Source organism: Chiloscyllium punctatum, chromosome 12 (assembly GCF_047496795.1).
Source record: "Chiloscyllium punctatum isolate Juve2018m chromosome 12, sChiPun1.3, whole genome shotgun sequence".
Taxonomy (NCBI): Eukaryota; Metazoa; Chordata; class Chondrichthyes; order Orectolobiformes; family Hemiscylliidae; genus Chiloscyllium; species Chiloscyllium punctatum.
The window spans coordinates 101,551,442-101,623,530 of NC_092750.1; the positions used below are offsets into that span (position 1 = coordinate 101,551,442).

The 72,089-nt window shown below is 41.8% G+C and overlaps 1 long non-coding RNA gene and 1 other non-coding gene across 4 annotated transcripts; both read left to right on the forward strand.

Moving 5' to 3' along the window:
* The first annotated feature begins 1,787 nt into the window (after positions 1-1,787).
* On the forward strand, positions 1,788-35,728 carry LOC140483972 (uncharacterized). Of its 3 annotated transcripts, XR_011962118.1 has the most exons (7): positions 1,788-1,873; positions 2,579-2,754; positions 5,406-5,488; positions 8,642-8,728; positions 11,252-11,356; positions 24,710-24,837; positions 25,147-28,105. It is a non-coding gene; the product is annotated as an uncharacterized lncRNA (long non-coding RNA). The 3 variants fall into 3 exon arrangements; XR_011962120.1 differs by lacking the exons at positions 24,710-24,837; positions 25,147-28,105 and adding an exon at positions 34,370-35,728; XR_011962119.1 differs by lacking the exon at positions 24,710-24,837 and having other exon boundaries at positions 25,147-28,104.
* A 23,234-nt stretch (positions 35,729-58,962) lies between these two features.
* trnas-gcu (transfer RNA serine (anticodon GCU)) lies at positions 58,963-59,044 on the forward strand. The gene has a single exon. It is a non-coding gene; the product is annotated as a tRNA-Ser (tRNA).
* The last annotated feature ends 13,045 nt before the right edge of the window (positions 59,045-72,089 follow it).

The following is a 72,089-nucleotide window of genomic DNA, read 5'->3' on the forward strand; positions in this document are numbered from 1 at the left end:
GGAAATAAAGCTGGTGAACAAGAATGGCAAAGTGAAGTCCCATCAGTATCGCCTTGGGCAGTGTCAAGTAAGAATTTGAGAGCAGAGTTGCCACTTTGGTGTAACCTGCAGTCTGGACAAATTGCAGCAAAAATCTGTTCAATTGTATCTGCAAACTATTGAATGCAAAATCCTCCTTGCACAATAATGAGGCAGCATTGTGGCATGTCATTTTTAAAATATATTATTTTCAAAGTTACTCACAATTAAGAGTGATCACCTGGTGCTGTCTGCATAACACAGTACAAAAAGGAATTAACAAAAAAAAATTATAACCCAAATTCAGAGTCACAAATTTATTGATATTGCATGGGTCCAGCATTTATAAGGAACTAATTTTTTAAAATAAAAATGCAGATACATTTACTAACTATATTGGAGTACAGTCAAGTTTCTGACTGAACAGTGACAGGATTGGACAGAGTCCGCATGGAGTTAAGAGAGGGGAATTATACTTAGCAAATCTACTGAAAGAATCTACAGAGTCGAATATTAAAGAAAGAAAGAAATTGCAGGACATTTAGAAAAGCTTATCATTAAACATGGTAGACTGGGTTTTGTGAAAGCTAAACTATATTTGACAAGTTTACAACAGTTCATTGATGAGATAACAAGCAGGGCTGATAAAGGGCAATCCAATGATGCTCTGTATTTGGATTTTAAAAATGTAAATGATAAGGTGCTACATAAAAGTTAATTGCACAATTTAGGAGCTCATGGTATTGGGGTAATGTATTAGTATGGACTGAGGATTGGTTAACCACACTGGCTATTGCTGAGTCCTCACTTGGAGTACTGTTAGCTCCCATATTTAATAAAGGATAAACTAACATCGGACACTATTCAAAAAAGATTCACTTAGCTGCTTTGAGGAGAAAAGGGTTGACCTATCAAGAATAGATAAGCAGGGGTGATCTCATGGAAACAAGATTCTGAGGAGCTTGACAGGATAGATGTTGACTAGATCTTCTAGCACCAGTGAAGTCTCAAACCAGGGGACATTACATAAGGGAACATTCATTTTAGAAAAAGTAAAGAATTTTTTCTCTGTGAATGGCTAGAATTTTCTCGCCCAAACAATTGTGAAAGTTCAATGTGGGAGGGGAATGGTTGGGTTACTCTTCGGAGGATTGTTCTGGCTTTTTGGGCTGACGGGCCTGTTTCCACATAGTAGGGAATCTGTGATTCTGTCTCAAATTATTTCAAAAGAAGGCAGAAGGCTCAATATTTCAAAAATCTATGTGGATCAAGCATAAAAGAGGTGTTGAGGTCTGGGTTGGCCCAGCCATGATCTGATAGAATGGGGGGAACAAGCTGAAGGTGATGAATGCCCTACTCCTACTCCGATTCCTTGAGGCTCCATTTCATGTTTTTTTGTTTCCAAAGAAGAGTGTGATACAATGTGCTGAAGATCTCAAATGTTGTGAAAATGGGGTGTTTATGTTCTGATTCAATTGGCATTGATTCATCAATCACAGCTATACAGTCACGAGTAGGAAGGCAATTCCCTCCATGAATAAAGGAAATCTACTGCAGAGCTCACACAAAGGGATCCTTCTCCTCAGTAAACTCTCCCATCACATTACCCAACATATCAGCAAATGCATGACACACTGCGCATGTTCTAACCAACAAAGGGACCGCGGGTGATTGATGTCTGCACCGGACCAATGAAAGGACGGTGGGCGGATCTGGAGGACTTAGCGGGATGTTGGTCCTCCAACCAATCAAAGTGAATGAAGGGCGGAGCTAAGTTAAACCATGTGATCACCCTCGCGCGCGGCTCAGTGTCGATGTAATGAATGTTCGGGAAGTAATGGAGAGAAAGGATACGGTAAGGAAAGAAATAAACAGGGAAACGAGAGAAAAACTGTGTTGCTGTGAGCGGAGAGGTTTTACAAACAAATTGTGTACGTCGGAAAACACAACTTTGTACATCCCAGTCCCGTGTTTGCAGTAAATGGGGAATGGCCTCAGCGCCGCCATCTTTATTCGGGACAATGAAGAGCTCTTGCCCGAAACGTCGATTTCACTGCTCGTTGGATGCTGCCTGAACTGCTGTGCTCTTCCAGCACCACTAATCCAGCACAACGATTCACTGGACATGTGCCCCGCCGCCATCTTTGTAGGGGGCAAGGTGCAGCCAGGCGCATGTGCAGCCTTTCTCCAGTATAGAGTCACTGGGATCATAGCAGCCAATACTGCTCTGATTCACCTCTGGGCTCCCTCATCACCACTTTGTCAATAACAACTTCCTCAGTCTCGAACCATGGGTGTATTTTTGGTTTGTTTACTATTGTATTATTACTTTTATAGACCCTTTGTAAATGAGTTTTTCACTGCGTTCCATCCCCTGACCATGTGCTGCTGTATTATCAGATTACTTTTCTCATGAATATTTATGACAGTCAAGAATTCTTTTTTCCAACAAGCAAATGTATTTTCCTTCCATTACTGACTATCAAATTCTGCACCATTTTTATTCCCTGTAATCTGTTTTGCACTCCATGAAACATCAACTGTGTTTCTCCTTCCACAGATCCCAGTGATTATTGCCAAATCTCTGTTGCCTGTGGAGAGGGTGATGTTTGACTTTCTCGTACAGCTGCAGTTTGTGCGGTGAAGGTGCTCCTACAATGTGGTTGGATAAGAGACATTACAGAGTAGTCATTCAGCAACAGGAAAGATCTGAAGATAATATCCAAATCAACAACAGTTTGTATTTTTATTATCATGCTTTTAATTTCACAAAAATACTATTCAGAACTTTAGACATAAAGCCAGAGATGGAGATATTAGGTCAGGTGACCAAAAGCATTGCCAAAAAGCAGGTTTTGAGGGATGTCTTAAAGGTGGAAAGCAGACCTGTGAGGTTTTGGCTGCGAATTTCAGACCATGCTACTTCAGCAACTATAGAAACAGCCACACAGGTGAAGTAATGAATTAACAAATGGTTGGGAGTCTCGAAGAAAATGGGTTGTCGAGGTCTCAAACTGTGTATGGTGCAGGGAGCTAGGGACTATCACAGCCAGGAATTAAATCAAGGGTGAGAATTTTAAATTGAGGGATATTGGCCAGGTGCTGGCAGGTGAGACTAGATTGGGTTGGGGTATCTGGACGCGTTGGACCGAAGGGTCTGTTTTCTTGCTCTACATCTCTCTGGCTGTATGCTGTTGATTATAATTAGGAGCCTTTTGATGAATTAACAAGCAGAGATTTAGACTTTCTTGAGATTACAGGGAGGTTGAATGTGGGAAGCTGGCCCTGAGTGTGTTTGGAAAATGAAGTCTGGAGATAACACAAGGTGGATGAAAGTATATGAGCTGAGACAAGGGTGGAATCAGCTAGAATTAGTGGTCTTGGAGTGGGACTGAGTTATCACACTCACCTCGCCTCTGGGATTCAGCTGGTTGCCAGATTGTGAATCAGGGCGGTAACACAATCGGGAGCTGAGTGGCCCTGGTGGAGCCTAAAATGAGTGTCACTCAGCTGACTGTTGCTGAGCAGCTGCTGCTTGGTAGCCCTGTCGATGACATCTTCCATCACTTTACTGCTGGTCGAATGTGGACTGATAGAGGGAAATTGGCTGGGTTGGATTGCCTTGTGTTTTTGTGTTGAACATCCCTGGGCAATGTTCCACATTGTCGGTAGATGCCAGTGCTGGAGCGGTACTTGGCTTGGTGGGTGGCAAGTTCTGGAGCGCAATCCATCAGTATTATTGCCAGAATATTGGCAGGGCCCGTAGACTTTGCACCACTTAACCATTTCTTGATTTTATTCAAACTCAACCGAACTGACTTAAAACTCCCATCTGTGATGTTAGAAACCACTGGAGAAGGCTAAGATGGATCATCACTTTGCACTTCTGGCTGACGATTGCTGCAAATGCTGTCATCTTATCTGGTGCATGGATGTGTGAGACCCCTCCATCAGTAAGGGTGGGGATATCTGTGATACTTCCTCCAGTGAGTTGTTTAATTGTCCATCACCGTTCACAACTGGGTGTGGCAGAACTGCAGAGCTCCAATCTGTTCCACTGGATGTAGGATCACTTAGCTCTGTGGCTTGCTGCTGATGCTGTTTGATATGCAGATAGTCCTGTTTGATTGCTTCACCAGGTTGGCACTTCATTTTTAAGTCTGCCTGGTGCTGCTCATGGCATGCCCTCCTTTCCTGTCCATTGTGATGGGTGAGAGCAGGATTTACAATCCCATGAGATTATAGATTGTGCTGGAGTACAGTTCTGCTGCTGTTGATGTCCCACAGTGCCTCAGAGATATCCAGCTTGAGATCCTACATCTCTTCAAAGTCTGTCCCATTTCGAACGGTGATAGTGTCACTCAACACAATGGAGGTTTTTCTCAACTTTAAGGCAAGACTTTGTCTCCAAAAGGAATGTGTGATGGTCGCTCGTACTGATACTGACATAGACAGATGGATCTGCAGCTGGTCAATTCATAACAATGAGATCAAGTATGTTTTACACACTTGTTGGTTCCCTCACCACCCGCTGCAGACTCCGTTGAGCAGCTATGTCCTTTAGGACCTGGCCAGCTCAGTCAGTAATTCTGTTGCAGAGCTAGTCTCGATTGTGGACATTGAAATCCTGTACCCAGAGTACATTTGACACCATTTTATTGCCTCAGTGTTTCCTCCAAATGTTATTCAACACTAAGGAGAAGTGATTCATCAGCCAAGGAAGGACGGGACGTGATAATCAGCAGGAGCCATGAGACTTCCTGGTCTCCGGAGCCAATGCTGTGTACTCCCAGGGCAAATCCTCCCTGTCTGTACACCACTGTGCCACCACCTCTGCCTGGACATATCCAGAGATTTCAGGAGAAAGTGAAGACTGCAGATGCTGGAGATCAGAGTCAAGAGTCTGGTGCTGGAAAAGCATAGCAGGGCAGGCTGATGAAGGGCTTAGGCTAGAAATGTCGATTCTCCTGCTCCTCGGATGCTGCCTGACTGTTGTGCTTTTCCAGCACCCACTCTCGATATCCGGGGATGGTGATGGTGGTGTCTGGTCATTGTTTGTAAGGGATGATTCCGTGGGTATGACTATGTCAGGCTGTTCCTTGACTAGTCTGTGAGACAGTTCTCCACATTTTGGCACCAAAAACCATGTGTTAGTGAGGAGGACATTGTACCATGGAGAGGGCTGATTCTGTGGTTGTATTTTCTGGTGCTTTGTTAGTTGCCAACTGGTCCATCCAGTTTAATTCCTTTATTGAGACTTTGCAGTGATTAATACAGTGAGTAGCTGGCTGGGCCGCTGTCAGGTTGGCAGGATTTTTTTCGCCATAGACAATGGTTTCATAGAGATCAGGAGATTCCTAATACGTTGTTTTTTCTCTTGAATTCAGATTTCACCATCTGCCAAGACGGGATTCGAACCAGGACTTCAGTCCTTTGTTTTAATATTCTGGATAAAAGCTAAATGCATCAGGTTTGTTCACTCATTTTAAATATCACTAACCCTGGTTTTGTTTCTTTGTAAAAAGACTGTCCATCATCCTGTCTCCTCCATCCTCCCCTCCAACAACGAGTGAGGAGCACATGGAGTTTCTCTGTCACTAAGACTGAGATAATCCGATCTGCTCCTTCTCTCCCTCCCACTAGCCCACTGAGTCAAACTGCCTCACGTGGTGTTCCTGGTTTTTGTCCTAAACCTACACCTTTCTCCAGTCTCTTGTCAAGCCTTATCAGAGCTCACCTTGACCCTTTACCCTAATCTCACTAAACTCCCTTTCCAACTCTCTTTCCTCCGCTGCCGCCTCATCACTCCCCCCTCGCCAATTCATAGATATTGTTCCTTGTTCTGTCTGTTGGTCTTTTCTGGTTGTGTCCTTCTCTCCCATTCTGTGAAAAACTAATATTTGACCTTATCATTGTTGGAAAATCCTGCTCCATACCCACTCTCCCTTTCCTTTCTGAATTCCTTGCATTTGGTGTCCCTCAACGATCTATCCTTGGTCTCTCCTGTATCTCACGTACATAGTGCAAGGAGGTGATATCATCCAAAAACACTGTGTTAGGTTTGACATGTACACTGACGATGCCCAGCTCTCCCTCCCCATCATCCCTCTCCATTACTCCACTGTTACTCAGTTATCAAACTGCTTATCACATTCCCACTACTCGATTAGCTGCAATTTCCTCCAAAGAAACATTGTCACGGTTAAACCCATTGCCTTACCTTTACCTTTCTGCTGAGCCCCTTCCCTCCCACTGGGAACTCTCTGAGACAGAACCACACTCTTCACAATATTGCTGTTATATCTGACCCCAAGGTGACCTTCTGATCAGACATCCACACAATCACAACACCAGGAATTCCAATCTCTTAAACATTGCTTTTCTCCACCTCACCCCAGCTCCATTGCTACTGAAACCCCTTACCCACGTCTGTGTCACCTTAAACTTGAATCCAAAACAGAACCCTTGATTCTGTGACTCAGAATCTGGTTTCAGACTCCCCTCTCAGTATTTACCCTCAGACGCATCCTCTCAGTATTTATCCTGTCAAACCCCTTAAGAATCCCATCTGTCTCAATGAGATCACCTCTCTTTCTCCAAAATCCAGTGAGTAGAGTCCCAACCTTTTCAGCCTTTATTTAAACGATAATCCCTCCAAACCAGGGATCATCTCATTGAATCTTCCCTGAAATGCCTCCAATAAACTGACACATTTCCTTCTCTAAAGGGACCAAAACTGCTCTCATTACTGCAGATATGGTGGTCTCACCAGCACTTCCACACGGTACTCTCAGGTATATACTCCAAACTCTAATACTGAAAACTTTTGAAACAAAACATTTGATTCCCCTTCCTGATTCCCTGTTGTAACTGTGTGGTAGCTTTCTGTGTTTCCTGAACAATTACCCTGGTCCCTTTTGTGGTGCAGCTTTCTACAGTTTCCACCATTTAAATAGTACTTTGTTCTTTTATTATCTCCTCCAAAATGAGCAACTTCCCATTTTCCCAAGTTACACCCCATCTAGCAACTTGTTGCCTCCTTCTCCTGTGCATCTCTCTCTTTTCATAATCCTCTGAGACCTTTACAGTTGTGCCTTTTCTAGGAGATATTCCCCCTTCCCATTCTTTCAAACATTTATTGGGAGCACTGGGCAGTGGGAAGCAGGCAGAGTTGCTATCTTTTTAGGGATACGCTTTGGAGTGATTGAGAGGATCTTCCTACCCATTGGTCAGGATGGAGACAACTTGCCCATCGTTAGGCTTAGCCTTTCACACCCATGTCTTATTGATGAGGCAGAGCGGCAGCACAGAATGAAAGAAAAGAAAGTTATTCTTGTTCCCCATATCTCACTGGCGCTTGGATCATTTTCTCCAATGTGTCAAAGAACTGCTGTGTTCAGTCACATGAGATCTCAAGTTGGAATCTCCTAGAACCCCACAGATATCCCTCTGAGTTGACTGCTGTTGTCCTCAAGGGTAATATGTACAGTAATCCTGGGCCACGAGGAGGGGATGGTGTGAGTTTCTAACTTGAACTGATAGTGACAGATTTTATAAACTTGTATTACGGGATATTACAGGTGGACATTCAGATGGTGATCTCAGTCAATATTCTGCTAAACTCTGATTGAATTACTCAGTATATCAGGATCTTGATATTCGCACTGTGTGTGTGAGTATTGTGATCCAGATCAATCCCATTTGCTGCTTAAAAATTCTTCTTTGAATCATCGCATTTTCTCAAAAGGTCTCCCCAAACCTTCAATGTGTCATGTAATCCTTTTATGATGACCTGATGAGTGTAAGGTTTATTATTCGAATGTGTAATTTTTGTATAAGGATGCCTCAGAGAGGGAGCAGAATATTCTTAAAGGGGAGAATAACCATTTTGAGGGGAGGCTGTTGTTTATTGGTATCAATGACATAGGAATAGAAGAGTTCACATTATTGGATCATTGGAATCTCTTGTGGGGTAGAATTGACCTCCATCAGAAGGATGGATTGTACTGGCACTGGAAGGGAACAGTTGCTAGTGCTATTCAGGAGGCATTAACCCAGTGAAGGAATGTGGGTAAACCCAGAGAGAGAGTGAGGGAAGAGCTCAGTCTGAGGCTGGTACAGTTCAGACGTCAAACAGTCAAGGCAGACAAGGGCAAGGCACAGAATGAGCAGTTACACTGCATTTATTTCAATGCAGGAGGCCCGATAGGTCGGGCAGAGGAGCTCAGGGTATGGTTTTGAACATCGCACTGGGATATTATAGCAATTACAGAGGCATGACTAAATGATGGATAGGACCAGCAGCTTAATGTTCCAGTGTACAGATGCTATAGCAAAGATAGAAAGGGGGCAACAGAGCAGGGGGAGAGGTATTTTTGATAAGGGATAACATTACAGCTGGGCTTCAAGAGGGTATTCCTGGGAGTACATCCAGGCAGGTTATACAGGTGGAACTGAGAAATAAGAAAGGGATGATCTCCTTATTGGGATGGTACTATTGAACCCCTCTCCCTTTCCCAACAGTCAGCAGGGAGTTGAGAAGCAAATTTACCAAGAGATCACTTATCTGTAAGAACAGTATGGTTGTGTACAAGACTTGACCTTCTTTGTTATTCATTCACAGGATGAGGGTATCACTGACTGGGCCCAAAGGGCAGTAAAGAGTTATCTACATTGCTGTGGGTCTGGAGTCACATGTAGGCCAGACCAGGTAAGGATGGCAGATTCCTTCCCTGAAGGATATTAGCGAATCTGATGAGGTTTTTTTCACAATAATTAACAATGGATTCATGGTCTTTAATAGATTCTTAATTCTAAATTTTAATTGAATTCACGTTCCACTGTCTGCAGTGACGGGATCCACAAAGCAGACTGGTTAGCAAGGTTAGATAACATGAAATGTTGGGTGAACTAGCCATTTGGATACAAAATTGGCTTGAAGGTAGGAGGCAGAGGGTGGTGATGAAGGGTTGCTTTGCGGACTGGAGGCCTATGAGCAGCAGTGTGCTGCAGGAATGAATATGGGGTCCTAAAATAAATGACTTGGATGTGAATATATGAGATATGGTCAGTGGGTTTACAGAAGACACCAAAATTGGAGGTGTAGTGGACAATGAAGAAGGTTAGTTCAGAATGCAACAGGCTCTTGACCAGATGGGCCATTGGAGCGAGGAATGGCAGACTGGGTTCAATTTAGACAAATGTAAGCTGTTGGATTTTGGAAAGGCAAATCAGAGCAGGACTTGTACACTTCATGGTAAAGTCCTTGGGAATGTTGCTGAACATAGAGACCATGAAGTGCAGGTTCATTGTTCCTTGAAAGTAGAGTCGAAGGTGGGCAGACTAGTGAAGGTGGTCTTTGGTATGCTTATATTTATTGGTCAGTACATTGAGTACAGAAGCTGGGACGTCAAATTGTGGTTGGACAGGACATTGATTAAGCCATTTCAGGAATTATGTTTTAAGTTCGGAATTCCCTGTTCTGGAAAGGATGTTGTGAATCTTAAAAGAGTTCAGAAAAGATTTACAAAGACTTTGCTAGGGTTGGAGGATTTGGGCTACAGGGAGAGGCTGAATAGGCCAGGGTTAATTTCCCTGGAGAGTCAAAGAGTGAGAGGTGACTTCATGGAGATTTATAAAATCATGAAGGGCATGGATAAGGTGAACAGCCAGGGTCTTTTCCCCCCAGTTAGGTGGGTTCAAAACAAGATCACATGGGCTAAAGTTGAGAGGGCAAAGATTAAAAACGGATCTAAGGGGCAAAGTTTTCATGCTGTGTGTGGTGTATGTGTGGAATGAGCTGCCAGATGAAGTAGTGGAGGCTGATACAATTACAACATTTGAAAGGCATCCGATTGGGTACATGAATAGGAAGAGTTTCCAATGATATGGACCAATAGCTGGCAAATGGGGCTCCATTTGTTGAGGATTCCTAGTTGGCATCGACCAATTGGACCAAAGGTCTGTTTCTGTGCTGTACATCTCTATGACACTAATACATCAAAATAAGATGTGTTCCTCTTTTGTGGAGAGCGAGCAGAAGCACAGATAATTGTCCTTGGAGCTGAGAAGGTTAAGCAGTGATTTTGACCAGGTGCAAATTTGTTTCTAGGATATCTAATCTGCAGAGAGAGGGGAATTGTTAACAATGTCACAATTTTAGTAACTATTTTCAGGTAATTGGTAAATGATGTGAATATGTGAACATTTTTTTATTCAGTAAGTTCTGAGTATCTGGAACAGTCTGAATCGCAGCTGGACACAGACTCAGCAGTTATTCATAAATAGATTTGCAGCATCTCCAGAGGGAGAGGGTACATCCCAAATGGGCTGAATAGCCCCAGCCCCTGTGCTCTGTGATACTGCCCCATTCACTGTGAATGATGAAGCTCATCCCAGGGCAGAGAGAGGGAGGATCCCACCACTCACCTCACAATGGGCCCCGATGATTGATGTCAGCGCAGGCCAATAGGGGACAGAGGGCAGTACTGGAGGACCAGGTCGTACCAGTTTGTCCTCTAACCAATCGGAGTGAATGAGGGCATCCTCAAGGCTGGAACTAAAGAAAGGCACATATCACAGAGATTTGAGAAACTGGAGGACATGAGATAGGGAGCGTTCTGTGGCTGGTGAGGAATTATATAAATAAGGAAGAGTTGTGAGGCTGGATGAGGTGACAGTGATCGGGAGAGTTGAGGACGGAGGAATTTAGAGTTAGTGAAGATTAGAGTCATAATGCTATACAGCAAGGAAACAGGCCCTGTGGTCCAACCAGTCCATGCTGACCATAATTCCAAACTGAACTAATTGTACCTGCCTCCGCTGAGTCCATATCCATCCAAATATTTCCTGTTTATGTACTTATCTGAAGGTCTTTTAAATATTGTAATTGTATTCACAGCTACCACTTCCTCTGGAAGTTCATTTCACACGTATAATTTTTTTTAAAACCCTAATGTCTTTTCTCAGATCTTTCTAATTTCTTCTCAAAATGAATGCACCCGAGTTTTGAATCCCCCCCCCCCCCCACCCCCCAACGGCTATTCACCTTATCTACACTCTTTCTGATTTTGTAAACCTCTAATAAGGTCACCCCTCAACCTCGTGCACGCCAGTGAAAAAAATTCCCAGCCTATCCAGCCTCTCCTTCGAACATATTCCCTCCATTCATGGAAACATGCTGGTAAATCTCTTCTGAACCTGCTGCAATTTAATAATATCCTTCCTATAACAGCACAACCTGAACTGGACAGAGTATTCCAGAAGAGGCCTCCCCAACGTCCTGTACATCCTCAACATAACGTCCCAACTCCTGGACTCAAAGGTCTGAACAATGAAGGTAAGATTGCTACGCACCTTCTTAACCCCCCGTCTACATGTAACACACACTTCAAATACGTGCAGCCCTCGGTCTCTTTGTTCCCATATCACTACTCAAGGCACTACTTTTTTTGAGTGTAAGTCCTACCCTCATTTGTTTTGTCAGGATGTTATATTTTCCAATCCAAAAAAATTTCAAGTATAAAGGCAGTCGGAGTATAATTAAGAGGGAAATCAGGAGGCAAAAAAGGGACGTGAGATAGCTTTGGCAAATAGGGTTAAGGATAATCCAAAGGGCTTTTGTAAATACTTGAGGAACAAAAGGCTAACTCGGGAGAAAATAGAGACCCTCAAAGATCAGCAAGGCAGCCATTGTGTGGAGCTGCAGGCGATGGGCGAGATAGGAAACAAATATTTTGCATCAGTGTTTATTGTGAAGAAGTACATGGGAGATATAGAATGTGGGGAGATAAATGGTGATATCTTGAAGAAAGTCCATATTACAGAGGAGGAGGTGGTGCTCAACGAGTGGCTAAGGAGCTGGTGCAGGGGAAAAGGATTCACGTTTTATGGATCGTGGTGATCTCCTCTGGAGTAGAGTTGACCTGCATTAGAAGGATGGATGGTACCTGAATTGGAAGGTGTCTAATATCTAGGCAGGGAGACTTGCTGGTGATACTCTGGAGGCATTAAACCAGTGAGGGAGTGGGTGTAAACCCAAGAAGATAGTGAGGAAAGAGATATGTCTGAGGCTGGTACAGTTCAGAAATCAAATAGTCAAGGCAGGCAACGGTCAGTATTAATATGATGGGCTGAATGAAGTCGGACTGAGCAGTTGCACTGCATTTACTTCAATCGAAGAGGCCTGACAGGGAAGGCAGATGAGCTCAGGGTATGGTTTTGAACATGGCACTGGGATATTATAGCAATTACAGAGGCATCACTCAGGGATGGATAGGACTGGCAACTTAATGTTCCAGGGTATAGATGCTATAGGAAGAATAGAAAGGGGGACAAGAGAGGAGGGGAGTGGCATTTTTGATTCGGGATAGCGTTATGTTTTTGCTTAGGGAAGATATTCCTGGGAGTACGCCCAGTGAAGTTATTTAGGTGGAACTGGGAAAAAGAAAGGGATGATCACCTTATTGGGGTTTTCTGCATGGATTTCGTGCGGGTCCTCTGGTTTCCTCCCACAGTCCAAAGATGTGCAGGTTGGGCGGATTGTCCAGGCTGAATTGCCCACAGTGTCCAGGGATGTGTCGGTTGGGTGGATTATCCGGGCTGAATTGCCCATAATGTTCAGGGATGTACAGGTTGGCTGGCCCTTGGAAATGCAATGTTACAGGGGGAGGTTAGGAGGCTCTCCAGGTCAGTATCAATGTGATGGGCTGAATGACCTGCTTCCACACTGTTGGGAGTCTCTGATAATTCTAATAGTTTTAAAATAGTTACAGAAAATAATATACCAGATCTAAAAGTTAAGGTTCTGAATTGGACAAAGGCCAATTTTGATGGCACAAGGCAAGAACTTTCATCTGGCCCCTCAAGCCTGCTCTACCATTCAATAAGATCAGGGCTGATCTTTTCATGGCCTCAGCTCCACATTCCTGCTCTCTCACCATAACCCTTAATTCCTTTCCTGTTCACAAATCTACATTTTGCCTGAAAGGCATTCAAGTTGATAACGTCAAATGCTGCACTCGGCAGGGAATTCCACAGATGCACAACCTTTTAGCTGAAGAAGCTCCTCCTGAACTCAGTCCTAAATCTGTTCTCCCTTATTTTGAGTTAATGCTCTGTAGTTTGACCCGCCCCCAGTGGAAATAGCCTCCCTGATTCTGTCTTATCTACTCCCTTCATAATTTTATTGTTTCCTCTCCAACCTCCCATTCTTCTAAATTACAATGATTATAGAACCAGTTTTCTCAATCTCTCCACATACACCAACCCTCAACTCCCAACTCAAACTAGTGAACCTCCTCTGTACTCCCTCCAGTGTCAGTACATCCTTCCTGAAGTAAGGAGACCAAACCTGTACACAGTACTCCAGGTGTGGCCTCACCAGCACCCTGTAGAGCTGCAGCATAACCATCCCTCTAGCAAAGAAGGACAATATTCCCTTCACTGCCTTAATTACCTGCTGCACCTGCAAACCAACTTCCTGTGATTCATGTACAAGGAAACCCAGCACCCTCTGTACAGCAGCATGGTGCACGTTTTCACCATTTCATCATCCAGTTTGCTGTTAGTCCAACCAAAATGGATGACCTCACATATCCCAACATTGAACTCCATCTGCCAGATCCTTACCCACTCACTTAACTGATCTGTATCCCTGTGCAGACTGACAGTGGCCTCTGCAGACATTGCTCTACCTCATCTTTGTATCAAATGTGAACTCTGACACCGTACACTTGGTCCTCAACTCCAAAACATTTGTGTAAGTTGCAAACAGTTGTCGTGCCAACATTAATCCAAACACCCGTTTATTCCCATTCTTTATTTTTTGTTGGTTAACTGATCCAGTATCAATGATAATACATTACCCACAATGCCATGCATCTTTACATTATTCAGCAGCCTTTTGTGTGGCAACGTATCGAATACCTTCTGGAAATCCATGTACACCACATCCCCCGAGTCCGCCTTGTCCAACACACTCGTCGTATCCTCCAATACTTCCAGTAAATGCGTTAAACGTGACTTGCCTTTCATGAATCCATGTTGTGTCTGCTCAATGAGACAATTCTGACCCAGATATCTCACCACTACTTCCTTGAGAGATTCAAGCATTTTCCCCACTACAGAAGTTAAGCTAACGGGTCCTTTTTGAAAAATAGTGGCACCACATTTGCAGCTTCCAGTCTGTCAAAACCATCCCAGAATCCAACAAATGGTAGTAAATTATCACGAGGTCTATTTGTTACTCCCCCCCCCCCCCCCTCCCCCACCATCTCCTTTAGTCCCTGGGATGCATTCCATCAGAGCCTGGAAACCCATCTACCTTTAGGCTGTTATCTTTCCCAACATTTCCTCTTTACTGAGAATGATTGCTTCTGTCTCCTCATCTGCCATTGCCTCCATAGGCCTGCGACAATGAGAGTGCACAGACAGTATGTTCCTGTTAAGTTCAAGGCTGGTAGGTGTAAAGAATGCTGCCTGACGAAAGATATTGTGGGCCTGGTCAAGAAAATGAAGGAGGCATATGGCAGGTACAGAGAGCTGTGTTTGTGTGAATCCCTAGAGGAGAATAGGGGCAGTAGGAGTATACTCGAGGTAAACCAGGAGGGCAAAAAGGGGACATGAGATAGCTTTAGGAAATAGGTTTAAGGAGAATCCAGAGTGATTGTACAAATACACTAAGGAAAAACAAGTAACCAGGCAGAGAACAGGTACCCACAAAAATCATCAAGGCTGTCTGTGGAACCGCAGGAGGTGAGAGCGATTCTGTTTGAGCGGAGAGGTTTTACAAACAAAATGTGCATGTCGGAAAACACAAATTTGAACGTCCCAGTCTCGTGTTTACAGTAAACGGGGAATTGCCTCAGTGTGGCTGCAGGTATGAGTGTGCGCCGCCATCTTTATTCGGGGCAAGAATTCTCTGTACACTTGTGGAGCCACCAGCTTTGTAGGGGGCAAGGTGCAGCCAGGCGCATGTGCAGCCTTTCTCTGGTACAGAGTCATTGGGCAGGATTTACACAGAGCACATTCAATCTCAGAGAAATGGATGTTCATTTCTGGATTTGTTTCATCATTCATATAAATAATTTGGTATCGTAAATGAGTTTGCAGGTCATACAAAATTGGATGGGTGTGGATAATGCAGAAGGTTACCTCAGATTACAATAAGATATTGATCAGATGGGGTTTAATTTCGGTAAATGTGATGTGCTGCATTTTGGAAAAGCAAATCAGGGCAGGACTTGTACACTGAATGGCAAGGCCCTGAAGACGTTTGTGCAACAAAGAGACCTTGGACTGCAGGTTCATAGTCCTTGCAAGTCAAGTTGCAGGTAGATAGGATGATGAAGGTGTTCAGTATGTTTTCCTTTATTGGTTTGAGCATTGAGTATCGGATGTGGGAGGTCATGTTGCTGTACAGGACATTCGTTAGGCCACTTTTGGAATATTGTGTGCAATTCCGGCCTGCCTCCTATCAGAAGGGTGCTGTGAAATTTGAAAGGTTTCAAAAAAGACTTACAAGGATGTTGTTAGGGTTGGAGGATTTGAGTTGTAGGGTGAGGCATAAAAGGCAAAGATGCTCCGGTGTTAGAATCATGAAAGTGTTGGCCCCTTAACAGCGCATCAATGAATATTCATGGGCTATGCATATATCTACATGAACACAGGCCACTCACAATATGAACACCTATCTCCCTCTCTGTGCCTACATTCCTTGTCTGTGTGCCCTTTCCTGCTTCCCTTGTAACATTGTGGGTCTGATTACCCTCCCTGTACTGCAGCTATTCCCCTGTGTTTCTGTGTTTGCCTCAGCTCTCATGGCCCAATTCAGAATGTGGTTAGAATTATCTCCCACTGGGAGTCCCATGTTTATAATTACAGTTAAAGAGGGTCCCCTGTCATCTTTTAAATACATCAAACCGATTTCATCATCACAGGTTGGGGTTTGGTAATCCCCCGTGGCCCTTACACACCTCAGGCTTCCTTTCTGTATGATCCTCAATATGACCCTTTTGTCCCTAAGTCACCAAAGTTATTTCAGCCCATTCAGCCTGTCCCCTCCCCAGTGTGTCCCTGTAATATCTGTAAATGCCTGGAGCCACTGATCGGCTGTGCATTGGGGGAACCGACTCTCAGCCTCACCCTCTTATTGCAGGGACAGATTCTGCTGTACACGTCAGGGCATCTTGGGCCGAGGGAGGGTCCGTACATCATCTTCGGTGAGACTGTGTACCTCTACTAATTCATCCATATTGTCCCAATAAGGCCCATTATTACCAATCCTCTATCAGGCTGGGTGTTCATTCACCAACATCTGTCGTTCAGCTGGATAAACGGTTCAGGTTTGGTTTCTGTCAGTTCCCCTTGTTGCTCCCTACTGTCTAAGTTGAGCTTTGATGCACAGTGGAGCCATAGACAGGGCCTTTTGGGCCTTACAGGGCGGTGGGTCATCCCACCCATTATCGTCCCTCGATCCATACGTGGGTGCTTCACCATCTAACCCGTTCCAGTCAGTGTCACCATCCTCTCTGCCTTCTGAGGAGAGCGGGGCACTAGGTACCTCCCCCACTGTAACTACCACCTGGCCCTTTGGCTTTAAGGCCTCACGTCTGAGAGCCACCACCTTCACTTGTTCCTGTTTCCCATAATAATGTAACACATCCTGTCATTCCTGGAATAAAACAGAGCAAAATGTGAATTTGGTTTTATTGAAATATTAATAATTTGACATTCACTTTGACATATCTATAGAGATGAAAATTGTACTGTGATTATTTAAGTGAATTTAACGTGATCATACAATGAAAATAACTATGATAATCAACGACAATGAATGAACTGAATAATATGTAATTATTTGTACCAGTTCTTGCATTGAAAATTCAATTTTATTTTAATGCTTGTCACCCATTACACCGTGGGCATTGTTATTAGGGAATAAAGTAATGGAAGGATATCAGAGAAAATAAATAGACTTTAATTTTAGCTTCACTGCAATAATGAACCAAAACAATATTTGGAAATATGGTTAAATTAATAAAAAAGTTTCCAGTGTCATTATTGATATGAAAACTATTTTAGTTTGCAAATTGTTTTGCTCTAAGAATAATTTGAAATGAATTATGATTATGAATTGACCATTTAAAATATATTTTGAAGAGAATAGTCAGATATATTTTTTGGAGGAAACTTGGGTAAGGAAATAAGTATGTATGGATTGGTATTAATAGTTTTAAAATGTTTGTAAGTTGACTAGAATTATTTGATCGAGAGAGGCTGCATGATTATTAAGACTAACTCACCTTTTTCATAGCATTGTTGGTTTCACTAGAATCTGTTGTGGTCTAAACTCCTGTTGTGTGCAATGGACTGTCACTAATAGCTTAATTAACCTGCGAGTCTCAGATCAGGTTTCCTTTGTCTGTAATTCACTCTGTAATTGCGCGACATACCTGCTTTTCTGAGGGGAAACAGATGTTTTTCAAAGAAAATAAGTGTCAGTTCTCACTGAGAATGGTTACTACCACACACCATAACAGGGACGTGTTTTTCTGAAGAATTTCATTGTCTATCTATAAACCGATGGTACCTGTGTTTGTCAGTTTGTGGAGGATTCAGCACATTTGTTTTGAGCTAGTTTTATACAAGCAGTTGGTTCATTCTGTCTTTACCAAGAATGTTATTTACTTTCTCCTTTTACTGTGATTCTGCAGGTTAGAATATTCTGAGAGTCAGTAATATTCAATAACTGAACGTTGAATGATTTTGACTCTGACAGAGCAGTGGCCTTGTTTTCAGCTAATTATTCACTTTCCATTTCCTGGTTGTGTTGAATGTTACAGAAACAGGCTCTGAGCAATGTTTCCATTCACTTGTGTTGGAGTCACTGACAGCCACGTGGTCACTCAGTTTCAGGCTGATGGATCAGTTTCTCTGTCCTATTCGATGGTGGTCTCCTGCTCAGTTTCCGATGGCTCACCTGAGCATCAGTCCATCAGCTGCTGAAACCCTCCATCCAGATTTTGTTCCCTCTCACAGTGACTACTCCAATACAGTCCCAGCTTGTCTCCCACATTCACCTCCACATACTCATGATCACCTCAGATTCTACTGACTGTGTCCTTAAAGCAAGTCACGTAAGACATCTACCTCCATTTTAACCTCATCTACGTTATGTTCAGAAATATGATTTCAAAATTTGGTGCACTGCTTTTAAACCTACCCATGCCTTCACCCTGTCCTCCCAGTGTAGTTCCACACCTCCCTGAGGTAGCTGCACTTATCCAATCCCAGCTGCATGAGAGTTTCTTGTTTTCATCTCCTCCCTGTTGGTGGCTTTAGTTTCAGCTGCTTTGAACCTAAACTTGGTAATTCTCTTCCCCCAATCCCTTCAACTCTCCTCCATTCTATCAGCACTCCTTTATTTAATCCAGTTTGATCAAGGTTTTGTTTTCCACTCGTAAAATTGTCCCTTTGTAGCACGGTAACAGCCTCGTGTTAACATTACTGAACTGTTAATCCAGATACCCAGCGAATATTCTGGGGACCCTGATTCAAATCGTATTACAGCAAATGTGGACTTTGAATTTAAAAATCATCTAAAATTATGGGTCTGTTGATGACCATGAAACTATTATTGATTGTCAGGAAAAACCCATCTGTGTCACTGATGTCCTTTAGGGAAGGAATCTGCCATCCTTACCCGGTCTGGCCCACATGTGACTCCTGACCCACAGCAATATTGTTGACTCTTAACTGCTCTCTGGGTAATAAATGTTGCCCTAGCCAGTGGCGCCTACATCCAGTGAATGAATTTTAAACAAAGCTCTCAGTCCTGGGATCATGTGAGAAAGAAGCAGAAGGTGACCATTATGCCCCTCGAGAATGCTCCACCATTCAAGAAGACCAAGCCTGATCTGTTTGTGATTTTTATTCCATCTTCCCCCAACCTCCCTTAACACGAATCTATCAACCGGTGTCTTAAAAATACTCAGTGAACCCACCTTCTGGGGCAGAGAGTTCCAAAGTTGCACAGCCTTCTGAGAGGAAACAAATTTCATTATCTATGTCCTGAAAGGGTGAACCCAATTTTAAAGCAGTTCCCTCTAGTTCAGGAATGACCCACAAGAGGAAATATCCTTTCCACATCCACCTTATCAAACCATTCAGGATCTTATATACTTCAGTCATGTCACCCCTCACTCCAACTGAAACAAAACCAGCCTATCCAACCAACCCACATTTTATTTCTGTCATGCCGTTATGAGTGGGGTTGAAATATTGTCTTATGTTTATTATGCAGTGAATGTGTTGCTTCACTGTGTGGGTTTCAAGAATCAACTTGAGCCATACTAGCTTTCCTGTCTCACTGTATTACATATAGCTTACATCACTGTAGTGTTTCCATGCCTCCCTACGTAGTCTAATGAAAAGGAAGGAGAGATAGATTGAGAGAAGTTGTTTGAAAATTTGTTGTCGCCTAAAAAAAACTTCGTCTTTTTGTAGAGATTGCATTATAATTGAAATAACCAATTAGTTAAATATTACTGATAAAATATTACCAACAATTTACCAACGACTGAGGCCAGAGTTATTAGCCAGTAATTTCCCTTCTTTTTCCTTACTTGTGGTTGGGGTTTTTATTAGCAATGTTCCTGTCCTCTGGGACAGTCCCTGACTCCAGTGATACCGGAAAGCTCACAATTAAAGCCTCCACTATCCCTTCAGCTATCACCTTCTGGGGTGTAGTCCATCTGTCCATGTGATTTATCTATTTTCAAATCGTTCAGTTTTCTAGCCTTTTCTCCTTGGTGACTCTTAAATGCTCTCTGGGTAATATGTTTTGCCCTAGCCAGTGGCACCTACATCTAGTGAATGACTTTTAAACAAAGCTCTCAGTCTGGGATCATGTGAGAAAGAAGCAGAAGGTGACCATTCGACCCCTCGAGCCTGCTCCACCATTCAATAAGACCAAGCCTGATCTGTTCGTGATTTATATTCCACACTCATCTCTGTTCCACCCCCCACCCCAACCCCCCCAAAACCACCACCACCCCGACTCTCTCTTGAAGTTTTGGGATAGCATTTGTGTCTTCCACCATGAAGACTGATGCAAAGTACTCATTCAGTTCCTTATCCATTTCTTTGTTCCCCATTACTATTCTTCCAGCCTCAATTTACAGCGGCATAATGTCCATTTTCACCTCTCTTTTGAACTTTATATAACTAAACAAACTCTGAAATCATGTTTTTAATTTTACTGACTCGCTTTCTCTCATGCTTAATCTTCTTTCTCCTTATGTCTTTCTTCATTGGTCTTTCTTGGCTTCCCATTTCACTGACTTCCCACTGCCCTTTGCCATGTGATACGTTGCTTGTATACTTTCCCTGACTTCCCGAGTCAGCCATGGTTGCCTCACCCTCCCTGATCCATGCTGCTTTTGCCTCGGGATGAATTTTTACTGTGTCATCCGGATTACTCCCAGAAACCCAAGCCATCACTGTTCCACTGTCTTTCCTGCTCGGCTCTTCTCCCAGTCAATTCTCTCCAGCTTCTCCCTCATGTCTCTGTAGCTGCCTTTATTCAGCTGCAATACAGTTATATCTGATTCCATCTTCTCCCTCTCAAACTGCTGAGTAAATTCTATCATTTTATGATCCCTGCCTCCTCAGGGTTCATTCACGTTAACCTACCTTATCAAGTCTGCCTCATTGCACAACATTAAATCGAGAATTGCCTGTTCCCTAGTGGGGCTGAAAATGTGTTGCTGGAAAAGTACAGCAGGTCAGGCAGCATCCAAAGAACAGGACAATCGACGTTTCGGGCATCAGCCCTGCTCCACTGCAACCTTCTTCAAAAAGCCATTTCTAGAGATTCCACAAATTCATTTTCTTGCAATCCACTATCATCCTGATTTTCCCAGTCCCCCTGCATATTGAAATCCCCCCGGTCACTGTAACCTTACCTTCCTTACACACTTTTCCTATCTCCTCATGTAACTTATGCCCAAATCCTGACTATTGTTTGGAGCTCTGCAGATAACTCCCATTATGTTTTCTTTAACCTTTGCGGTTCCTCATCTCCACCCACACAGATTCTAAATCATCTGAGCCGATGTCATTTATTGCTGTTGACTTAATTGCATTTCTTACTGTTCAGGCAACCCCAGCCTCTCTGCCCACCTGCCTGCCTTTTCATTTGGATGTGCATTCTTGGATATTTAGCTCCCAGAATGCTTCAGCCTTATCTTTTGCACTGATGTGTTCAGCTCTTCCATCATTAATGATGGGAATATTTGTAGAACCTCCTTTTCTGGTGAGTTGTTCAATTGTCCACCAATATTCTCGACTGGATGTGGAATGAATGTAGACTTTAGATCTGATCTGTTGGTTGCTGCATCGCTCAGCTCTATCTGAAGGTGGGACCTGTCTCCAAAAGGACTGTGCAGTGGTCACTGACACTGTCATGAACTGTCTCATTTTCTTCTTCAATCCAATCAAGCGAGCTATTACATTATATTCCCTCAGTTTTCCGATCTTAATAAATATCCAATCAATTTCAGAGCAAAATGCTTTCAAAATATTGAATCAATTTATTGTTTAGATTCTAAAACTAATTTTCAAGTCATTGCCATGACAATAATTGCATAATAATTTAAATTACATTTGCTAACAAGTATATTGTGGTTCATATATTAATTTAATTTATTGACTCTTAGGACAAATAGTATAACATTTTCTTTTTTCAGAATTCTAACAGCAACTATTAAGTCATCAACATTACAATAATTACATAAAGCTTTAACTTATTCTGGCGAACAATTACAATGAATTTCATATTTGAAATAATCTAGTGTTCCCTTGTACCTATACACGAATATAAAAATCCATTTTCTTTCAGGTCATCACACGTACAAAAGAGTCAATGATTTCTGATACAACACTCTTTGTAAAAATCTGACTTTTTTCTCATTAAGAGTCATCGAGTCATAGAGACATACAACATGGAAACAGACCCTTCACTCCAAACCATCCATGCCGACCACATTTCCCAACACAATTTAATCCCACCATATCCCTCCAAACTCTTCCTACTCCTTTTCCAATCCAAATGCCTCTTAAATGTTGCAATTGTACCAGCCTTCACCACTTCCTCTGGCACCTCATTCTATACACTTACGACCCTCTGTGTGAAAAACTTGCCCTATAGGTCTCTTTTATGTCTTCCCCTCTCAACCTAAACCTCCCCTCTTTAGTTCTGGACTCCCTGATGCCAGGGAAAAGACTTTGCCTATTTGCCCTATCCATGACCCTCATAATTTTGTTAATCACTATATGGTCACCCCTCAGCCTCCAATGCTCCAGGGAAAACAGCCCCAGACTGTTCAGTCATTCCCTGCAGTTCAAATCCTCCAACCCTGGCAACATCCTTGTTAGTCTTTTCTGAATTCTTTCAAGTTTCACAACTTCTTTCCGGTAGGTAGGAGGCCAGAATTGCACGAAATATTCCAACAGTGGCCTAACCACTGTCCTGTACAGCCACAACATGACCTCCTGACTTCTGTACTCAATACCAATAAAGAAAAGCATACCAAACACCTTCTTCACTATCCTATCTACCTGCGACTCCACTTTCAAGGAGCTATGAACCTGCATTCCAAGGTCTCTTTGTTCAGCAAAGCTCCCGAGGTCCTTACCACTAAGTGTATAAGTCCTGCTAAGATTTGTTTTCCCAAAATGCAGCACCTCGCATTTATCTGAATTAAACTCCATCTGCCATTTCTCAGCCTATTGGTCCATCTGGTCCAGATCCTGTTGTAATGTGAGGTAGCCCTCTTTGCTCTCCAGTACACCTCCAATTTTGGTGTCATCTGCAAACTTACTGACTGTACCTCTTATGCTCGCATCCAAGTCATTTATATAAATGACAAAATGTAGGGGACCCATCACTGATCCTTGTGGCACTCCACTGGTCACAGGCATCCAGTCTGAAAAACAACCCTCCACCCCAACCCTCTGTCTTCTACCTTTGAGCCAGTTCTGTATCCAAATGGCTAGTTCTCCCCATATTCCGTGAGATCTAACCTTACTAATCAGTCTCCCATGGGAAGAACGCCTTACTGAAGTCCATATAAATCACATCTACTGCTCTGCCAAAATCAAGCCTCTTTGTTACTTCCTCAAAAAACTCCAGCAAGTTTGTGAGATATGATTTCCCACGCACATAGCCATGATGACTATCCATGATCAGTGCTTGGCTTTCCAAATACATGTACGTTCGGTCTCTCAGGATTTGCTTCAACAACTTGCCCACCACCGAGGTCAGGCTCACTGGTCTATTGTTCCCTGGCTTGTCCTTACTGCCCTTCTTGCCCTAACGTTGGCACCACATTAGCCAAAGTCCAGTCTTCCGGCGCCTCACCTGTGACTATCGATGATACAATTATCTCAGCAAGAGGCCCAACAATCACTTCTCTAGTTTCCTGCAGAGTTCTCGGATACACCAGATCTGTTCCTGGGGATTTATCCACCTTCACTCGTTTCAAGACATCCAGGGTTTCCTTCTCTGTAATCTGGACATTTTGCAAGATATCACCATCTATTTCCCTACAGTCTATATCTTCCATATCCTTTTCCACATTAAATACTGATGCAAAATATTCATTTAGTATCTCCCCCATTTTCTGCGGCTCCACGCAAAGGCCGCCATTTGAATGACCTTGGTAACTTCAAATTTATTAATTTTGAAAACCTTAATTACTTTTCCCTGCAATAATTCCTGTTTATGTCCACACATAGCTTAGTCAATTAGCAAGGTGAGATTTATCATTATTCTAATGTTCGCTAATAGAGGTTTGAAAATCTATTTGTTGCTAATATGTAATAACTGTTCAGTTCAGTACATAGAACATCGAACAGTACAACACAGTACAGGACATTTGGTCCATGATGTTGTGCTAACCTTTTATCCTCTTCTAAGATCAAACTAACCTCCATTCCTTTCATTTTACTATCATTCATGTACGTAGCCACGAGTTACTTAGATATACTTACTGTATCTGACTCTACTACCACTGCTGGGAGTACATTCCGCACACTCATCACTCTGTAATAAGAACCTACCTCTGACATCTCCACTAAGCATGCCTCCATTCACTTTAAAATTATGCCCCCTTATGATAGTCATTTCCACCTGCGAAAAAGAGTCTCTGGTTGTTCACTCGATCTGAGCCTCTCATCACTCTATCTAAGCCTGTCGGTCAAGTTGCCTCTCATCCTGCTTTGCTCCAATGAGAGAAGCCCTAGCTCCTTCAACCTTTCTTCAGAAGACGTGCCCTCCAGTTCGGGCAGCATCCTGGTAAACCTCTTCTGCACCCTCTCTAACGCTTCCACACCCTTCTTGCAATGTGGTGACCAGATCCGAACACAATATTCCAAGTATGATTGAATCAGGGCTTTATAAACCTGCATCATAACCTCGCAGGTCTTAAATACTGCACCCACTAATGAAATCCAAAACACCATGTGCCTTCTTACCAACCCTCTCACCTTGGGTGGCAACTTTGAGGGATCGATGGACATGGACTCCAAGATCCCTCTGTTCCTCCACACTACCAAAAATTCTACATTTAACTCAATAGTCTGCATTCAAATTCAAAATTTGAAAATGAATCTCTTCACACTTTTCCAGGTTGAACTCAATCTCCGACTTCTCAGCTCAGATCAATGTCAATGTCCCGTTAAAATCTTGAAACACAGTTTAAAAGACAAATCAAATGAGTCCTAGATGAGTGTTCGCTACAAATAAACCAATGGAAGGTACGTAGAATTCAGGAAGAGCTGACCTATTTGAATGATTAAACAATTCCTTCTAGAAAACACAGTAACTCTAAATCTTTCTTACAATTCAGTAATCCTGCAACTAGATTATACTTCTCAGTTTACATATCTTAATGAATATCTAATTAATGTCTGTGTAAACTGCTGGAAAATGTTTAATCATTTCATTAGTTAAAACGCCACCGTTAATTATCACATCGCTGTCACAATAAGTGAACTCGATTTTAATTATTGACTGAGGTCAAGTGACCTGTGGCCCGAAATTGAATGTTTGAAATTCACCGACAGCCACAGAAATCTGATCGAAAAGAAACCTGCTCAAATGAAATCAAACAGAGCCAGCATCATTCAGCTCCAGAAAAGAGGTCACAAAAGTTCCGGGGATCCAGTGACAACCAGCCTGAGAGTTGTGTATTCGAGAGGTTGAACCAGATTTTCTGGCATCTTGGCTTCCAGCCAGTTCCTGAGCATAGCACGCCTCTCATGGGAAGGAAAACAGTGAAGGATGTTTGTACCAACCCACTGGATGGATCGAATACAGCTCATGATCATCCTCAAAATTTTGTCACAAGATTATTAATAATTTGCCAAATCATGCAAAATAGCCCAATGCTACTGAAATCAAATTACTCTTAATCACTGCACATAAAACCAAACGATGGTCTTCAAGGTCACCTAATCACTGTTCACTGAATATCTCTTTGTAATAATCTTATTTTTCCCAGGATGAATAACCACAACAAACATCACCATAACACCCCATCCAAAGATATGCAATAGGCACCTTCTTATAATTTACACACATCTTTCTCTGACCAATAATCACCCTTCATCATTAATAGATGAGCAAGCTAATACTGACATTTATTGAGATGAAGAAATTCCTGAATATTACTAATGTTTGTGATAGGTTTCTCGACTATTCATCACAGCAAAAGTGTAATTATGGCTCACTGTATTTGTAGCTGCAAGCATTTGCGCATAACCGATTATACATTTTTTCAGAGAAATTTTGAAAATAATTGTGCGACAAATACTGTTGCCTATTTTTTGCTGTGATACCCACATTCCTTATCTATTTATTCTCTTCCCAACTCTGACTCAAATTTGTAAATATTGATGATATGAAAAATTCCATGAAATTATTCTTTTTGGGAAGAAATGTAAAGCAAGAAATTCTTGAATAACTGAGAATTATGAATGACAAAACAATGATAATTAATAATCACTGAATGTCTAATATGTTTTTTGTCAATCTACCAAAAAAGCAATTTAATCTTCATGTCTCTGATCTCAATAAAAAGTCTAATCAACATTAGAGCAAAATAATTTTAAAATATCGAATCACTTAATTTGCCAGAGTACTAAAATTAATTGTAAATTCATTGTCACTCCATTAACCAGACGGTAATTCAGTTAAATCTTTGTGACAAGCATCGTGAGATTCCCATTTTAGTTTAATATGTTATTTCTTACAATGAAAAATGTAGTCATTCTATCCAGGTTAAAACATCCACAAACCAACCAATGAAACAACCAAGCATTCATAGTAAATATGTTATCTCTTCTTGATGTGAAAACACAAAGTAATCATGGAATTAATATGAAACCTTAAGTCATGTCAGATTGCTATTCTACCCTAATAATTACTGTTCATGTCTACACTTTACACAGTTGCACAGTAAAATCAGATTTCTCACCAATTTAATGTTTGACATTAACTGTTTTTCAGACTAATTGTTGCTTATATCCAATATTTAATAATAGTTCAATCCAGTACATTCATCCCAAAGTGTAGTATCATGTTTCCATACATTGACTTGTGTAAACACATTGCACTGTACAGTTTTGCAATCATAGCAAATGCTGATTTTTATTGTAATAGTGCAATGCTAGTTGATTTTTAGTTCAATAATGGAATTCGTGTTGATGTTTATTTTAATCCTGTTTCATTTGCTTTGATTATATTTCAATTCCATACGAACATGCATTTTAATTTAAATGATTACACTAAAAGCTACATTGTGTTTCTTGCTAAAAAAAAATTTAAAGTTCCCATTCCACTTTCTTTTGTGAGAAATGAAGTTACCTACATCTCTTGTTCAGGTCAACAAACACAATAACTTTTGAATTCTTGAAAGTTGTACCCCTTTTTTTTTAAAAAAAAAGGAAAGTATCTTTTAGCTGAAATATCACGTCAAGAGATTTTTTGCTTTTTCAGATCATGTGCCCTGCAGAAGTGTTTTTATGTTCAATTTGTTACAACAAACAGCTGCTTTGGAACTGTTGATTTTGTTTTAATGTTTATTACAACATTACTTATTAATGTTCAATAATCACAAAATCATGCAAATTGATTTTCTATCAAATGTCATTGACTGTATCTTGTGGTCACTCAGATATTCACTTTCTTTACCAATAATTTTCTTCCAAATTCAGGTACTAATGTTTCAACATTGATCAGGATAAAATCACATAAATTAAAAATACATGTTTCTACAATTAATTGAATTGAATGAAATGCATTACTGTATTTTTTGCGAGAAATGAAGTTACCTACATCACTTGTTTAGTTCAACAAACACAATAACTTTTGAATTGTATTGTCTGCATTTTTCATCAAAAATAAATTATTTTCAATAATAACTGAATGGCTCATTTATTGTTCCCAGTCCATCAATCTCGCGACTATATTTCAGTTTTCAGTTTACTGAGCATAATGAACGTCTAATCAACATCAGAGCAAAGTGTTTTTAAAATATTGAATTGATTTATTTGTTCAGATTACAGCATTTATTTTGAATTCATTAGCCTTATAATAATTGCAGAATAATTTGTTTGTGTTTCTAACGTGATCCACATTTTAATTTAATGTATTGTTTAATTTAATCCACTGTAACAATATTGTTGTTTTCAGGTCAACTATCCCACAATGGAACCAGTGATTTTGCATCCAACATATTTTGAAAGTATCTGACTTTTACTGATTTGAATGATCGCATTAATCTCAGCCGTAGAAATTCAGGGAACTGCAATTACATTTCACTGCAATAATTCTTGTTCATGTCTACACATTGCGCAGTCACATTGCAAAATAAAATTGCTCCTTCTTCTAAGTGCGTAGATAGATTTTCAAAATTCTAATTTCTAATAATTGTTCAGTTCAGTAAGGGGTATAAATGTGCAATAATGGCTCAGTGCAAGAACTGTTGTGAAGATATTGCAGTGTACAATCTCACAATCATTGTAAAGGTCAATTTCTGCTTTAACCATGGAAACATAGTTGAATTGATTTAATTATATTTCACTTCAATGTTCATATTCATTGTGTTTTTAATCACAATAAGAGTGAACTATTTTACATGACAAAATTAAAATTCATTCCACTTTATTTCTGGACACAAAACAGAATTAACACACGCTCGTTCTCTCCTTTACCAATCACAGTCAACTTTTGAATTGTAGAATGGTAGATTGGCACATCCCAGAAACAGCCCATTCAGCCCAACTTGGCATGCTGGCCAGGTTTCCTAAACTAAACTCGTCCCATTTTCCTGTGTTTGTTCCATACCCCTCTGGATGTTTTCTATCCATGTAACTGTCCAAAAGTCGTTTACATGTTGTAATTGTACCAGCCGCTGCCCCTTCCTCTCACAGCTCATCCCATATGTGCCAAACATATTGTACGAATAAAATTGCCCGTCAGATCCCTCTTCGATCTTTCCCCTCTCAATTTAAATATTATTTACACTGTAGAATCTTTAATACTGCAAAGTTGATAGGTATTTAGAAGCAGCATAATCCCCTTTATATTTTAATCAGTGACCTAAAGCCAATAAAGTGCAGATATTGTGGTCATAGCAATGAACAACAGATACAAGTTGAGGAAATGTTGGATTGAAAAGCAATTCAATAGACACCTAGATATGTTCTAACCAACTCACAGAGGTGCTTTGACACATCCTAGGATTATGTGGGAAGCAAGAGAGGAAATTGCAGTACCGTTGGCAATGATCTTCTCGTCTTCACTGGCAACGGGGGTGGTACCAGGGGACTGGAGAGTAGCGAATGTTGTGCCCCTGTTCAAAAAAGGGAATAGGGATAACCCCGGGAATTACAGGCCAGTTAGTCTTACTTCTGTGGTAGGCAAAGTAATGGAAAGGGTACTGAGGGATAGGATTTACGAGTATCTGGAACGGCACTGCTTGATTAGGGACAGCCAGCACGGATTTGTGAAGGGTAGGTCTTGCCTTACAAGTCTTATTGAATTCTTCGAGGAGGTGACCAAGCATGTGGATGAGGGTAGAGCAGTGGATGTAGTGTACATGGATTTTAGTAAGGCATTTGATAAGGTTCCCCATGGTAGGCTTATGCGGAAAGTCAGGAGGCATGGGATAGAGGGAAATTTGGCCAATTGGATAGAAAACTGGCTAACCGGTCGAAGTCAGAGAGTGGTAGTAGATGGTAAATATTCAGCATGGAGTCCAGTTACAAGTGGAGTTCCGCAGGGATCAGTTCTGGGTCCTCTGCTGTTTGTAATTTTTATTAATGACTTAGATGAGGGAGTCGAAGGGTGGGTCAGTAAATTTGCAGATGATACAAAGATAGGTGGAGTTGTGGACAGTGAGGAGGGCTGTTGTCGGCTGCAGAGGGACTTAGATATGATGCAGAGCTGGGCTGAGGAGTGGCAGATGGAGTTCAACCCTGCCAAGTGTGAAGTTGTCCATTTTGGAAGAACAAATAAGAATGCGGAATACAGGGTTAATAGTAGGGTTCTTGGTCAGGTGGAGGAACAGAGGGATCTTGGGGTCTATGTACATAGATCTTTGAAGGTTGCCACTCAGGTGAATAGAGTTTGTAAGAAGGCCTATGGAGTATTATCGTTCATTAGCAGAGGGATTGAATTCAAGAGTCGTGAGGTGATGTTGCAGCTGTACAGGACTTTGGTTAGGCCACATTTGGAGTACTGTGTGCAGTTCTGGTCGCCTCACTTTAGGAAAGATGTGGAAGCTTTGGAGAGGGTGCAGAGAAGATTTACCAGGATGTTGCCTGGAATGGAGAGTAGGTCGTACGAGGATAGGTTGAGAGTTCTCGGCCTTTTCTCGTTGGAATGGCGAAGGATGAGGGGTGACTTGATAGAGGTTTATAAGATGATCAGAGGAATAGATAGAGTAGACAGTCAGAAACTTTTTCCCCGGGTACAACAGAGTGTTACAAGGGGACATAAATTTAAGGTGAAGGGTGGAAGGTATAGGGGAGATGTCAGGGGTGGGTTCTTCACCCAGAGAGTGGTGGGGGCATGGAATGCGCTGCCCGTGGGAGTGGTAGAGTCAGATTCATTGGCGACCTTTAAGCGGCATTTGGATAGGTACATGGATGGGTGCTTAATCTAGGATAGAAGTTCGGCACAACATCGTGGGCCGAAGGGCCTGTTCTGTGCTGTATTGTTCTATGTTCTATGTTCTATGTTCTATCTCTGTTGAAGGTGGGAATTCAACCCATGCCTCCTGGTGTATTAGTACAGACATTACCAGAGCGCTCAATAATGTTCCCATGCAGGATGGGCAGGACTATAATCATATACTTACTATGGTTACTCAATGGGAAACTGCTCAGATATTTATTGTGATAATTGGACTAGGATTGTATTAGACAGTTCAGTGTGTAATGGACCAATTAAAATAATTAGTAATTTCTAATACTGATGGACCGAAGCGACATTGATCTCAATGAAATAAAAATGTCACGATAGTCAAATAATTCGATATGTTTGAAACAATTATTCATATACAGAAATTAAAATTAAACTGCTTTGTAATGCATATGAATTGGAAATAAAGAATTAGTCATTCAATGTGACTACTCAGCGAAAGACAACTTCCCTCATTTTCACAAAATTGTGATTTCTAAGAATTCAAGTTTTACTGTAATAGAACAAACATTTCGGGTGTAGGTTTGCTCGCTGATTTTTAGGTTTGATATCCAGACGTTTCATTACCTGGCTAGGTAACATCATCAGTGGCGACCTCCAAGTGAAGCGAAGCTGTTGTCTCCTGCTTTCTATTTATATCTTTCTCCTGGATGGGGTTCCTGGGGTTTGTGGTGATTTCATTTCCTGTTCGTTTTCTGCGTGGTTGATCGATGGCATCTAGATCCATGTGTGTGCTTATGGCGTTGTGGTTGGAGTGCTTAGCCTATCCCAGGATAGATGTGTTGATCCAGTCGAAATGGTGTTTTTTTTTCATCCGTGTAAAAAAAAAAATACATTTCAACTGGGACAACACATCTATCCTGGGATAGGCTAAGCAAAGACATGCCAGAGAATTCCTAGAGGCCTGACACACCAACCACAACGCCATAAACAAGCACAGAGATCTGGATGCCATCTGTCAACCCCGCAGAAAACGAACACGAAATGACATCACCACAAAACCCAGCTATCCCACCAAGGAGAAAGATATAAATAGAAAGCAGGAGACAACAGCTTCGCTTCACTTGGAGGTTGCCACTGATGATGTTACCTAGGCAGGTAATGAAACGTCTGGATATCAAACCTACAGCTCAGCGAGCAAACCTACACCCTAAACCTCAACCTGAGGTATAAACCGTCACAATCCTTGCGAGAACAAACAATTGTTAATTCTGTTTTGCGTATGGAAGAAATACATGAAATTGAATTGATATTTAGCATGAAAACAGTTAGCTCTTATTGTAATAATCAGAAAACAGAAATGTTGGCATTGAAATGAAAAACTATCAGGACAAGAATGCAAAAAACGGTGGCTACTGGAAATCAGAAACAAAATCAGAAATTGCTGGAAAATAGTTCAGCAGATCTGGCAGCATTTGTGAAGAGAAATCAGAGTTAATGCTTTGGGTCCAGTGACCCATCTTCAGAATGCATTTTTGCTCACAGTCAGTTCAATCCAACTAAGCTTCCACACTTCAAACTATTTTTGGTAAGATTAAAAGATTGTAGAGTGCAATACGTTTTGCATCAGTTGATGTACTGAGCCGTAATTCCTCATCTAAAGTTGGAGATATTAGATTTCAACAATGATTACCGGTTTGTTAATTGCAATAATTAGTTTTAAAATGGGTGATAGCAAATTTAAGAATGATGAGAAAACCCTTATTGCAATGTAATTGTGCAATATGTTGGAAAGAACTGAAATATTTATGTGAAAAATAGTTAGCCACTTCTTAATTGACAAGTCTGATTAATATTCCTTCCATTAATATGAGAATTCAAATGAAAGAAAACGAGATAGTTATTATGAATTTTGGATGAGAAACCATTGGTGGATTGCAGGTCTGTTGACCTGAAAAGAAAGTTAATATTTCATTATGATACTTGCAATCAGAAATAATGGATTAAACTGAAATGTGAATCGCCTGATGCTCATTACTAAGATTAAAATACATTATGGTGTGGTAATTGAAATGACAATAAACTAACAATTAATGTTAGAACTCAACACTTAAAATGATTCAATATTTTCAAAGCTCTTTTTTTACTCGGTATTCATTAAGATCAGAAAACTGAGAATTAAAATATTGGGTTAATTTAAAAACAAAAATAGACCTTCAGAGATTATTCATCAGCATTGTTCTGTCATTGAAAAACCGCATTTATTCAAGAATTCTGCATTTCTTTCATTTTCTGTCTTTTTTTCCAAAGGGATCTGTACTGAAACTTTTCCGTTTGTGATAAAAATGTATATAAGTGACATGGATTAAAATCGAATTGAGTGAGTTAATAGGTTTGCAGGCATTACAAAGTTCAGTGGAGTTGTGGATAATGTAGAAGGTTGTCAAGGAATACTGCAGGATAAAAGATAAATTGCAGATATGGGCAGAGAAATTAAAGGTGAAGTTTAATCCATATAAGTGTGAGGTGTTTCACTTTGGTAGATCTAATACTAAGGAAAAGTGTATAATGGCAGGACCCTGAACAGCTTTGTTGTTCAAAGTGATCTTGGCGTTCAAGACCATGGCTCCCTGAAAATGACCATGCAATTAGATAGGGTGGTAAGGAAGGCAAATGGCATGCTTGTCTTTATTGGTCACGGAACTGGTTACAAGAGTCAGGAAGTCATGTTGTAACCAAAGTCATGTTATAAGACTTTGGTTAAGGCATACTTAAATGATTGTATTCATATCTGTTCGCCACATTCCAAGACGGGTATGGAGGCTTTGGAGAAGGTACAGAGAGCAGTTACCCGTGCTGTCTGGATTTGGAGAGGCGAGAAAAACTCATTCTGCCTTTTTGTGGAGTGGCAGAGGCTGGGGGAAGACTTTATGTAAGTCTATGCAATCATGAGATACATAGATAGGGTTGACACTGTGAATGTTTTTCCCAGAGTTGAAACGTCAAAACTATGTGACTTGCGTTTAAGGTTAGGGGAGACAGTTCAAGGGGCAATTTGTTTTTTTACACGGGAGTGGGGGTAGGTGTCTGGAATGAACTTCCAGAGATGGTGGGAGAGGCAGATGCATTAAGGCTCTTTACTGTTCATTTAGATAATTTGGGAGAATATGGACCAAGGGTCGGCAGATGCAGTGAGTTTCTTTTGCATTATGTTCAGCACAACGTTATGGGCCAAATGACCTATTCCTGTGCTGCACAGATCATTGAGAGACAACTAATGTCTCACTCATATGACATTTAATCTAATCAATATTAATCACTGGTGTCAGAAATACGAATAAAGTAAGTAGAGAATGAACTTAACTATAATCAAAAGATATAGTCAATGACATTTACAGAGGATTTTTTTTATATTTGTTCTGAATTGTCAGATTAATAACTTTGGTGGAGATGTATTGAAATGTTTACAGTTACAGATGTGCTGAGCCAAAATTACCCTTTTTATACTGAAGATTGAACTAGAAACATCTTAGAAAGCTTGGAAATATTCAGTAAGGTGAGATTCCTACATCAGTTTAATCCATTATTTCTTAGTGCCGATACTGTAATAAAAAAAAACCGTTCAGGTCTACACGAAAAAGCATTGATTTTCCATCCAATGCTCATTGGAAATATTTGAATGCTACTCATTTCTACAAGAAACGTAATCACAACCTGATCAATTATGAGATATCTAATGGCATTTCACCAATAATTACTGTTTATTTCGACACATTGCTCATTCAAATAGCAATGTGAGATTTCTCATTAATATTCAGTTCACTGACAGTATAATAATAATTTTGTTATTGCTAATATCTAACCATTGCCTATCCAAATGGAGTATGAAATTGGAATTATGGCTCAGTACGTCAACTGGTGGAAATAAATTGCAGTGTTCACTCCCCCAATTATTGTGAATATCAATGTGTATTTTAATTTGGTTTGATTATATTGTTCTTCAACGCCAAGATTTATTGTATTTCTGTTCACAGTAAGATTTAAATAATTTAAAGCTAAAATAAATTTCAAATTTGTGACATTTTGTGTAAACAAGAAAAAAGGATTTTACAGCTGTTTGCTCTTTCCTTTATCAATCAGAGTGAATATGGAATTGTTGGAAGTTATACGTTTGTGGAAGGAGGGCAAGTTCTCTGCAGCTGAATAATCACAGTGAATAACATTTTCTTCAGATTGCGTCCTCCTGCTAAATGTTCTAATGATCTTTCTATTATAAGAAAAAAAACACTTTAAACATTTACAGCAGTTGTTTTTTTTATGAATTTACAATAAGTGCATGATGTGTCTATTATCTTTCTCTCAATTATCATAATCTTAATTTTTAAGTAAGAGCATATGTGATAAGTTCCATCATTATTGTGAATTGCCATTTCATTCTCAGTCGATTACACAGAAACAGTCTAATTAATTACCAGCCCAGTTATCGGAATGAACACTGGTTCGTTTGCATTTGAGTAATCCCAATCGATTATAATCCCACCCTTCCTTGGTGGGAAGATAACGAAAGGAACTTGTGGAGCTCTACTAGTGTCTCTCTCCTAGGAGAATCAAAGTAATCACAACCTGATAAATTATGAGATATCTAATGCCATTTCACCAATAATTACTGTTGGAGGTGTGAGTTCATCTTGAACAGAGATGCATCAGAGCAGCTTAGAATGGTGATTAGAATATAACTAAGCGGAGTTTGCATTGTTTTTAAATCCAGTTTTGGATCTGCTTCTGTCTGTGATTCATTCTAATAATCTCACATCTGCAATCTTTTATCTGCAGGTTATTAATAAAAGGATGTATCACATTGCATTGTCTCTAAATTTTAAGTTTGAGGACTTAGTAGTTTTCAAAATTTAATATATCTAAGAAATGAAATTCATTTGATTTTAAATTCAAAATACCTTGCTACATCCAATTATTATGCATATGGTGGACAACAGGATTTTAATTCCAATCAGATCATGAATGCCCAAACATTGTTTATTCTGTGAACTTAATTCTGCAGAAGAGATTCAATAAACATTTAGTACACCAGTATTGTATATTTGAACACCTCACATGTACTTATCCTTATTTTCTAGTCCAAGCAAGATGAAAAAAAAGTTCGATTTTTCTTCAGTAAAATGAAGCAAATGCCACTTGCTAGTACCCTTCAGTTCTTCAGATTACCTTTATTATACAATACAATGTTGTAATTCATCTCATTATTGCTATGTCTTTTATTAAGTTTAATTTCTACTTAATGTTCAATTGATGAACTGCCTGAGAGTTCGGTTTATTTTTCCAATGGCCGAGTCAAATTGATTGTAAAGATGAAATGCTTTGAAAATCGATTTTGCATATATCTCACTTATCACATGTGGTTTTTCAGTTTGTTTCACGAAGTTAAAAAATCACACAACACCTGGTTATAGTCCAGCAGGTTTATTTGGAAGCATTGGTTTACCTGGCGCTGTCTGTGCATCAGATCACCCGATACAGAGGCAGCACCTTGAAAACTAGTGATTCCAAACAAACCTGTTGGACTATAACCTGCTGTTGTGTGATTTTGAACTTTGTCCACCCCGGTCCAACTCCGGCATCTCCAAATCATTGTTGCACAAAGGAATCCTCGTAATTTTATAAAGAAAATATGACATTAGTTAAGACTTTTAACACACGATTATTAATCCCTTCCGTTATTAGTAAAATATCTCAATGTAATTTTTAAAAAATGCTCACAGACACGGCGCATACAGTCACACAAAGTCTTCCTGGTCATCTAATTACTGCTCAGGAGAAAAACCTGAGGAAGTATCTTATTGTTCCTGAGAACAAGAACCACAGTAAATATTTGGTGAACAATTCCACCCAATACATGCACTTGATTTCTTACATCTGACTTCAGTAATTGCACAGGAAATATTTCACTAAAACCAATAACCATGCTTTATTACAAATGACGGAGGATTCGAACATCAACATATGGAGCCGCATTCCAATCAGGGTTCCAGTTGGAGTGTCGCACAATAAAGTAACTTAATTTTGACTGAGTACAACTGTAGGTAAAAACATTTTGAGCTCGCACTTTAAACATCTTTATCTGCTTAGTCAGAGAAAATACTAATGGTGACACTGTAAAATTAATTTATTTTGACTTTCACTCCTGCAAATACTCGTGAATTGCTTCTCGTTTTCTTCCTAGTTCTGATACAAATGTCGAAATAAATTACGATTATAAAAGTTTAGGAATAATAAGAGTGTTCTTTGCAAGGACGATATGAAGATGTTCACAGTCGTCGAATTACTGTTGAGTAGAACATTTTTCATAAGGGTCTTATTGTAACGAGCCAATGCTTTTTGTGACTGTTTTTAGTTGTGTCTAGTATTTTTGTGACTCGTGTTTTTGTGTTCAAGTTAGTAAATATCTAAAAGTCAAACCTTCAAAACCATTGAGGGACAAAGAAATGATGAGAGCAGTTTCGCTGACACTCCGAGAACCTGTTTTACAAAATATTTGGAAAGGCACACTTGGTGACATACAAGGAATAAATTTCACAAGTATAGAAATAGCCTGTGGCGAGGTAAAGTTGTAGGGGTGGGGTGGAGTCGGTTGGAAGCCGCGGGGAAACAATGTCTCAGTTGGTTGACTTTAAAAGTCTAGAAATTACGTGAACATGCACAGCTGAATAAGATTTTGTTTCAAATACCCTGGATTTGGAAAGATTTGGCATACTATGCCATCTGAAGCATTGCAAATGGAACTCAGTGGATTTTTTTATTGTAAAGGAAAGATATTACATAATGAGCGGTAAGTGAACCGTTACTTGGAGATAGACTTCCTGCTTTAATCACGTGGCTAAAAGATGTGATCACCATGATGTTTGGTCCATTTAGTGATCATTGAACTCTGCCAAAGCACGAGCAACAGAACTGTTGGTTTTTCTTTTGGACTTTAATCGTCTCTTTTTCTAAGCAGTATTTTCTTTCAGCTGAAATAAATCGGAACAAATTTGCATATATCATTAATCGTTCCAATGAGATAAATCTTATTCACTTCCAATTATTACAATGAACAGTGTGACTTTCAGTTTAATTAATAAAATGAAACGATCAAAACAGCGTTTCTTGCGATTTAACCCAATTCAGTTAATCCATATGAGAATGGCTATTGAACCGCAACCTCGTCTTTATATCCCTCTCCATGGCTACTTCTTCACGTGAGAGAGAACGTCACTGAAGAAATTATGAGTCAAGGCAAAATGTGGGTGTGAATATGACGGGAAATTCTTGTTTGCTGTTTCATTCTGACACAGTTCTGATTCAGAATGAATCAATGACAGATGTTCATTCCGACGAGCATGGCTATTTCTTGAATTTTGCTGTTATTGTAATTCTGGTGAAAGCGGAAACAGTATGATGTGGAATCAATTTAACTCTAGACATTTCTCATCCACGGATTTCACCACATGTAACCTTGATGAGGTCACATGTCACCCCTTTCCAAAACGTGCTGAGGAGACCGGGAGATTATGGGTTATTATACTACGGTGCTCCACATTCACGGGTTGAGTCACATTTTGGTTGCTCTTTCCACATAACACTACTGCATTTTTATTTTGCATCCCACGCCTCTGGTTTACACTGGATCGAGAATTTTGTTCTTGCCCTTCACTGCACGGGAAATTCACGAATGATAATCACCACATTAAAATTGAAATAAAGAATGAGAGCAGATGTTCTAATCAGTTGTAAATTAAATTGGTGTAATGAGAAGGTACACATTTTTTTCTTTATGTCCCTCATTCCATCTTGTCCTTCCATTAATTTAAATGACTGATAGAGAAATAACTAACAAGTGATCGGGAGCACAAGTTTATCCAATGGGATTATTCATGATTATTTTAAACTAACAGTCCACACAATGATTTGATCAGTATTTGAAACAGACACTCGGAATTGGAACCGCAGCAAACTGCTCCAATGAAACGAACCTTTCATTCTTTCACATGCAGCGTGATGACTGACTCGCTAACTGTACAAGGCCGACCAATTTTCTTCAGCAATCATAGCGTCTGTAAACCGCCACCTGTGCTGTGCAGAGTGTCATTTGTTGTTCCCAGGTCACCGCACCTTTCTTCTTCATGACCTTATCAGCTTCGTTCCTGATCTGTTTGATAAACCTTTTCTATCATTTCATCGCATCCACTCACAATTCTCAATTTATGAATAAAATTTGGCGTTAGACCAAATGTTAAACAAAGTGGACGTATGCCATTCATCCCATCGAGTCTGCCCCACCATACAACGAACTCATGGTTGATCTGATAATCTTCAACTCCATTCTGCTCACTTACCTCGACAAACTTCATCATCTTTCTGATTAAGTACCTGACACAATTTGAAAATAACCAACAACTTAGCCTCTACTTCGGTTGCCAAAAAAAAAGCCACATATTCTCTGAGCATGGAAATTACTCTTCATTTCTCAATTAACTGAGTGCTATCTCATTCTGAGATTATGTCCTCTGGTGCACGGCACCTGCCTGTATCTACCCAAAATCCCACGACTTTGTTTCAAGGAGAATAATCCCAGCCTGACCAATCATTCCCCGAAGCTCCATTTTATCCAAAGTTGACAACATTCTCGTAAATCTCTGCTGTCCCTTACAGCACCGGAACTGGAATTTGAAATGAAATTGCGATTGGAACCGGATTAGTCCACACAAATACAATAATAATAACTTTGACAAATGAGAATCTAATTATATTCTAATGACATTCAATGGTTTCGTTGTAACTGACGTCCTCCGTGCAATCGCCCTCAGAGCTAATATTTAGGAGAAATGGAACCTGACCGCCCATATAAAGAAGTTGACGACAAAAAAATGTCCGTCAGTCGACTTCGTTTGATTATTAACACAACTCATGTCTCCGTGAAGCCTGCATCATCTTTAAGGCACACATTAGATGTGTAACAGAACTCACTCCATTTGCCTGGATGTGTGCAGCTTCAATACTACTGAAGGAACTGGACATCCTCCACGACAACGCAGTCACTTAACTGTACCACGTTCAATACCTGAATGTTTATTACCCTCACCGCTAAGGCAAAATTGCAGTAGAGTGCACCACCTACAAGATGCGGTAGAGTAAGTCATCTAGGCTGTGTTTTCAGAACATTCAAAGCTCAAAAACTGTACCGACGAGAAGGACAAGGCTGAAGATGCACTGAAGCGCTACTATTTGCAAGTTACCCTCCAAGGCACATAAAGGCATGACTTGGAGATGTATCAGTGGTAAATTCACTGAGTGATGAAGCGGTCTTGATGGCCAAAGTTGTATACTTCAGCCCTCCATCATTTATCTTACATCTTTTAAAATGTTGATGATTGCATTGACCAGACTTGTGCTCATTCTTTTAGTTGTTTCCTAAACTGGTGGTTGCTAAAGATCGAATATCATCCACCGTCTGAGATCAACAACAGAAAATATCCAAAGATACTCTCGACCAACTGAGCTCCCTGTCCAAAAATCTTCAGTGATCTGTAAATATCCACTCCAAGATCTCTTTGTTCCTGTTTGTTCCGTTCACCATTCAGAATCCTCACTGTTATTGTTACAACTCCCCAAATTCATTACACTTACTGGTCTGGATTCAATTCCATTCGCCGCTTTTATTTTCCACCTGATTGATACATCTCTGCAGGCCCTGACATTATTCATCATAGTCAAATACACGACCAATTGTTGCATCCTTTGCAAACTTCTAAATCATGACTCCTACAACTAAGTCTGAATCGTTGATCTACATCAGGAAACAATGGAACTCCCCTGGAAACAGGCGTTCAAACATGCTTCATTGCTGGATGTGATGAACACCTGCAATAACAGCACAATCGGACCCCTGATGTCATTTGTAAACCTGATGGTGACTCTGCCAGTTGGCCTCCTGAGTGATCCCTTCTCACATATGGGAGTGGTGAATGACCTATCCACATTGTGCCTGGGCACGTAGGTTTACACTTCAGCGGGTAATTGAATCCTTTCCGGATGTCGCCCTATGGAGCTGACTTCTTGGCGGTGTGGGTATCCATGTGTCTATTTAGCTTGGATAATCAGTTGAATTTGAGTCCAAACAGAGATGACTCCCAATTTTCCACGTCATCCATTTTTCTATTCTTCTTTATTCTCCCACGGAGTTTGGCCATCATGATCTGAACATTATTTGTTGTTCATTCTTAATTCACCTTGAACTGAGTCAGAGTGATTCTATGGGTGAACCGCACTTTTGTCAGTCTGGAGTCATATGTTGGCACGTCTCGTTAAGGACGGCAAATTCCCCTTTCAAAGGGACAAGAATGAATGAGTATTCGGAAATCAAAATTTTTTGCCTCTGTTCCTCTGATCGGGGTTAATACTCCAGATTTTATTCATCGATGTAAATACCAGCAGCTGCCATGTTCCAGTCTCCAAGGGTTGCTCGCCCACGATATCGCCACTACATTTGCATTTGACTCGAGGATTGGTGAGTAGCAGAAAGCATAGGGATCAGTCAAAGAATGAAGAATATAGATAGACAGGAGAGTTGAGCGGAGAAGTGGCAGATGGAGTTCAATCGAGGCAAATGTGGAGTGATGCATTTTGGGAAGCCTAATTCTAGAACCAACTACACTGTAAATGGGACAGCCTTGGAGAAATTTGATGATCTGGGAGTTCAGGTCCTTTGTACCATGACGATGGCGGCACAGGTGGATAGAGCGGTCAAGAAAGCATATGGCATGCTTGTCGTCATAGGGCCGGGCTTTGAGTCTAAGAGCTGGCAGGTAATGCTAAAATTGTACAAGATTTTGGTTCGGCCACGTTTAGAATACTGCGCACAGTTCTGGTAAAGTTACGAAAAGGAAGTGGACGTTTCAGAGAGGGTGCAGAGAAGGTTAACGAGGATGTTGCTGGTATGGAAGATGCTTGCTGTGAAGAGAAATTAAGAAGTTTATGATTGTTTTCAGTAGAAAAAAACGAGATTGAGGGGTCCTGATTGAGGTCTACAAAATCTTGCAGGGTACAGACCGGGTGAATAGAGATATGCTTTTTTCCCCAGGTGAGTTATTCAATAATGAGAGGTCACGCCTTCAAGTTGAGAGGTGAAACGTTTAAGGAGGATAGGTGTAGAAAATATTTTGCACAGAGGGTGGTAGGTGCCTGCCAGCAGAGGTAGTAGAGGCAGGCACGGTCGTTTCATTCATGGTGCGCCTTGAGAGATGCGTGAGTAAGTGGGGAGCAGACGGAAACAGATGCTGAGGAATTGGGTGATAGGTTTAGACAGTTGATTTGGTTCAGCTCAGGCTTGGAGGTCCAAAGGGCCTGTTCCTGGGCTACAAATGTTATGTGTTCTTTATTCTTCTTTGTTCACTACACTACCATCTCAATGCTACGTTGCTCCATCTCAGAGAATGACATTGGAAAATCCAATCATCTCAGAGGGAGGGAGAATATGACATGTGGCTGTGTCGGAATGAAACTGATGTACGCTGTACTGGAGTGTTTGCTGGGAGCAAGAGGATGATGTGATCAAAAAAACTGTTCTTACTGTCAAAATAACACAACATTGTTAAGGAAAATTGCACTGAATGCTTGCAATACATCGACCTCTCGCTTAAGGCTGCAGCACGCTTCCGCTGAGCCAATCTGCAATGCGGGTTAATGCTGTTGTTGTATCTTAATAATCTAATAACCGGAGACAAATATGCCCTTCCTCCCCGACTTTGACCAGGAGAACTCCCAGTCTCGGAATTTCATGCCATTCTGTACCATCATAGAAGGACAATGTGCTCACCGATCGCATCACTGGTGTGACAGAGTAGCTTCACGTGTTCATTTCCATGCCAATTTCCAGTTTGATCTTTGCAGCCCATTGATTCTGGGTGGAGGAACTGCGATTATGTGATCCACTGCAGAAATGGGTACTTCCTTCTGTGGGGAAGCTCGTGAGGCAACAAATGTGAAACCACATTGCTGATGAAACATACATTTCAACAATATCCTGCAGTATCCCTTGAGAATTTGATGTTTTGTAAAAATCTATCAACCTCAGTCTTCAATATGCAGTACTCGATGGATCTTCCTCAGCCTCTTGAAACATCCAATTTGAATATACAGCCAATTCTGAGTTACCACAAGTCTATTATTGCTCGCCAAATAGTCATGTTGTGTCTCTGCATTCTTCCTAACATGTCCTATGTCACTTTAGTTGCTGATCTTTTCAAACACGCATCTCTGCATGGCCCAGGGATCGTATAATGTTCAGTTTTGTGCGTTGTGTCTGCAGTAACCTCGTTAGAATCCGAGTTACGGCATGTAACGTTCTCCCCTTTTTATTTCCTTGTGGTACATGCCAACGATACACAGAAATGAATTAATTGATTTTAAATGAAAACTTTCTCATATATTATGATTTTTCATCAAACCCCTCTCTCACACATCTCTGTGAGGTAAATATCAGAATTCAGACTCACCCATTCTTGAAGACTTCTCTCCCTCCCACAATCCCTGACCTCCTTTAAGTTCCCCCTCCCATTTCCCTTACAATCATTTTCACATTGAACCCTGTTCAGTCTGTGCTGGTGCGCTCACTGTTGCTGGGTGAACGTGCCACAATCATACCATTGCGACCTTCAGACAAGTCAATCCATTTCGATACTGTGGTTTTGAGATCAATGGTCAAGTAACAGTTTTTAATGACATGGATCAGATATTATTGGAACTTCACGCTCAGGAAAACAACACAGGGCAGCACTGAGGAAGAGAAACTTTTTTTCAAAAAGACCTTTTTCTGCGGACTTCCACATCATTTATTTCACTTGCTCATTCGGCTCTATCTAGATTATTTTGTGCAGTTCTGCAATCACATTAGCATTGGAAATGATGCAGGGGTGAATTACCAGGATATTGGCTGGGTAGAAGAGTTTCTGTTATGAAGAGAGATTGGAAAGATGGATAGACTTAGAGCAGAAGAGATCGAGAGGAGACATGACTGAGATATACAAAATAATCAGTGATACGGATGGCGTAGACTGAAATAAAGGTTTCCCTATAATGGACAGATCACTCAGGGGGTAATAGATTTAAGAACAGAGGAGGAAAGATTTGAGTGAATGCGCAGACAAATGTTTTGAAACGGCGAGTGGTTGAAATCTGGAATTCAGTGCATGCAAAGTTTGGAGAGGCAGAAATCCTCATAACTTTCAGAAGTATTCAGATATGAATATTTGATGACAAGACATACAAGGCTGTCGGTCAAGTGATTTTTTAAAAAAGAGTTCAGATAGTTAATCGATTATTGATTTCCAGTACTAATACATAGGCTTCTTATTTGCATTGAGCTCGAGGGTAATACCACTGCCTGTCACCGCGTGAGATTGGGTTTAATTCACATCCGGGACGGGCGCTTACAGATTGGGAGGGCTAAGAGGCCAAAAACCAGCATCCGATTCCAGACTGATGTGACTGACTGTGTGGAATTTGCACGCTCCTTTTCTCTCTCTTCCGTGTGGGTTTCCTCTGGCTGCTCCGATTCTTTCTCACTGTCCAAAGGTGTGCACGTCAGGTAGATGGCAAACAAAAACTGAATAATTATAAAGTTATAATATGTATAATCAAAGACAAAATCAAAGACAAAAGTAGAAATTGCAGCTCAGGGAAAACAGAATGACCATTTGAGGTCAACATTCCTTGGAACAGTTTTTGATTCGCAATGTTAACTCTGATTTCTCTCCACCGAGGCTGCCTGAACCGCTGAACTTTTGAACTCATTTCTATTTTTGTAGGTGGATCAACAATGCGGGGTTAGAAAGATCAGGTGGGGGAGTGTAAATCTCTTTGGCGGCACAGAGCAGACTCAATTGGCCAAATGGTTTCTGTCTGCATTGTGTCTAATTCCATTAACTCTGATTCTATAAGTTTTTGTCCGTTTTTTAGTCTTTGGTATTTCACATCTCCCCTGAAATGTGATTTGCAGAACAGGACAATCGACGTTTCGGGCAGAAGCCACCGCCAAACCGTTACCACCCGCTGCCTGGAAGAGGAACGCCTCATATTCTTGCTTGGGACCATGCAACCATACGGGATAAATGTGGATTTCAAAAATCTTCTTCAATTCCCCTTCCCCCACATTATCACAGTCCGAAGCATCCAACTTAGCACCACCCTCCGGACCGATTAATCTTTTCCCCCTCTGAGTTATCACTTTCTCCCCCGCCTCCATCCAATTATCGCTTTCCCAGCTACCTTCCATCCAACCCCAACTGCCGCCCGTTTATCTCTCTGCCCCCACCTACACGTCTCATTCCTGATGAAAGAATTATGCCAGAAGCGTCGGTTCTCCTGCTCCTCGGATGCTGCCTGACCTGCTGTAGTTTTCCAGCACGACAATCTCGTCATGGCGAAGATAAATTAGCTTAGCTCAGGCTCTTTATCTGAGAGCGGAGAAGAGTGAGTGAGGGAGGGCTGAAGGTGTACAGTAATGGGATAGATACGTGTTATATGAATAAATTTCTATGGCAAGTGTTTACAACCATAGATCTATGTTAAACGCAAGGGGGAGGATAATCAGAGGAGATATAGGAAGAACATTTTCATTTGTATAATTAGAACTCACTGTTTGAACGTGTGGTAAAGCTATGAGTAATCAAAACACTTCAGGAGTATTTAGCCGAATACTTGAGAAGCTGGAGCACACATGGATAAGGACCAGGTCCTGGAAAGTGGGGCGAAGACAAACAGATATCTGATCAAAGATCCGAACACTGTCCGGCAAATACCGAGCATGAAAGCATGGGAAGGGTAAAAGCATGGATACTACTGTCGATCTGTTACAAGGGGTCTGTGGAATGCTACACGAGTCAAAAGGTCACTGTGGCAGGATGGGGCCACTGTGGCTTGATGGGATAAGCAGAGTGGAATGCTCCTCCACCAATTGGCAGAGTCAGACTGGGGCTGAACGGTTACTGTGACAGGCTGAGATCATAGCAATTAGTACCGTCAGCCTTGCCAGCTAAATATCATCATTGCAGTTTGCGACAAGTCGTCACAATAAATATTTAGGGCTTGACTTTAAATATTTAATTGATAGTAGAGTTAGCCTGCTTGAAACCCTTTTGGCAGAAAAAAGACATCAAATATCTAATCAGCTTGGGACAGGAAAACATTGTGGTAGATGGGGTAGCTAAAAATCTAATCATAACATGTTATTCTGGGCTGTAAGATCATTGCAACAGAGCTGGCAGTAAAATACATAATCGTGACAATAGAAAAACCCTATTGGCAGAAGTAGAGCGATAATGGCTTATTGTATACCTGGAGAGAAATAATTCTGACGAACACAGTTGGGCATCCTGGTAAGCTAATAGAAATATAATTAAAGAAAGGGTATAAAGAGCCACGGATCCTGAGTTTCGGGGTCGTTCAAGAATTTGCTTTCTGAGTGTCATGGCTTTTTGTCTGCTAATAAAAGATCTACTCCTTGAAGAACTCCCCGCATCTCCTGGAGATTTATTATATTTTCTCCACGACAACCACAACTTTGGGTACTGTAAAATTGTGGCTAGCGCGGCTCGGTGGTGCAATGAAAAGCGCGTTAGATTTCTACAGCAATGTTAACATTGTTATACAATGTTTGTTGTTTTGACGTCCACCAGAATCGGAGTTCAGATTTCAGCTGAATCAATTAGTATTCTGCTGATTCATCGTTAGTTCCCGTCGTCTGGAGTTCTGGAAATTGCTGTTTACCACAGAAAATTCCTTACTCCCTTGTTGGTGAGTTTTGACGGAATCATATCATTTGAAGCATGATCAGACCAGAATCAACTGCTAACCCAGGAAACCTACAAACGTCGTGCAGAAACCCACTGTCTCTCAACGCATTCCCCTCCAATAGTTGCACAGGCATTATCGATTGCTTAAAAGTCTTTTTACCTTTGGGCCACAGGCTGTTGTGGATGGACCGGGAAAAGATATTGATGTATTTGGTCAGTCATGACAATGTCAAATGGCGGCGTAGGACCGGTGTTTGGAATAGCGTCCTCCTGTTGCTCTCTGTCACTGCTGTTTCTGACAGAGGGTTTCAACAATAACATATTGAAATGTGAATCTACACCACGGAGTATCAAGGTCTCACAGCCAGAATGGAGATCTCCTATTGCAGCCTTAGTTCAGACAATCGAGGATTCACCCAAGCGCTCTGTCAGACTGCATGCTCCTTCACACAGGTTTCCAACTGGACACATGGAGCAAGCAAACGTAGGCATTCGGGGACAGATTACCCCTCTGATTTGCTGCAGTTCTGGGCACGGAGACGTACATGAATTTCTGACATTCTGAGACTTACTGTGCATTCTTCCTACTTTATAATTTAAACTGGAATTGAATTTATTCTTGTATCACATTCTTCCATCTTCAGTATTCATGGAAACCGTGCAACGTGTTCATGGATGTAGGAATGGTGAAGATTATTGATAAATGCAGTATGTTTCATGTGACTAGTGTGAACTTTCAGAAGGAAGTTGCAAAGTGTTATTGATTCGAATTGGAGCCGATCGAAGGAAAAGCCTGGCGTCAGCAGCAAAGTATCATTGTCTGTTAAAAACGCAAGAATCAAAGGAAACCCATTTTTCAATGAAGTCTAATTTGCATATTTTTATATGTCCCCTTCCTGAGCCCGATGCTTCAATAATCGCAAGTCCATGTCAGTTTCATCTCGTCTGCGTTAGGTTTAAATTCAGAACCACAGCAGAAGTAGAGCAGTTGAGTTAAAATTCCTCAAGTATGAGTAGGACATGTGACCAGCTTGCTGTCTGCCACTTCAGTCGCGTAATTGTTTAGCGCCTGCTACTTAAAGGTGCGTAAAATGCCACGGTTGTGAGTTCACTGCTTATCTAAAGATGCTGTTACTGACATTGACAAGGGATTATTAGCGCATCAAACTAAAACGCAGTTGAAATCAATGTTGAGTAAAGTAGCATTTATTTGAAAACTCCAGTTTCAAATTTGTGTCAATTATTATCTGAAAAGCTGGAAATATTCCCCTGATGAATATCCATCTGTGGATAGGGAAACAGAGGTGAAATTTTAGTTCAATGACCTTTCTCAAATCGCTCACCTTGCACTGGATTGCATTCTAGGAAAGTCTGGTTAACTCATTTCATATCATTCCATTTCCTGCAAACACGCTCAGCTCATTATGCTTTCGGAAGTATTAGATTTATCTCTTTGGGGAGTTTGAATGTTGACCGTAAATCTGGCAAAGGCATAACAAATAGTCTTGCTGTTGGGAGGAGCAGAGGGTGCAAACTGGGATAAGGTCGAGTCTTGTCACAGGATTTTTCAAGCGGAGATCAGTGAGTATTAAATGGACTCATTCTCCTTTCGAGTGATTGTGACCAAATGTTCAAGGCAACAGATGGCAATGATAATGATGTTTTACATCTACAGGCCAACTCTTACTCACTAGAGGCACCATAATATTACAGATCAGGAGAGCGGGGTAGATGAAGATCCTTATGCAAACCTGAGACAGTGAGAGAATGCTGTTGGTCTCACTTTTCTCAAAACGAGTTAGTCAGCGGACTGAGCTAAGCGACTTCCATCCAATGCAGAGCTAAACCAAAACAGTTCAGTGTATTTACAATATATAATATTTCATGTAGAATAAGCTGCAACACCTATCAACACCAGCAGCTCTTCTTATATGTAGCATTTTCAGATGCAGGTATTATGCAATTTCATTCCGATGAACGTTATCCACTTCGAGAGTGTGTCCCTTTTGCCTTGCCATCCAGACAGCCCAGAATCTCTATCGCTGTTAAATTCAGTCCCTGTGTGTCTGCACACGACCTTTGAAATATAATGGAATCAGCTCCTAAAATGATTTTATTTCTGAAAATTCATCTCCGATTTCAATAATTCTCAGAATAAAAAAAATCTGCTCCAAACTTCTTCATCATTCCCCGTTGATTTTGAAGTTCGCCTAAACGAAGGAATTTCCCTCAGCTTTATTCTTACCAACGTCACATTAGCTGGATAACCTCCCTTCAGACACTGCTAAGTCTTTCCTGATTTCTCCCGCAAGATTCTTTATCTATCTCACTGTCCCATTAAATCTGCTCTTTCCTTTTCTAGTGATGTTATCTCAAAGCAAGCTTCATGTCTGTCCTTTCTATCGACTTTGTATCAAGTGAACTCTGACCGTGTCCTTCCTAACGTCTTTATATTCCAGTAAACTCTACCGTGTCTTTCACCATGCCTTTATATCCCAGTAAACTTCATCCTGAGAAAGGATGCTGGGTCCAATTCAACGCATGAAAACTCACCACTAAGCTATGCAATCTTATTACCGTCACAGGAAGGTGGAAACAATTTTAATTACAGCTGAATCGATTGGTTGCAGCAGCATCGGGTCAAATCCCTGTCACATACGTGACTGTTGTTCTTATGTTTATTTTTTCTCGATGTGTGCTGAAGTAACACAGTGAGGGATCGATTACTGTTTCAGACATACATGTAGGGGCGTATTAAATACTGAAGTTGTGAGAATCGAGCAGTTTTTCTTACATAGCCCATTCACTGTTCTAATCTCAAGCTCAGGAATTTGACAGAGAACGAATTTGAGCGAAAATTGAGCCGGGTGTTTACCCCATGACGTAACACGAGTTTCTGCGGTTGCTTTGTTGTTCACCTCATTTGCGTGTTTTCCATCATTGAGGATTTTGAAGTTGTCCCCTCTATAGAAAAGGCTCGTGCTTTTGCAACATTGTACAAAAAATGCAGTACAATAACAGCCGATGCTGATTCAGTCTACTTATCCAGATATTGACCCCTGGAAACAGCACTGTGCACTCTCCTCGAGTCTGGAAAACAGCTTCCTCACATATATTGTTATATTCTCGCTCTCATGGCGCTTTTCATTCCATCAGCTCCTGTTTTTCACGGAATCCTATTCAATCGATCTTGTCACTGTGTCATTTCTTTCCATGTGGTCAGCTCTTGTGAACAGAATATCACAGTGGGAGTGCCCTGGTCCCATAACCCAGAAGTCAGACCATACTCAGGGAACCGTATTCTGCTCTTGATCATTTCATGAACACCAGGGAGAAATATCTACGCTCTTCAAAATTTAATCACCTGTTTTAAGAAGCAAGATAAACAGTTCCTGCTTCCTGCTTTTGTTGCCAAACGGACCAAGATTGTAAATGCTGGAACCAGTCGAGACTGTCCGCTCTCCCACATCCAATTTATCCCCAGGTTGTGTCAAGATGATGGTCTGAATCGCTTCCTTCTCTTCCCTGTCACTCTAGGATGATGTGAGCTGTGAAATCTTTGATTTGAATGGAGGCAACGTGGAAAAATGTATACACAGCAGGTGCGTGAGCGATGGGACTCGCTGCAGTAACATCCCATGCTGATTCAGACAGCAGAAGCCTCCCTGTGACTTCGAGAAGTACAGACACTGTTCCCGAATAATGGGGAGACATTCACTCTTTCCTCGCAGTTCGGCATTTTCTCGCTCTCTCAGGTGGCATTATTTGGACAATGGTTCCAAAAAGAAGATGATTTCTTGTGCATGCACGATCTCCCTTTTCTACACCTTTCCAGAATTCCCATACTTCCCACTCCCGCCAGACTCCTACCCCGCTACACAAACCCGTGTTTGATAGGGAGCTGAAGACCGCGTTCAAGCTGCTCGACACTAATACTGCGTGACAATGGAGGATGAGTTCGTCCAGTTCTCAATGAAGACCGCCCTGTTCCAGGAAAGCAGCTAGCACAGCTTCCTTGGAGAAGCGAGTCAGAATGGAAAGGAGCTGTTATTAAAACTCTGTGCTTCTTTCACTCCGAAACAGCAGAAATAGCCTTAGTTAACCAACAAACTCACCTGATTTCTGGGTACCACGTCTGGCGCCGTTCTGGCTCGTTTGTCTCGGTTGTGACATTGCTTCAGACAGGTGACATATGTGCGAGAGCTCTCGCGTTCACATTGCGGATGACCCTTGGAATTTTGCACACTACTTCATTTTTGACTGTGAAGATATGATTTCGATGAGATCGGTTTCAAATAAAGATTCCAAAGCTTGAAAACATACACAAGCAAGTTCAAGAACCGCTTCTTCTCGGCCGTTGCTGCTCTGAGAAATGGATTGTCGAACTTGAAATAATGCTGATCTTGCCAATGTGGATTTTGCTGAGCGCATGTCCGATACGGAGTAACCTGAATTCCTAAGTCTGGCCAAATTATGGTTTCCTCACGCTGTGATCTGCATGTCCTTGATGACTATGATCCGACTTTACCATCGCAAACAATGCTTTCCACTGTACTTAGGTCCATGTGACAATCAATCAATCAAAACACAGTCATTTCCTCATTGCGTGGAGCCAGCAGAGCGAAGGTGGGCTGCATGGCCTCAGTCTGCAGTGTGGCACATTTTGTGATTCTGATTGAAATTGCAGATAAAACAGCAGAATTGGGCAAGTTACAGGGTGGTTATATTGACACAGCCGGGACACATCTGTGCCACAGTGTATCACACAATAACAGTGAAGATATTTTAACGTCATCCTCGTAGGTACATGCTACAAAAACCTGAAGACTACGGGAAACCGCTGTGGTCAGCGATAACAGAGCGGAGAGAGGGATCGTGGTGGGCGCATAATCCAGAAATTAATGAATGAAAAGCATCCTCTGCTCGATGACTATGCCAGCTTTCAGTGTGTGTACTACCACCGCCAGTGTTTCGCTATAACCGTGCTCCGTTCTTCGCATTACATATTGATGAGCCATATGCGTCCTGTCACTCAATGGTATCTGAAATAGATACACCCGCCACATTTATACATTTGAGGAAAAACACGTTTGAAGTTATGGAAGATTTTTTTGCTGTTCTCCGTCGGTCTGTTATGACCTGATTTGCAAAGTCACTTGCCTGAGCTGGGAATACACTGGCGAAGTTGAGGGAAATCAGTTGTGGTGTGGACCGTGCCCCTGACGCCCTGCAGTTCTTCCCCACGCTGTGTCACACAGCAGGGCTCTCCGGTGAAATGAACAGCCGTGAGTGACATGTGGTTCAGTATGTTGGAGACAGCATTTCCAGACAGACACAGTTCCCTATTATTAGAACAAGCAGCACTGATGATGAATAACCTCAGAGAGAAGCAAGTGACAGAGATTTGCCGTGGACTCGATGGGCTGAACGGCTTCTGTCGGCACGTGAATGGCGTCACACGTCTCTGCCGTCCCTCTGTCTGGCTCTGACAGAGTGGCTGAGGGTGAAATAATGGCTCGCTTTTAATCCTCCCTTCTGCTTTGGACTGTCTGCAGCCCCGCAGCTCCTGGTTGTGGGGATGGTTCTCAGTGAGTGAGGGTTTCATTCGGAGTCACTTCATCTGGGACAGTTGGGACTCAGATGTTAACTGATGCCCGATTGCAGCAAAGAAACCGACGCCTCTGAAACAAAAGCCTTTCTGCTGGATTGTTCTGTGAAGATTGATTCTGAACATCAAATGGGCAGCACAAAAATGCACTGATTTGAATTTTACTGAGGGAAGAGAGTCCACAGCCCATTTCTGTCTTTCCCTCCAGCTCAGCACGTTTCTCTCTCTCTCAAATAAATGACATTTGGAAAAAGATCGCAATCAAAGTTGCTAGGTTCCAGCGGCGCTCTTGCACCTGGCTGTGCCCGTAAGAGGAAGCTTCAGAGCATATCCGTTTTACATCCCCTCATAATGCCTGCAAGTGGAGGGAAATGGCTGAATACTCTGCCAATAGAGACAGCTCAGTCCCCGAGGATGGCATACACAGCACCGTCTCGGTGGGGACATTCTGCCGATCAGACACAGTCCACTTTATCATTCAGATCATACCAGAGTGAGAACGCTCGAGAAGGCCAATCGGTCACTCGTACCTGTGCCATCTCGGGAGTTGCAAACGATTGGTGAAAGTGGAAAGTGGATTTGTTCACGTTTCAAGTGTTTCCGTGAAGCTGGAAGCAGAAGAAGATACACAGTGAAGCGATTGAGATCTGACTACAGGAGCAGCAAATAAGTTGGATAGCGCAGTGGAGAGCTTTGAAGTATTGAGTTCTGGTTAATGGGACGATCATGCTTTTACTCGGCCATGCTGCTACAGAAGAAACTATGTCAGTGTCTCTCAGCATTGTGATGTCACAGGCAAAAGACGCCGTTACACTGCAGGAAATTCCTTTTTCCAATGTGAGGGCAGTCCATATGTAAAGGTGGAGCTTATATATCGAATCCTTTCACATAAATAATTCCACTGCACCTCAGTGTGTTGTATTGTCTCCTTTCCACTTTACCTGTCATTGTGCCTACACTGAAGTTGATTTTCTCCTTGTGCGAGTCTTTTACAATCTGGGTGATGTGATGCAGTTGTACTGACCCATTTTCTGGCAGAATTTTCCACTTCATTTCAGCCCGCCCTAACTTCGCTATCTGATACTATTCCAGTTGTTTAGGTGTTAAGTGCTCATCCCAGATCCAGCCTGCCCTCACCCAAAATAAATGGAAAAATCAGTTACAGTGTGATCACTGATATCGAAGGATATCCTCATTCCAAGGTCATTGATAATTCCAAGGATAAAGTTAGGGCTGCAGATGCTGGAGATCAGAGTTGATGCTGGAGATCAGTGTGATGCTGGAAAAGCACAGCAGATCAGGTAGCATCCGAGGAGCAGGAGAATTCAAGTTTCAGGCTTAAGCCCTTCATCAGGAATAAGGCTTGTGAGTCGGGGCTGAGAGATAAATGGAAGTGGTGTGTGGTTGAGGGGAAATAGCTGGAAAGCAATAGATGGATGAATAGAACGGAGAATATAAGAGGTCAGAAGTGGCAGTGATGGAATGGGTCGAGAGGGCGGTGGCGAGTTGAAGGCTTATGCTTGGGGGAAATGAGGAAACTGTTCGAATTCACATTTATCCCGCGTGGTGTAAGGGTCCCAAGCCGGAATGTGTGGCATTCCTCCTCCAGGCGTTGGGTGGGTAACGGTTTATCCGTGGCGGAGGTCCAGTACCTGCGAGCCTTTGATTGGGGAGGAGGGGGAGTTGAAGTGTTCAGCCACGGGACGCTGAAGTTGGTGGGTGCGGGTGTCCCAGAGATGTTCTCTGAAATGATCTGCAAGAAGGTATCCTGTCTCCCTGATGTAGAGGAGAACACACTGGGTGCAACGGATGCAGTAGATGACATTGGTATTTGTACAGGTGAATTTCCAACGGATGTGGAACGGTCCCTTCGGGAGTTGGTTGGAGATGAGAGTTGTGTGGGTGCTAGTTTCACCCTCACTTTGGTGGCAGTCAAAGGTGCCAGGAGAAGGTTATGTGCTGGTGGGGGGAAGTGTCTTTCTCAAGAGGGGGTCGTGGAGGGAGTGGTCTTTCTGGAGTGCTGGCAGAGCTGGGTAGCGAAATATATCTCGGGTGGTGGCGTCTGTTTGGAGGTGGCATCAGTGGCAGAATATGATGCGTTTTATGCGGAGGTTGGTGGGGTGGAAGGTGAGCACCAGGAAGTTCTTTTCTTGTTGCGTTGACAGGCATGGGGCTCAAGGGTGGTGGTGCGTGAAGTGGAGGTGATGCACTGGAGGGCATTGTCAACTAACGTGGAAAGGCAATTTGTGACCGTGGAGGAAGGGGACCAACTGGGTCTTTCTGAGGTGCAATTGGTCATCCGGGGGAACAGATGTGGTGTAAGCGGAGGAATTGGGAATAAGGAATGTCGTTTTTACACGAGATAGAGTTGGAGGAGATGTAGTCTATATACCTTTGGGAGTCGGTGGGCTTGCAGTATATGTCTTTAATTAGTCAGTCGCCAGAGACGGTGATGGAGAGGTCGAGGAAGGCGAAGGAAGTTGCCAAGATGATCCGGATAAATTTGAGGTTGGTGTGGAAGGTTTTGGTAAAGCTGGTGAGCTATTGAACCTCTTCGTTGGAGCACCAAGTGGCGCCAATACATTCATCAATGTAACGTAGGAATAGGTGTAGGATGGTGCCTGTGTAACTGTGAAAGATGGACAGTTCCGCTTATCTGACAAACACGCAGACATAGCTAGGTCCTATGTGGGTGCCCATGACTACCAGTGTCGATGGAGGAAGTGGGAGATTTGGAAAGTGAAGTTGTTGATTGTGAGGACCAGTTCAGTCAAGTGGGTGAGGATGTTGGTGGAAGGGGACCTGTTGGGATGGTGTGAGATTAAGAAATGGAAGGCTTGCAGACTTCTGTCATTGCAGATGGATTTGTACAGGGACTGGATGACCATGGTGAATATCGCGTGTTGAGGGCCAGGGAAATGAAATTCCTGAAGGAGGTGAAGTGCATAGGGGTGTCACGAATGTAAGTGGGCATTTCCTGAACTGGGGAGAGAGGATTGTGTCGAGGTAGAAAGAGATGATTCGGATGGTACAGGTGCAGGATAAGACAATAGGTCGACTGGGGCAGTCAGGTTTTTGAATCTTAGGAAGGAGGTAGAATTGTGGAGTGCGTGGTTCACGGACAATGAGGTTGAAGGTTGTGGATGGGAGGTGCCCAAAGGTGATAAGATTGTGGATGGTCTGGGAGATGATGGTTTGGTGAGGGGAGGAGAGTTTGTGAGCGTGGTCTGTAGGAGGAGGTGCCTGTGAGTTGGCACCTGGCTTCAGCTTTGTTCCTCTGCCCGACTCACAAGCCTAATTCCTGATGAATGGCTTATGCCTAAATCGTCCATTCTCCTGCTCCTCGGATGTTGCCTGACCTGCTGTGCTTTTCCAGTACAACACTCTCCACTCATTCATTATTACTGTCTCATTTCACACTACCAGGTCCATGCTGTCTGTTTGATTCTAATGAGCACTGTTCTCATGGACTGCGACAAAATCTGCCAATCTGAAACAAAAACAGAAATTGCTGTAAAATCACAGGTGGGCTGGCAGCATCTGTGCAGATGAATCACAGTTAACGTTTCACATCCATTGGGTCCATCTCTCCACAGATGCTGCCAGACATCCTGAAATATTCCAGCAACGTCTGTTTTTGTTTGATTTTCAACATCAGCCATTTTTTCGTTTTTGTTTTCTTGTTTTCTGCCAAATATGATTTGGCTAAAGATTATATTAAATGTTTTAAATATGACTACGATGGAATGGCCAGATCCACCAGCCGGCTCCTTTTATTTGGTTCACGTGACCAATGCCTTTCCACTTGGTCACCGCGCCCGACAGCTGCACTGCATTTAAATTGACAAAATTGTGGCATTCTCTCAGATTGGTAATCAGGAGCGAGATTGATTGAAATTATTGAAAACTTAAGATAATCAGATAAAATACGGGATATAAAACGGGAAAATGAAAGGCAAAGAGAGAACGGCGATTGATAATTTTTGACAAAACTAAAATATAATTGCTCAAGAATCAGAAAGTGCTTTCATTCACAAACATACCATAATATGGAATGTAATTTTTGGGACAACCAATGCAAGTAGATCTTAGCAAAATCTTAGTTTTAAAGTCTTGCTGCAACTGTTTCGGTTATAATGAACGCACACATGGGATTCAGTGCTGTAATGACCTCCTAAAATGGAAAAGGAAATCCTTGCCTTCCAGGATACATGGGGAATGTTCATTGACTCATCCCAATAATGGCAGGACTGTCGTCTGGATGCGTATGAGTAAAATCTTTTAATGTTCCATGGAGCTTCGAATGAGTGGTGAAGGGAATGTCTCCATTCACAAATTAATCATTCAGTAGAATTCAGTATAGGGACCGAAGAAATGATGAACAAATTGAATAAGAACATGGACATACGATACCCAATAGGTACGACTATTACTATATGAAAACTGTTGATTTCAGATCCACGGTGGCCTTTGGTGATGGCATTTACTGTCCAGAACCAGTCTGCACTGGAATGACGGGAGACACACTATGAAGTATTTGAACTTCAGTCACCTTGAGAAATAGCTGAGACTGACTCCGGACACGGGGATATGGAGATGTTGTCCTTACAAACCTTTCAGACATTCCGTGGAAGAATAAAGGAAGTGATAGATAATTTTCGTCTCCATGGAGACGATGTTCATGAACTGGATAGATAGTAATTAACCTTATTGGAGTTTATAAATAGAGACGTCGTATTGAAAAAGCAAAGAGTTCATAGTGTAACTGTAAAATCTTTAGGTCACACTCAGTGGAAGCATTGTGTGTAATCCTTATCCTCATTCTCCACCAAAAGCATGTAAAGAAGTGAGAAAGGGCACAGACGCTGTTTCCTGGATAGCAAGATATTAGAAAGCCAAGTGACGTTGTTTACTAAGACATAAGAATATCAGAAAAGACACAACCGGTTTCATCGGGATGATAGAAAGAATGACGGAGTTTATACACGAGATTTGGAAATGCTGGAGCAAAAACACGCAAGTTTGATGTCAACAAATGAGATTTTCACATAACACGAGGTTTGAATGAGTAAATCGGGGAAAGTCCCTCTTTCGAGTGAAGCAATAACTGTCGTTTGAGCTTGAAAACCATTAGGGAATGATTAAGAAAAGTTTGGATGAGAGTTTCTTCCACTCAATAGAGTTATTTAAATCGTGAACGACTTTACAGAAGTAAAACGTAGAAGCTGACTTCAGAGTGGTTTAAAAGGTACACGAACAAACGAACAAGGAGAGAATTTACCATTGAGTGAAAGTCAGTATGGTTGCGTAACAATTTCGAATTTGTTGACTTGAGACACAAAGATATTTCATGAACACGTACAACTGAATAAGACTGAGTATAACAAGTTCATGGATTGGTAAGGTGTGGCGTATTATTCAAGGTGAAACTCGGTAAATGGAGCTGATGTCCTAAAATAACTGCATACAGAAGTTATATCCTAATGACTAGGAATTGAATCGTCACTTGGAGATGCAACACCTACTTTAAAGATTTGACCACATTCACATGATGTTATGTACATTTCGTACATTCTTAACTCCACCCAAGAAATCCACCAAGGAGAATGGGTCCTTTTGTATTGTTATCCCTCTGTACTTCTCTGCAGCACGCCAGTTAAGATAAAATATGCTCACACCAAAATTCAGTTCAATACAATATTCAAACGGTCCTATGTGATTTCTTTTTTTTATTATTGCAACAACCTTTGTGAGTTTGTAACAAACTGTGTAACATGAAATCAGTTCAACATCTATTTTCCCAGAATTTAAAGCAGTGCACATTGGAAACGTTATCCATCTGGTGAAAAATCACCTTCGGCTCTCTCTCCACATATGTTTCTTCACGTTTTAGATACTTGCAGTATCTTTGTTGATCAAGGAGTCATTATCCAGAAGAGGTAGTTTCTCAATCCACAAACACGGGTATTTTCCCATAAACTTGGCTTTGCTCAATATCACCTTCTGTCCGTACCCCTCAACACGAGGACAAATTAAAGCTGCTCCATGTGAGGCTCAAAATTAAAACTTCGGCACAGCACAGCTCACTATACTGGAACAGAGATACCGTGCACTGGTCACCTTCAGCACAGGAGCAACACATTAATGCTTACCTCCACATTCCTGGTTTTACTTTAACGTTTGGGAAACCGAGTTTCTCTGATTCCATGGCTAGTAAACGGGGATTATATGATCATCTTCACCAGTGGTTCTGTCCCCGAGTGAGGAAAGTGGTGAGTTACTCATTGTAAAGATGGGTAGATTGATGAAATGTACAATTTCATCTTTTGCCTTCATTAACTCATGAGCTTTTTATTTGTTTTGCATCTGTAGAAATCTTAAAATCTTCATCTTGAACAGACTCAATGACAGGTCTTCATTGTGTCTCTGGCAGCAAATTTCATAGTGCAAACCCCCTCTGAATCCTTCCACCACAGTCCGTTGTTTGGGAAGTGTTCCTGTTGTGGGAAATGCACATCCCCGTCTGTCACCTGCTTCTCCCATCATGCGCTCTGGCGCTGCACTCATTTTCCTTCTGACACTTGCTCACTGTGTTGCTGTGATCATACAGTGACTTGGTGTCACACGGCCCAGGAAAATGATACAGATCAAGGTTTTTGCATTGTTGAGTTCAATTGTCAGTTTAGCCATATTTTGGATTTTGAAATTGTCTGTTCTGTACACAAGTGCGTGTCAAAAACACCTGAGCGGAAGTTAGGTCTTCGGAATAATGACATTGAGCACTATGCACTCTCCTCCAGTCTGGAAAACAATTCCTCACAGGCAGTTGAATAGACAATAGACAGCAGGTGCAGGAGTAGGCCATTCTGCCCTTCGAGCCAGCACCACCATTCATTATGATCATGGCTGAACATCCTCAATCTGTATCCTGTTCCTGCCTTATCCTCATAACCCTTGATTGCACTATCCTTAAGAGCTCTATCCAACTCTTTATTGAAAGAACACCTCCTGCTGTCTCGGGTTCTTCATTCCGTTGACTTCAAATTTCACAGAATTCAACTGACCTTGTTACATAGTCATTTCCTCATTTTTGTTCAGAAAAATGTGTGCACAGTGTGACAGTGGGAGTGCACTTGCCCCACAACCCAGGGGTCAGACCATAGTCTTGGAACCGGACTGTGTTGTTTCTCATTTCACCAACACCAGGGAGAAACATCTGCTGCTCTGCATAATTTACGAAATTCAATTATTCATAAGGTCCTAGCTTTTCGAGTATCTGTGACGAGGTGGCCGAGAGGTTAAGGCGATGGACTGCTAATCCATTGTGCTCTGCACCCGTGGGTTCGAATCCCACTCTCGTCGATGTCATTAACGGCTTTCAATGGTGCTGTTTTCAACTGTTGCATTAAAACTGGAGCTCCAACGGTCAGTTTATATGCTTTGTTGCTGTTACAAAATCGCAAGGAATAGTTTGTGCCGTTTGACGAAACTGCATTGAAATGGAGGTTGCTTTGGGATAATGAAACGAAACGCGGTTTTTTTTTTCATTACAAGCTGCTGTGAACGTTTTTTCGTATGAAAGACATCCAGGAAAATCAAATACCAAGAGCTGCGAAGTGCATGTTTATGCAAAGGGATTCTTAATGAATGTTTTGTCAGATGAAATCTGGAGGAGGTTGAGTAGAAGTAATTCATCCTGGTGAGAAGAGCACAGCGATACAGCACAAAATAATGGAGATATTTCAAAGGGGCAGGGTGTGGGTTTAGGGGCACAGAGAACTGGGTGTAAATGCACAGTGGAGAATTGCCGCTGTGGGTGCCGTGCATGCGCACGGAGAGACTTACACATTGGTCTCGCCCTCGCCCCTTGCTCTCGCCATTGATGAATGCTGGACATAAGGCACAGATAAACACAAGATGTGGGAAGCAAGCTCCTTCTCGTTATGCACACACTGGATGCTTCACATTGAACTATGAACAACTGGAGAAATCAGCATGTTACCTATAGGGAGTGAAACTAAAGTGTGGATCAATAACCGTAAGATTCATGCAACATAAACATGAAAAATGATTTAAAATATAGGGTGTAGGGTTGCTCACTGAGCTGTAACTTTGATATCCAGACGTTTCATTACTTGGCTAGGTAACATCATCATCAGTGGCGACCTCCAATTGAAGCAAAGCTGTTGTCTCCTGCTTTCTATTTATATTTTTCTCCTCGATGGGGTTCCTGGGGTTTGTGGTGATGTCATTTCCTGTTCGTTTTCTGAGGGGTTGATAGATGGCATCTAGATCTAAGTGTTTGTTTATGGCATTGTGGTTGACGTGCCAGGCCTCTAGGAATTCTCTGGCATATCTTTGCTTAGCCTGTTCCAGGATAGATGTGTTGTCCCAGTCGAAATAGTGATATTTTTAATCCGTATGTAGGACAACGAAGGAGAGAAGGTCGTGGCTTTTTGTGGCTAGCTGGTGTTCGTATATCCTGGTGGCTAACTTTCTTCCTGTTTGTCTTACATAGTGTTGGTGGCAGTCCTTGCATGGAACTTTGTAGATGACGTTGGTTTTGTCCTTGGGTTGTACTGGGTCTTTTAAGTTGGTTTTTGTTTGAGAGTGTTGGTGGGTTTGTGTACTACTAGGATTCCGAGGGGTCTGAATAGTCTGGCTGTAATTTCTGAAACTTCTTCGATGTATGTTAAGGTGGTTAGGGGTTCTGGCTGTGTTTGGTCTGCTTGTCGTGGTTTGTTCTTGAGGAATCTGCGAACTGCATTTTTGAGTATCTGTTCTTCTCGAATACGTTGAATTGGTGGTTCTCCTCTGTTTTCCGAAGTTCGTCTGTGCTGCAGTGTGTGGTGGCTCGTTGGAATAGTGTTCTGATACAGCTTCGTTTGTGTGTGTTGGGATGGTTGCTGGTGTAGTTAAGTATTTGGTCAGTGTTTGTTGGTTTTCTGTATACATAGGTTTGTAGTTCTCCGTTGTCCTTTCTTTCTACTGTGACGTTCAGGAATGCGAGTTTGTTGTCGGTTTCTTCCTCCTTGGTGAACTTTATGCCTGTGAAGGTGTTGTTGATGATGTCAAATGTCTCTTCTATCTTGTTTTGTTTTGTGATGACAAAGGTGTCATCTACGTAGCGGACCCAGATTTTTGGTTTGATTGTTGGTAGGGCTGTTTGTTCTAGACTTTGCATAACCGCCTCTGCTATGAATCCTGATAGCGGAGATCTCATGGGTGTGCTGTTGGTTTGTTTGTAGATATGTTGTTGAAAGTGAAGTGGGTGTTGAGGCACAGGTCCACTAGCTTCATGATGTTTTCGTTGGTAATGTGATTGATGGTTGTTGGTGCGTCTGTGATGGTCTCTTCTAAAAGTGTGGTAAATGTTTCCTTTGCCAGGTCGATGTTGATGAAGGTGACCAGTGCTGTTATGTCGAATGAGATCGTTGCTTCTTCTTCCTCTATTTTGGTGTTTTTGATGATTTTTCGGAACTCCTGGGTGGAGTGGATGGAGTGCTGTGACTCTTCTATGAGGCATTCAGTCTTGCGTGTAGTCCTTTGGCCCGTATGTAAGTTGGTGTTCCGGGTAATGAGACTGTGGGTCTGAGGGGGGCCTCCTGGTTTATGGATTCTTGGTAGTCCGATTCGACTTGGGAAACACCTTGATCCTGGGACAGTCTAAGCAAAGACATGCCAGAAAATTCCCAAAGGCCTGGCACTCCAACCACAACGCCATAAACAAGCACATAGATCTACATGCCATCTGTCAACCCCGCAGAAAACAAACCGGAAATGACATCACCACAAACCGCAGGAACCCTATCCAGGAGAAAGATATAAATAGAAAGCAAGAGACAACAGCTTCCCTTCACATGGAGGTCGCCACTGATGGTGTTACCTAGCCAGGTAATGAAACGTCTGGATATCAAACCTACAGCTCAGCGAGCAAACCTACACCTTAAACCTCAACCTGAGTTACAAACCTTCACAATCCTTGCGATTTAAAGTGTCTATACGCATATTAGTAATAGACTTTTTGATATAATACCCGTCTGGTTGAAAGAAGAAGACACCACATTTCAAGATGGATGACAACGTTACCAATGTTGTTTTGAAATTGAAATCTTTTTGATCATTTTACGCAGTGAACAAGTTCATTTTAAATAATGCAAACTACATTCTCTCACCTGGAATAAAAGTGTGTTTTGAATACAAACATTGTTCTTGTTAACTCGCAGTTAATCAACATGAAAAATAGGATGTAATTTTTATTAAGCATACATCAATTAGCACCATTATCTTACTTCGGATGGACTGCAGTATGCACATGCGAAATAAGGTTTAAGAAAGAATGACTTTTGGAAATAATGATTTGGTGGTGACTAAAAATAATATTCGGTTCTCATGATGTGGTTATTCCACCATTGGTCCAGTGGTGGGGATGTTCAGTGGGCAGTATTTCTATGATGGTATAGAAGTATGTGAGCTGCCAGGGATGGGATCTCCCACTTCATTTGGAGCAGCGTCTTTTGACGTGGACCAGAGAGCGTTGTGACATCAGTCTGGGAGTTCCAACCACTCCTGGAGCAGCTTCAGTTGACATGGAGCAGCAGGGAGCATTGGAACATCCGAATGCAAGATCTAACCATATTTGGAGCAGCTTCAGTTGACATGGAGCAAAGAGCTTTGCGAGATCCGTCTGGGAGTTCCACTCTCACCTGGAGCAGCTTTTAATGACATGTAGCAGCAGGGAGCATTGGGACATCAGAGTGATACATCCAACCTCAACTAGACTGCTTCTATTGATATGGAGGAGGGAACATTGGGACATCAGACTGGGAGCTCCAACCTCACAAGGATCAGCGTTTAATGACATATAGCAGCTGGGAGCATTGGGACATCAGAGTGGTAGGTCTAGCCTGAGCTGCACCACTTCTACTAACATGGAGCAAGGAGCATTGGGACATCAGACTGGGAGCTCCAACCACACAAGGACCAGCTTTTAGTGACATGTAACAGCTGGGAGCATTGGGACATCAGAGTGGTAGGTCTAAACTCAACTGCACCACTGGTAATGACATGGAACAGGGAGCATTGGGACATCAAACTGGGAGGTCCAACTTCAAGTAAAGCAGCTTCTATTGACATGGAGCAGCAAGGAGCATTGCAACGTCATGTTGGGAGCTCCAACATCACCTGGAGAAGCTTGTATTTACATGGAAGAGGAGGGAGCATTGGGATATTAGGCTGGGGGAAAGGATATTCAACTATTTTAATCTAAAGTAAAATATGTTTCGACACCTCATATGTTAATTGATTTATGAAGAATCTTTCCCGGGAAAATAATTAATTCTTTAGATAGTAAAGACAAGTCCTGCAAATATTCAACTCAGGAAAACGCATTGGTACAGAGAGAAATGGGAGTGATGCTTCATGTCTTTGTCTTTTCATTTCTGGCCGACTCTGCGCTGGATTACATCATCGGAAGGACGTTTTCACTCATTTCCTGCAAATTCGGACAGGTCATTAACGATATCTAAATATAAAAATTAATGGGAATATGCGATGTTATGATTAGGCTGGAGTTTACCTCAAATTATGGTGAAAACGCATCAAAGTCAGTTGCAATTTCTAAGATCGGCAGTGACCTCATTGATTGGCTGATCAGATTGTGAATGCTCGTTGTTTTGAGGCCAAATTGAAGTGAATCATGATGGTGATTATCTTTGCTCTTTGTTCACCTTGTGACTGTTACTGTTATTGCTCATGTCCTTGTTAACACCAGAGCTCTGCAGCGTGTAAAATCTCGGCTGTGCATCTGGCCATTGGTGCAACCATTCGAAGAGCTGGCTCCGGATCAGGCAGTTGTAAGTTCGACTTTTACTTTGCACAAGCGCATTGTGGAGATTCATCACAAATCCAACCTAATCACTTTTGTTATGCTGTTGTGGATAATATTTGAAATTTTCATCTCCACGAATGACAGTTCTTTCACTGTCTTCGATCAGTTAAACATTACCAAGAGCTATCAGAGTAAAAATCACACAGCACCAGATTGTATCGAACAGAGTTATATGGAAGCACCAGTGTTCCATGCACTGCTTCGTCATCAGGTGTTTGTCAACTGTTGGAATCTAAAATGGCTTTGTGTGATTATTAAATGTATCCACCCCAGTCCAACACCAACACCTCCAAGTCATGGGTACCGTCGACACCACGAACGGATCGGTTAAAGTCCAAATGATCTTCCAAAACTTCGCGCATATTGACACACACACCAAGTTTCTGCAGAAAAACACCACTTGATGAAGGAGCGGCTCTCCTAAAGCTAGTGCTTCCAAATAAACCTGCTGGACTCTGCCCTGATATTGTGTAATTTTTAACTTTGTCTACTCAACTCAAACACTGGCACTTCCATATCATAGACAACACCAGTCATGTCCCACTGTTGTCAGAGAAGGCAATCCTGGAATATCCCAATACATTGCTCATGGGTACGTTTCGTTTTCAGAAACCAAAGCACTTAGTCGCTGCAGCTCCGATGGATGAAAAGCACAGAAAAGAAATAGCTGAGACTCAGTTTTGACATTATTTTGAAATTCTTTGGAAAGTGGAATCAGAGGAGAATGAAGGATTAACTGTCTGACTATGCAGAGAGACGGAAGGCACTTTTCCCTTCTTTGATGAGCTGGGGTATTGACTGATCTAAGGCATGGAACAGATTCCTGGTAGAGCTGCGCTCTCTGCATCAGGAACAAGAAGTCCTGATTTCCTGAACGGTCATGAAACCCAGGGCACTCAGTTAAAGCGCTGAATACTAACCACTAGACCACCAGGGATGAGGGCAGAAGCAGTTGCACCGTTTCTTCATAACTCAGTTTTTGGAATTATGTCACTGCAGATATGTTTCCCCTCAAAAACGATTGAATTATCGAGTGTTTACAGCACAGAAATGGGTCCCTTCATCTCATTTCCCAGCACTTGGTCTGTAACCTTGTAAACTCTGACGTTTCACCTGAATACTAATGTCTCTGGTACGTTTTAATCTCGTAAAACGCAATAAGTGGGATTAAAGATTGAGATGGGAACTGGACCCCATTTTTACCCATAGACTGAAGCACGCACATTTCCCCAAGTGTGACACAGGCCTCGGGAGAAAACAAGGAGAAAGTAAGATTTCATCGACTGGTCTGATGTTGTCCCGTTTCAGAGATCAACACCAATGTCTGGTTACAGCAAAGAAAGGAAGCATTCAGCCCCTCCCGTCCCAGTGTTCTTTGCCCATTGTTTCCCCATTACTCTGTAGTTTATACTGCCTCACCTCGTTCTTGCTGCCAAACTTGATCACTGCTCACGCCCGCTATTTCCTGTCCTGCCAAACGGTTTGCCTCAAGTTCTTGGAATGAAAAACAGGAATCGCCTATTTCAAGCACTTTTCTAGTTTACAAGGACAGTTTTATCACCACTGAGCAAGCACATTGCCAGCTCAGAGAGAAGGTCTCATCCTTTAGAAACTGAAAGGCAAAGATGATTGGATAGCCTCAGTATTGTAAACCAACCAACAAGACCGGAATTGGGCCGAGGGGATCACGCACAGTAGGATGGGAGAATAGAATGGCGAATTTCTTGGTGTCCAGGGTGATTTTAACAGAAATCATCCCTGTTAGTATAGTGATGAGGATTCAGTGATTTCACTGTCATGGCTTGTTAAAGGTTAACGTTTACAGTAATCAACATGAAATACTACCTGATATTTTGAAGCAGAATGATGTTGTGCATCAGAAGGAATCGTTTCCCTGCATGACCTAATAAGAGAGCTCAGAAGAGCCAGGAGGAGACATGAGAGCCAGGAGGATACATTAGAAGTTGTTGGCGGATAGGATCAGGGTTAACCCGAAGGCTTTCCATTGGTATGTCAGGAAGAAAAGAATGACGAGAGTTATATTAGGGCCAATCAAGAATAATAGTGGAAAGTTGTGTGTGGAGTCAGAGGAGACATGGGAAACACTAAATAAATATTTTTCCACAGTGTTCACTATATAAAATGAAAATGTTGGCGAGGAAGATACAGAGATACTTGCATCTCGACTCGAAGAGATTGAGGTTCACAGGGAAGAGGTATTAGAAATACTGTAGAGTGTGAAAATAGACAAGTCCTCTGGGCCAGATGGGATCTATCCTAGAATCCTCTGTGAAGCAAATGAAGAGATTGCCGAGCCTGTGCCATTGATCTAGAAACCATCATTATCTACAGGAATAGTACCTGAGGACTGGAGGATTGCAAATGTGGTTCCCTTGTTCAAGAAGGGTAGTAGAGACAACCCTGGTAATTACAGACCAGTGAGTCTCACTTCAGTTGTTGGTAAAGTGTTGGAAAAGATTATAAGAGATAGGATTTATAATCATCTAGAAAAGAATATTCTGGTCAGGGACAGTCAGCATGGTTTTGTAAAGAGTCGGTCATGCCGAACGAATCTTATGAGTTTTTTGACAAAGTGACCAAACAGGTAGATGTGAGTAAGCAGGTTGATGTTGTGTATATGGATTTCAGCAAGGTGTTCGATAAGGTTCCCACAGTAGGCTATTATACAAAATGTGGAGGAACGGGATTGTGGGAGACAGAGCAGTTTGAATCAGTAATTGGCTCGCTCAAAGAAAACAGAGTGTTGCAGTTGATGCAACATGTTCATCTTGGTGTCCAATTACTAGCGGAATTCCGCAAGGGTCGATGTTGGGTCCAGGGCTATTCGTTATTTTTATAAATGACCTGGAGGAGGGCTTAGAAGGGTGGGTTAGTAAATTTGCGGGCAACACTATGGTCGGTGGAGTTGTGGATAGTGACGAATGATGTAGTAGGTTGCAGAGAGACATAGATAGGATGCAGAGCTGGGCTGAGAGGTGGCAAATTGAGTTTAATGTGGACAAGTGTGAGGTGATACACTTTGGACGGAGTAATCGGAATGCAAAGTACTGGGCTAATGGTAAGATTCTTGGGAGTGCAGATGAGCAGAGAGATCTCGGTGTCCATGTACACAGATCCCTGAAAGTTGCCACCCAGATTGACAGGTTTGTTAAGAAGGAAAACAGTGTTTTGGTCTTTATTAATAGAGGGATTGAGTTCTGGAATCAGACGGTTATGCTACAGCTGTACAAAGATCTGGTACGGCCACATTTGAAGTATTGTCAACAGTTCTGGTCCTGCATTATAAGAACGATGTTGACGCGTTGGAAAGAGTGAAGAGGGGATTTTCTAGCATGTTGCCTGGTATGGAAGGAATGTATTATGAGGAAAGACTGAGGGCCTTTAGGCTGTCCTCGTTGGAGAGAAGACTGAGAGGTGACTTAATAGAGACATACAAGATAATCAGAGGTTTAGATAGGGTGGACAGGGAGAGTCTTTTTCCAAGTATGGGGATGGCAAACACGAGGGTCACAACTTTAAAGTGAGGGGAGAAAGGTATAAGACGGATGTCAGAGGTAGTTCCTTTACTCAGAGAGTAGTTAGGGCATGGAATGCTTTGCCTGTAACGGTGGTAGATTCGCCAAAATTAAGTGCATTTAAGTCGTCATTGGAGAGGCATATGGACGTATATGGAATAGTGTGGATGGGATGGGCTTCAGATTAGTATGACAGGGCTGCGCAACATCGATGGCCGAAGGGCCTGTACTGCACTCTCATGTTCTATGTTCTATATGCTACAGTTCCACATCAGCAATGCCATCTGCAATTGCTTGACGTTCAATCAGTTTAAAACAAGAACGGAGGGGGCATCAGGAAAACGGAAGGGGAATAGTGGTTTGTGAGAGTTAACTACATGCCTCGTGGAGTCAGGTTCAATGTAGATACTGAATATCGGTTTTCCTTTTTACCTGGTATACTGATCACTACGGATCAATGACCCAATATTGTCTGCCCTTTGTGTGTTGTTCTTTGTACATTGCACCTCGGCTCAGTGCTCGGGGGACCACGCTATTTTAAATTTGGCAAGTTTTACTCAGGTCGGTTTTGCAGCTTCATATTAAGGCCCACAATTTTAGGAACACATAGTCACCATTCAGACCACCAAGTCTGTTCCGCTATTGAATGGTTTCATATATGATCTGATAACCTTGAACTGCACTTTCTTGCCTTTCGCCATAACGCTTAATGTCTTTGCTGTTTGAAGATCTACCGATCTCAGCCTCATTACACCTAATGACACTTCCTCAGAGCCTTCTGCTACAAGAAAGTCCACTGATACAGAACTGTCTGAGAGAATAAATGCTTCTTCGTCTCTATTTTAATTGTGAGATCTGCATTCTTATACGAAGTTAAAAATTGCACAACACCAGGTCATAGTCCAAAAGGTTTAATGAAAGCAATAGCATTTGGAGAGCTGCTCCTTCATCAGGTGGCTGTGGAGTACACAGCGGTAAGGTACAGAATTTATAGCGAAAGGTTACAGTGTAATGTCACTGAAATTATACATTGGAAAAATACCTTGATTGCTTGTTAAGTCTTCCATATGTTAGAATGACTATGTTCGGTTAATTTCTTTCTTATGTAAATCGAAAAACGTTTTTTTAACAGTTATATTCTCAGGTGGACTTTACCAGTTAGTGTCAGCACAGATAATATGTTGAAGGTGCTAGTCCATGCCATAATGTTTAGACTGACGCTCATCTAAAAAAACAACATGCTGCAGACAAGGATGCCTTAAGACATGGTACATTGGTGAAGCTGAGCAGAGGCGACAGCAATGGAACGGGCGCAGCACATCAATCACAGACAGGTGTTCCCCTTCCCAGTTGGAGAACACTTCAGTGATCCAGGACATTCGACCTCGGATCTTTGGGTGACAATTCTCCAAGGCGGTCTTCGGAACAGGCAGCAGCTAAAAGTGCCCCCGCAGAGACTGATAGCTAAATTCGGTACCCATGGTCATTGGGTTCATGTCACAGTACAGGTGATCGCATTGCCCTATCTACAAACAGAGACCCTCCTACACACGAGTGCGCACGCGCGCGTGCACACACACACACACACACACATACGTCTGTGGGGTGAATTTGTACTTGCAGAGTTACATTGTACTTTGCTCAAAAACTGCATGAATCCATGTAAGTCTCTGGTAACTCATTTTTATACATTAGAATCATTCTAAACATTATGTAGCAGACAGCAGCACATGGGGGCAGACACCAGTTGTTAAACTTCACCTGAGAATGAAACATTAAAATAAAAATGTTTTGCACTTTACATATGAAAGAAGTGAAGCTCACATGGTCATTCTAACAGATCGGAGACTTAGCAAACAATCAAGGTATTTTTCAATGTACAATTTCAGTTACGACACTATCCGAGTGAATCTCTCCTGCAACTCTCCCAGTGCGATCTCATCCCTGGACAATTCTAGCACTGAGCCGAATGAATATATTTCTATTCTTTAACAGCATCAGGGGTGGCTCTGCAGCACTTATTGCCTTCCGGTTTGGAGTCACGTGGACGCCAGACCAGTTAAGGACGGTAGTTTCCTTCCCTCAAGGACGTCAGTGAAACACATGGGTTTTTCAGACAACGTATTCTTAATTCTAGGCATTTATTGCATTCACATACTATCATCATCGTGGTGTGGTGAGAATCCAACCCTTCTGCCCAGAATATTTCCTGGCTTTGCTCTGTTAACAATCCAGCGATAATACCACAAGGCTATCGCAGAAAGCCCTCATGGGGGATCTTTTCCAATAGAGTCTCTTTTCTCCAATTATTCCTTATGCCCTTTTATTGAGCCTCACACTCCAATAATCTCTTGTCCATGTCAGTAAAAGCTGCTAAAAGAGAATTGATCTCACTGCCAAGGTATCCAAACGGATCGAATGATTTGAAGGTGCCAATGAAGAGATTGGGGCAACAGTGAGAGAAACGGCACAGACTGGATGGTATCAACGTGAAAGTGTATGTTAGATTGTGCAATGCCTCAGTCAAATGGGATGAGGGACGGAAAAGAGAGTTAGGGAGAGTGCGAGGGAGAGACATCTTCGAGAACTTTTGGGTTTAAATCCTGATACATGAAACGCAGAAATATCAGAGAGCAAAATTCGATGGAAAACAGATCATCACCTCGGAGAATATTGTCTTGTAAAAACGATTAATTTCTGACCGTGTTACACCAAAAGTAAAACTTTGAGAGAACTGACCGCCATGCTGTGGATTCGAGCTGAGGTCGCTGCAATCACAATGCAGAATGCGAACTACTAAACGGTTATAGCATTCCACAGACCACACTTATAAACTGCAACCAGTATGGTAGCAGAGGAAATGTCAGGAAGAATGTACAATATCAGGACTTAGCGACAGGCATGTGGGAACGCAGAATGAACCGAATCTTTAACTTTAGCGTCCCCAGAGACTGTGGAGATTCCATGAATGAGAGGACAGGAGAATGGGATTAACGAAACTCTCCAACTCTTGGCAGAGTGCAGAATTTTGTTGAAACGTATGCTTCAATAGCATTATATTTGAATATCGGCTACTTCATCACTTTGCTCACACAAGGCAGGACCAATTGCTGCATGCAATCACACATCATTCCAGTTCCAGACCCGGAATCAGAGAAACTGTGTGAAGCATGCACGAAGATCCAATTGGAAACTGGGATGGAATGACAGGAGAGAGGCACATGTATTTCCAAGGTTGGGACAGCTCCTGGTCAAAAGCGGGGTGGAAGGGAATACTTGCCCCCATTTATAATATTATGACCATAAACAGTACATGTTGCTGAGACAGCCGATTGGCGCATCTAAAGCGTGTGGAGACTTTAACTTTGGGGTGGCAAGGTTCGAAATTTCATTTTCCTGTTTGGATCAGTGGTTTTGACATTGGCATCTGCTTTTGTTCGCATCAACTCAGAATCAGCTTCTTGTTCCCAATAAATACTGCAACCTGGAGAAGGTGGTGTTGTGGTTATATAATAAACTACTCATCCTTGGGGACTCACACACGGAACTGGTAATGTTAAAGTTCGATGAATAAAACCTGGAATGAAAGCCTGATCTCAGGAACAGAGAACATGCCTTTCATTTCCTGCAATCCCATTCATGCATGTCGCTTATACAGGGGATGCTACCATCTTTACCCAATCCTGCCTACTTGTGTCTCCAGGACCTGAACAAAATAGCTGACCCTTAATCCGAGAATGAAAACCGTGTGGGAAAGCAGGCCATTCAGCCCTTGCAGTCGACACTATCCCTCTGAAGCACATCCTATCAGACCCACACTCCATACCGATTCCATTCCCCTTCATTTCCCATGACTGATCCCAGTAACCTTCACACCTACAGACTGTGGGAGGAAACTCACACAAGCAAAGAGAGAATGTGTAAACTGCACACAGTCACACGAGACTGGGATCGAATCCATGTCTCTCGAGCAGCGAGGCAGCAGCGAATCAGGATGAACAACAAATGCTGTCCTGACCAGCGACATCCACACCCTGTGGGTGTATCAGGAAGAATAAAAACACATTCACAACATGGACAACGGGACTTACGTCTGCGCTAATATGATTTCAACCAATCGTTCATCCTGGGTAGATACAAAGACACCGATATCACAGAGAAACCAGGGCAATGCGGGATTCAATTACCTGCTGAAGTGGAAACTCATCTACTCAGTCAAACTAGGGACAGAATATTCAACATTCCCGTGTATGGGAAGGGCTCAATGAGCAGAAGAACCTCGAGATTTACCAGCAAGATTACATATCCCAGATGGAGATCAATTAAACTGTCAACGCTGCTGTTAATCCCAACCAGCTGCCAGTTTCATAGCGTCAAAGTCATAGACTCACACAGCATGAAAACAGGCCTTTCACTCCTACAAGCTCATACTGAACATAATGCCAAACTAAATGAGTCGCATCTGATGGCTCTTGTAACTGCTGAGGGTTAATAATGCCCTTGTGATATTATTACTGCATTGTTAATATGAATGTCCAGATATAATTCTGTGGACACGGGTTCAAACCCTGGCATGGCAGATGCTGGAATTTTATTTCAACAAATACCTAGAGTCTAATGATGATGTTGAATCAGTTGTTGTAGATCTGATTCACTAATGCCTGATAGGGAAGGAAACTGCCATACTTATCTGGTCTGGCTGGTATGTGATTCCAGATCCATAATATCGTGGTTGATTCTGAACTTCCCTCTGTGCAATAAATTATGTACTAGGCATGAATGAATAGCTTTTGTTAATCCCACTGATACTTTCCAATTCATTTATCGATCCAAATATCCTGTAAATATTGTAAATGTACTTTCATTCATCACTGCCTCAGGAAGTGAATTGCACACATAAACCATCCTCTGTTAAAAAAAATGCCTCTCATGTCTTATTTTAAATCCCTCTTTTCACTTTAAACATTTGCCCTCTCGTCTT